The sequence below is a fragment of the Cebus imitator genome, unplaced genomic scaffold (assembly GCF_001604975.1).
Source record: "Cebus imitator isolate Cc_AM_T3 unplaced genomic scaffold, Cebus_imitator-1.0 Scaffold871, whole genome shotgun sequence".
Classification (NCBI taxonomy): Eukaryota; Metazoa; Chordata; class Mammalia; order Primates; family Cebidae; genus Cebus; species Cebus imitator.
The window spans coordinates 79,508-151,596 of NW_016108186.1; the positions used below are offsets into that span (position 1 = coordinate 79,508).

The 72,089-nt window shown below is 36.9% G+C and overlaps 1 protein-coding gene across 1 annotated transcript; it reads right to left on the reverse strand.

Moving 5' to 3' along the window:
* Nucleotides 1–14,968: 14,968 nt before the first annotated feature.
* On the reverse strand, nt 14,969–48,622 carry GPR63 (G protein-coupled receptor 63). The gene is made up of 2 exons (XM_017520717.2): nt 48,258–48,622; nt 14,969–17,569 (listed from the first exon to the last, which is right to left on the reverse strand). Exon 2 carries the CDS (start codon nt 17,417–17,419, stop codon nt 16,160–16,162), a length of 1,260 nt encoding a protein of 419 aa, XP_017376206.1. The 5' UTR covers nt 17,420–17,569; nt 48,258–48,622; the 3' UTR covers nt 14,969–16,159.
* Between the last annotated feature and the right edge of the window lie 23,467 nt (nt 48,623–72,089).

Sequence of the window (72,089 nt, forward strand, 5' to 3'; positions counted from 1 at the left end):
GGAATGAAAATTACAGATATGCTATTAGAGACCATTTCCGTTAAGGGTCCACAATCTGAGATGGCTAAAAATCCAATGAAATGAAACCTGGGGTAGAAAATGGCACACTATGCTGTCATTTAACAATCATGCTGGAAAGCTGGAAAGAAGTCATTCCCAGGGAGGAAATTGAGATGTGTTCCACCTCAACTATCTGCAGTTATGCACCCCAGGACTGACAAACTCAACTAACCTGATTGCAAAGAAGCTAGGATGTAGCCTAGGGCAAAGAGGAAAATTATTGGTGACACCTCCCGTAGGTATTGCTTGATTTTATCTCTAGGCAGAAGCCATTTGGTTGAGGGCCAAGTACAAGACAAGACAAGGCCAGCCAATGCCTGAGACAAAGGCAAGGCTGGCTGCTAAAGAGATTGAAATTTCCATGCCCAGTTTCACAATTCAAGAACTATGCCTTGACATAATGTTTGACCTTTAGTTACTGGCCCTTGAAACTCAGGGAATAGAAAAGGAGGCTGTGGGTAGGAGCCCTCATTAATTGATAAGGAAGTTGTTTTGCTTGAGCTCTAAATCAACTCCCAGAACACTGAAATTTTACTAACCCAAAGTAGATTCCTTAGAGATAACGCTTAGAAGACTCACTCTCTCCAATGCCCATCTGAGGTGTAGCCATGGAAAGTAATGGACAAGAGAGAACCTCCCAGAAAGCAGAATAGGGATTTTCCAACTATATTCCAAATATTTCGAATATAGTACTTTAGCAGTAAAAGAACCTGAGACATAGACAACTTAGGACATTTACTTTCATTGAGAGTTTGTCCCATTGATTCAAATTATCTTTTCTAACCAACCCTAGTTCCTAAATCCCAGAAAGCCTCAGAAGTAGAACTGCAGATTAAGGTCTGGGTGGTGTACAGGAAACTGGAGGAAATCTTGGGCCAGGTGAAATATCTTCCCAGGATACTTGCAGCCATGATTCCAGAGGCATAATTTGAATTATAGTCAAGAAAATACAACAAATTTAGAGCCGAGCATCAGATCCTGGAAGTAAAATGAAATCATAAATGGAAGAATTAAGAAATGAGCTCAGAAGATTAGAAAATCTCATTTATGACTCATCACAAATGTGAGGGCCATGAGACACATAGGATGTCTAAGGTGCATTTTTATATGGATGCCTGTTTATTGCAGCTGACCTCCAGTACCAGTTCCATGTGATCCTCTACCCAAACATTTCTGAGTCATAAGCCCCACCCTGTGTGCATTCATCAGTGGTAATCAGTGGTATTTACTCAGACTTAAACAAAGGAGCTGGGCCTATGCACCAGTATCCAGAGGACAGGATTTTCTTCAACTACCAATTTATAGGACTGTGTCCAGTCCACCTGGATTCTATGAGCCCTCAATGTGCACTGTCTTATCAGAACAGTTAAAAGAGGGAAGAAGACAAGAAAAAAAGAATGAGCTAGGAAAGACAAGAAGAAAACTAGCAGTTGCACTTACTAGAGCGGACTACAGCATTTACAAATCATCAGATCAAGGGCACCTTGAATAGACAGAGGGTAATATTTACAGAAGCAGCTGATTTCCCTGGGGTATAACTGTAAATGGACCCACTGATTGTGCTGTGATATGGCAGCAGCATACTTCCTCCACTCACATAGTTTATGTCCAGCCCTCAGCCAATGAGAAGATATGACTGGCTGGTCAGTTGACTTTCTATACACAGACAACTGACTTTGTGACCTAGAGTAATAAATCATAGACGTGTCTGGAAAGCCTTCCTGGTGTCAAACACTCTGGTTCTCATTGCCCCTGAATAAAATCTGTGCCAGCAACCAGAACTTCAAGATACAGCAACACATTAACTGATGCCCCAGTAGAGGCAGCAGATGGATGTGAAGGCACTTGGTGCCTGGGTGGGATTGCCTAATATGGCCTGAAATATTGTGAAAAATCCTCATGCCAATCTGGGGAAAGTCTGCTTGGTCATGACTGTGGGATTGTTCATCTGTTTGTCTCTCTTCTCTGCCAAGATATCAAGACTGTCAGTCCTTCTGCCTCATCCATAAATTTCACATCCTGGGATACAGAGCTCATCAGTGTCATAAGGAAGTTGAGGACCTCAACTGTGTCAGAGGAAATCTTTCTGGCATGGATTGAAAATGGAAGCTGGAGCTGTACACAGGCTAACTCTCCTGGGCTACTATCAAACAGTGAGGGAAACTCACAGTCTCAGGTGAAGGTTTTCTTTCTTTGGGATGCTGTGGCCACAAAGTGGCCACTGTTGGCTCTACTGTGCAGAAAGGGCTTTCTTTTCACCGAAACTCATTTTCTTTTCATCTGGGTCACACAAGCTAGACCACATTTCTGCCTCCATTGCAGAAAGGTGTATCCACATAACCAGCTTCTATCCATAGGAATCTTTGTGAAAGTGATGGAGGCCATTTTCAAGTTTGGCCCATAAAAATCTTCCAGGTCCAGGTGTGATATCTCTTTTATTACTAGCTGTATATTGGAATATAGCTATATACTGGAATACTAGCTGTAGATTGGAATATACTGGAATCTGCATGCTGAAGATACTAGAGCTTCCATCATTCTGAATCCTTGGGTGATTGCTTATAGGCACCAACTGGGAACATCTGAATTGGACTGTTACTTGGAAATGAAATAAACTATTCTTATATTAAGCTATTGATTTGAGGGGTTTATTGTCACAAAAGCTATCACTACTTTAATGAATACACAGATTGAGGTTCATGTCACATTTGTGGGGTCAGGGTGATATACCTAAAATAATGTTTAGACCTACCAAGGCAGCCTGAGGAAGCATGGCTAGAGAGAGAATTTTAATTCCTTTAAGAAAGAAGCAAAACTGCTAAAAAAAAAAAAAAATAGCCCCAAAAGTCAGAGTCAAGGGAGGACATCATTCACAAGAGATTAAGTAATAAGACATTAGCCAGAATGTCAGTGAGCAAGTCAAGTTACAGAGCATGAAGACAATCAGAGCACATGGTATAGAACAAGGGCAGAGGAGATGTGAGGGCAACAGAGGTCTATTTTCTTCAAATGACGGTAGAGAGAGAGATCTGAAGGCATAAAAGAACTATGCAAAACCAGAGAACTTCAGCCCCCACATTTAAGCCAGCTCTGCACCCAATTAACTTCCTGAGGCCTTTACATACTGGCCTTATTCTTGTAAAGTCCATTTCTTAAGGTTTACAAATTCTTGGGTCATTTCCCATATTCTTCCATCTAGCCTTCGTGTGCACTTGTGTTGTAATAGATTTTATTAGTATTTATGTGTGGTAAGGCCAACAGATCAGGAGATGATTGCCATTGAAAAGATAATTTATGCTACTAATAGTTCCCAAAAGAGTACATGTCATGCCACAGGAGGCTATACTGGGATCTGTCACAGGGCAGACAGAGAAGGGGAATCGCGGGCTGAAGCTTCTCTTGTGTATTGTTCAGGGGTGAGGCAGGGTATGCAGACCTGAGATGGGTTAGTGTGGCTAGTCCAGTGAGCCCTGGAGCCTAAGAGCTTTTCCTAGTTGTCTGACTGGGGGAATTAGGGAAGGTGAGGTGTATGGGTGACTTCGGAAATAAAAGCCTGATAGGGAAGGTGTTTGTGGGTATGAACTTTATCAGCTGCTCAAGAAGGGCAACTGGCCAGCCTCTAACCAGGGTGCCCAAACTAGGTCAAGACAGCATTTGAAAAGCTATATATCTTCCCCACAGTGACAGTGTTCTCATGGTTCACTTCCTAGCACTCACCATATCCCATGTCCCAGATTTTAATTTTTGTCATAGGCGTGATTGCTGAGTATACCCTTGTGGATAATGGATTCCTTTCCAGAAGTGGAAGGAACTGTTGCTTTTACTCTAGTGTTACTCCTAACCCTTCTAACATCCATAGCACTATTTGTCAGCCACTGGAATTATATTAAAAGCACGCAGGTAAGCACCCAGGCTACAGAAAGGGCCAAATTTCCATGAGGCTCTGCTTCTGAGAATCAGAACTTCATAACCAGAGCCACAGGCCTCCAGATACCCTTGTGGTCAAGCTAGCATTTCTAAGAAAGGTGGTATCTGGCCTTCAGTTAATAAAGACCTGAGTAAGAACTTCACCAGCCTGAGTCCCTCCTCACTATCTAAATCTTTTCTGCCTTTCTGATGGTCACCATGTCTGAAAATTTTCCCAGGAATAACCTAGCACAAAGAAACTACAATTGTTTTTATTATTTAGATCTCAAAATCTTCTGTTGCCCTGGCCTCCAGGAGCTGCGTGCCTGACTAGATTTCTGCCCTACTCTCTGAAGATATAAGGGCCAATAATGTTTAATAAGATCTTGAATTTATTTCCTGTGTCTCTTGCTTGCAAATGAGAAACACATTACTTTAGGCCACAATGTGGATATGCATGTTTTATCTGTGTCAGAAATTGTGGGGTGGTAGTTCTGCAAATTACCAGCACTGAGTTGTATTTAGTAATGCTGAACCTAGTGTATGAGATGTATATGAATATGAGATGAAGTATAGTATATGAAATGAAGAAGTGATAAATAATGTAGACAGGTCACCAAGCTTAGAGCCAGCAGATAGTGGAGGAGTTGAGGACAAGTTGAGCAGGACCAGAGGCAACAGGATGAGTCATGAGGCCCAAGTTAGGTTGATTGGAACAATCAGATTCCAAAGGAAAATCCTTCATAAATGAGGAAAAAATAAAGTGAAAGAAACAAAAAAGTACAGTTAAGAGGTTGGATAGGCAGTGCTACAATGTGAAAAACGCCTGAGTTTCAGTGTCCATACAGACACAAGTTTAAATTCTTGTTCTGAAATCAGCCCAACTGTCTGTAGAACTGATGTTTATGGTTTTTTTTTTTTGGAATAAGCCTAGAAATTGACCCTCACGGTCTTAAAACTTGAAAAACTTACATTGTCTTATCCTTTCTGAGGAAGCCAACCATCAGGTCTCCCAGGCAGTGTCAAGAAACTGAAGCTTTCCAATTAATCACTGCATCTGGCCAATGAGATGTCAGACCCCACACTTGTCATGATTGCCTAACCAACTACCTGCTGCCTGTTAACCAACTCCTTTTCCTTACCCCCCTCTCCAATTCTTGTTTTCCACTGTGAAGTTTCATTTCTTCCCTGCTATATAAGCCCCTAATTTTAGTCACTTAAGGAGACGTATTTGAGATTGATCTCCCATTCTTGGCTGTAGCACTAGGAGCCTTCTTCCCTGGCGATACTCATCTCAGTGATTGGCTTTCTCCATAGTAAGCAGCAGGACTTAGACGGAACCCCTGGTGTTTCAGTAACAGTACTTCCACTTTATGAGTCGGGTAGCCTCTTAAAATCCAATTAACCACTTGGAGCTTTAAAGATTTATAAAATAAAATAATATTTACCTCCCAGAGTTATTATAAGGACTAGTGATTATATATTTAAAGATAAAGTATTTGCATCACCTAGCAGGCATCAAATAAATGACTTCCATTAATATAATTATTTGGTTGTGAATTTCTAACAGCTTTAAACAACAATAAAATCTTAACCAGGAACTGACAACCAAAATCATTATTTATAACACTTACCTTACCTCAACCAACATTGAACCTTTATTAAGAATTTGCATATTTTAGAACTTATTAATTAAGCAGAGTAAGTAAACACGTTTTGCATGTCAAAGTCTGAGGTAGTTGCTAAAAACAGCACTACCCACCCCATGCATGTACTATAATGTTTCCTGGGACTTTTTTGTTTCCTTGGTTTTTGTTGTTTTTTGTTTTGTTTGTTTGTTTGTTTGTTTTAGATATGGAGTCTTGCTTGTTGTCCAGGCTGAAGAGCAGTGGTGCAATCTTGGCTCACTGCAACCTCTGCCTCCCAGGTTCAAGCAATTCTCCCAAGTAGCTGGGACTAAAGGCACATACTACCACACTGGGCTAATTTTTTGTATTTTAGTAGAGACAGGGTTTCACTGTGTTGTTCAAGCTGGTCTCAAACTCCTGAGCTCAGGCAATCTGCCTGCCTTGGCCTCCCAAGGTGCTAGGATTACAGGCGTGAGTCACTGCACCCAGCCAATGTTTCCTGTTTTTACATGGCTATCCATCTTTGTTTTCAATGGTAAGTGTTTTAAAGATCTGATGCTAAATTTAAGTTTTCCCCACTTCTATACACTAGTAGACTGATTTGGCTGCCTTTTTGTTCTTGTAAATTTTCTTTTTTTATTAAGCCAGCTGTTTGTTCTTGCACCATGTTAATGTATGTACCTTTAGTCTATTTAAAATGTCACATCTTGGATTGACTTTTTATTCCCAGTTTCTTCCTGGCAAAGACAATGAGCACAGTGAGCATACTTAATAAATGTTACATAATAATAACTACTAAATGTTCCTTTAAAAATCTCAAGCATATTTTTTATCTTTAGCTTCTACTTTGTGATAATTATATCCTTCCCCAACGCTATTTATAGCTCCCATCAGGAAGAACAACTGAAAAAAATGTGTTCACGGTCCTGCCAAAACTATGGTGAAAGTGATTTAAACTCTGAAGATCTGTGACCAGTGTTCAAAATGGCATTCAACATATGTATATCTAATTCCATCAACAGAAAGTTTTTCCCAACCCAAATCTCCATGATGGAGGTGGTTATGGAATATGACTTATGACTTGTCCATGTCCTCATCATCATTCATTGAGCTTACCCAAAACAGTAACAGAAACACACCTTACATGCTGGTGTTCAGTCCAACTGCATGTGCACTCTTCAGCTGCATCGTAAGTCATCTTCTCCTTCTGCCCTGTGAAAAGCCTGATCCCCAGCATAGTTAGTTGAAGCCACAAGATGTAGTCACAGGGCCACCTTATAAATAAGTAAAATGGAGGACCTCCTCCATGGTGTGAATTGGAAATCATAGGGTCAAAAATATATATACATATGTTCAGTACTCAGGGCTGCCAGATTTAGCAAGTACAAATTAACAATCTTACTCACTCTATACATTAACATTCAAACTTGCCTAGATGGCATAAGTAAACCCCTAGATTACTTTCTCTCTTAAGTCCAGGAAGCAGGTTAGATTAGTTGGTGACTCACCAGAGACTGAAGACATGGGGGTTAATCTCAGTTCTTGCTACCAAAAACTTATTTGGCTTGGAAAAGTCTATTCCAGTTTTTACCAGCACGATTCTATTATCAAAAGGTCCACTTCCAGACTTTGGGAGGGTATTGCTCTCTGTGAGCCACCATGGTAAATGCTGGGGAAACCATGAACAAGCTTAGTGCCCTGCCCTCAAGGAGCTTAGCATCTAGTAGTAGAGAAAGTGTAATTAAAGGAGAAAGGTATGGGTAGCAATAAACATTTATATCTATATAAGAAGTCCTCGGTGAAGGGGTAGGAAGAGATGACTGCCATCACATCTTTGTTAGATTACATTTCTATATTTCCCTTCAGTATGCATCTTGTTTTACTGTATATTTGTTTTCATGAGAAGGCTTTTGCCCTTGTGAGAGATCAAGTAGAACCTAATAGCAGCTTGGCAATAGCAGCCTTCACACACATTCACATATTGTGATGTCTTTCAGTCTAGGTTAATCATAGCTTTTGAGATTACCTTTGGGAAAATTGTATAAGAAAAATCCTTTATTCCCTCCTGTCAGAGATAAATGTCTTCTGTGCCATTTGCAGTTACCTTGCTAATGAGATGAGTCCACATAGAGGAGGTGTGTCTCTGGCTGACAGTTTCCCAAGGACTCCCAGCATCTATGAACAAAGAGTTCTTCCAGTATAAGTCCAAAAAAGTAAAAGTGATAGCAATACTTACCAGAGCAGGTGGGCTATGGAAGGCCAGCTTTGGTCCCCTCAGAAGTTTAAGACCAGGTGGAGGAGATGAATTCTTTAAAAAAAGTATTTTATTTAAAATATTATAAAAGTTCCATTATTATTGCTTCTACTAATTAAAATGTACCTATTAGATTAAGATATTTTCCAGAATCATTTGTCTAGCCTCTTCTCATTTGATAACAAGTTTTTCCAAAGCTTGCAACCTCACTCTTCAGCCCTTTCCTTTCTGACAGTAAATCTTACTGACTCGAGTGAAGTGAAAGAGCTCTAAAGCTGGGAATTGGGGAGTCTGGTTTGAATCCCAGCTCTCTCTCCTAACTGCTGCAAAAATTTGGTCAAGTCATTTAATTGCCCCAGAACTAGTTCCTTGTCTGCTTATTAGGACATAATGTATTCAAAAACCTCTAATGGAGGTTCTGTCACAGAACAGATGATAGATTACATAATTTTAAAATATTGTCTCATTATTTTCAAATATATCTAACAAATTACAGTACCACCATTTTTCAGGATAGATTTTTATACCAATTACTTAATTGATTAAGCAATTCTAATTCTTGTAACAATCATGAGTTTAAGTGTATCTTAAAATGCTACCATTATATGACACGTTGAAAGTTCTGTGACACAGCAAGTATTTCAAAGCTGATGTGGGGACCCAAAGGACCCCGACTTCCTGCTCAGCACTGATATATCTTTGACAGTTAAATATGCTCCAGTAACAATTTATATTATTAATTGATTTAATCACCTTAGATAAACAATATACAAAGTGCCTGCTTATCCCAAATTCTAAACTGATGGATTGTTACTGTATTTATATATACATAGACTTTTTTTTTTTTTTTTTTTGAGACAGAGTCTTGCTCAGTTATCCAAGCTGGAGCGCAGTGGTGCAATCTCAGCTCATTGCAACCTCCACCTCCCGAGTTCAAGCGATTCTCATGTCTCAGCCTTCCAAGTAGCTGGGATTACAGGCATAGGCCACCATGCCCAGATAATTTTTGTATTTTATTAAAGACAGGGTTTCACCATGTTGGTCAGGCTGGTCTTGAACTCCTAAGCTCAAGCAATCTGCTTGCCTCAGCCTCCCAACTGCTAGGATTACAGGTGCAAGCCACCATGCCCAGCCATAGATAGACATTTAATGACACTCAGAGAAGTCCCACTGGGTCAATTTATATATGAAGATGCCAGTATGATTCTGATCCCCAAACACCAATTCTTCTGAACATTGGTTTTCTCCTTCACTAATTGTTTAAAAAAAATAAAAAAATAAAAACAACATATACTAACAAAATTAACTGAGTGCCTACCATATCCCAGGTCTGACTCAACACTGGGGATGCAGCAGTAAGCAAAACACTGCTTAGTGGCTCAAGGGGCTCAGTTTGTGGGCAGAATCACTTCTCAGGGTGAGCTCTTTCACAGTTTTCCTCTGTGGAACTGCTGAAGTCCTTGGCAGTTTTTACTCTTTGCATTTTCCTTCCCCAGAACACAAGTAGATGGCTCCAGCAGGGGGTAGGGTGCAGGGGACAGCAGTGACCAGGAAAGCCTCACACTGCCTCCTCCATTTAGGCCCCACCCAGCCTTGCCAGATCTTCATCGCCTCCACCTCCTTTCCCTCATTCCTGGCTACTACAGATAACCCCCAATATTTCAGACAGATTTGTACACAATGGAACCCTAATTATACACCAGGGTGAAGGTCTATTCAAAAGGAGTTCTGGGATCCATGTGATCTGAACAAAGTAGCTGGGTGCTCCAATATTTCTGCTGCAGTCAGCAGGTTCTGTGAAGGCTCTCTGACGTTAGAGATGGTGTATCCCAGGCTCCCAGGGCCCCAGTCAGCCTAATAGTTTTATTTATGACTTAGCCAAATACAGTCCATGACTTAAAACCAAGACTGCACCAATCTCAGTTTAGCATTAATATCCACATCTTGGAATACAGATGTGGATATTAATGCTGATTATCTGATGCATGAAGTGTAATATTCATTCAGTATGACATTTAGTAAGCTATTCTCACAAGGGGCTTGATTCTGTTTTCAGAGAATAATAGGGGAAGGTGACCTAGATATGAATCCTAGCTATTCCTGAAAAATGTACTTAACTTCTTGGGAACAGTTACCTCAGCTAGAAAAGGGAAAATATTGTGCATTAAAATAGATTGAAAGTGTATTTTGACCACAATTAGTGGCCAAAATAGGGCATCCGTTATTATTAGTACTATTATTGTACTTTCACACTTAGAATATTGTTGTAACTATAAATGTTTTCAAATTCCTTAAAAGTATTGCCTTTAATAAGTATCACAGAGAATGAAAGCTTATACAGAAAGGACATTAGTTTACCTAATCATCTGATTATTACTCCATTCTAAGGAAGTTTCAAAATCAAGTGAAAATCAGAGCAAATAAATGGTACCCTGTGATTATGCACATTAAATGTAGTTAGAATGTGTATACCATCCTCTGCAACAAGTTTAACTTTGTCATCTTATTATTAAACTCCCACTTATGCAACACAGGTTTATGTGACTGTATTTTTGGACCATCACCTCCAGCATCACAGGATTTTATTTCATACAATACTTTAAATTTGAAGATCGCCATTGTGATGGTCTTCCGATGGGTTAATTTAGCTAGGCTATAGTTCCATTATTCCATCAAATACTAATCTAGGTGTTGCTATTAAGATATTTTGTAGATGTGATTAAAGTCTATAATCAGTCCACATTAACTAAAGACTAACCTAGATAATCTGGATGAACTGATTCAAGCAGTTTAAAGGCCCAAAGAGTAGAGCTGAGGTTTCCCTAAGAAACTCCATCTGTGGACAGCACCTTCAGTCTGTGCCTTAGAGTTCCAGTCCTCCCTTCCTGAAAGCCTGCCTTTCATATTTTGGACGTGCTAGCCAGCCCTACAATCATATAAGCTAATTCTCTGCAATAAATCTTAATCTCTTCTACTAGTTCTGCTTCTCTGGTTAAATCTTGACTGATATAGCCATGCAACTGTTATTCTTTTTCTTTTTTATATTAAATCTAATTGACTGTACCTTTATGTGAAGGTAGAAATGGCTCTATAAAGGTTCTCTTTATTATGGACGGATTGAGTGGGACTCATTATTCTCATAGCAGATGTGAATATGGTTTTAATTCAACATGTTGCTTTATTATCTATTTTGCTGTAGCTTTCTTACCTTTTTGTGTCAGAAGGAAACATCAAATGTAGATTCAATAACAATCTGCTTTTGTAAATCAATCTTCTTTTGTGACTGTGACTTAAAACTTCATGTTTAACTGGCACAAAATTGAAACTCATATACAAATAATGTTTCCTATGGATTTGTAAGTAGAGAAAGGTCTCTGATTTTAGAAATGGAAATGCAGTATGAAATAATTTCATCAAAATAGAAGCAGACATTATCACTGCTTTGCCAAACTGACAATCTAATTTTAAATAATTCAGCAGAAAATTTTCATCACTTCCCTAGACATAATTTCTTAAAACTGTTTAACAGCTTTATAACTCTACTAACAGGTGCTGACTTTACTACTAGTTTTTTTTTGTTTTTTGTTTTTGAGATGGAGTCTTACTCTGTCACCCAGGCTGGAGTGCAATGCCTTGATCTCAGCTCACTGCAACCTCCACCTCCCAGGTTCAAGAGATTCTCCTGCCTCAGCCTCTCAAGCAGCTGGGATTACAGGTGCCCACCTCCACGCCTGGCTAATTTTTTGTATTGAGACGGGGTTTCACTATGTTGGCCAGGCTGGTCTTCAACTCCTGACCTCATGATCCACTCACTTCAGCCTCCCAAAGTGGTAGGAATACAGGCATGAGCCACCGTGCCTGGCCCTACACTACTAGTTTTTTTTTTACCATTTCATCTTGAACCACTCTGAGAACTCAAACTAGACTACAGTTATATGCACACAGGCCTTGAGAGCTAATTTGAAAATAACACAAAGGCAGCAGAATTTGAAGCTAAATTCAGCTTTTCATTATCCATGACAAACTTTTCAAAATGAGATGCAGTAGTCCTAAAAAAAAAAAAAAAAAAAAAAAAAAACTCCACTTTAGAAATGTTAAACATTTATTTATTTTCTTATCAGGAACTCTTTTCTTGGTTGCACAAAGAACCATATTTTTTGATATTTAAATACTAGAACCCATAATTCAAGGTGGTTTTCTTTTTCCCATATAGGTCAGTTACTATTGTAAAATTAATTAATTTTCATTACAAAGGTCTACTACCAACAGATATAACTTACCTCCAATAACAAACTTGTGCTTTGATATTTTTTATTTATTATAAAAACTGAGTTTTCAATGAAGGCAGTTTAGCAGGACTATAGTTTTGAAAATAAATCTGAATGTAGCCATTCTTTAAACTTAAAGTTATTGTAGAATAAAATGTCAAGCAAGTGAAAACTTTTCTGTGATATATACAGAAATGATATATATGTAAATATTTTCACATAAACAAAAACAAAGATCAAGAAAAAAATTAAGTATCTTTATGGGCAACAGAAATACACAGATTAAAAAGGTTTTTTTTAAATTTTACTTCAATGCTTCCATTGAACACAACTGGCAGAGCAATAGGAATTAGATAAATCTTTACATTTCTTCAGGGAATTACATGTAAAATAAAATATTAGCATAATTAGACTCCTGAAAGTCGTGCCTTTCAATTAAGTCACTCTTTTTGCTCTACTGTAAAGCTATACACTTTATCAGAATTTTGCCAGTTGAGAGAAAATAAAGCTAACACTGGCAAGATCCAGCACAAACACAGGTGGCAGCAAATTAGGCACAGTGATGTGTAGATTTTCCTCTCAATGTGGATTACCCATGCCTAGGAGATAATGGCTTACAATGCAAAACAAACATTGTGGGATAAAACAGATGATATTCAAATAGATATAGTTTCTACAGGGATGTTTCCTAAAGTGTTTCCCAGGGACCACCTGAGCCAGTCAGGTAGAGTGCTCAAAAAACAAAAATGCACATTCCTGGACTCAACCACAGACCCTCTGGGGACCCAAAAATCTGGACTGTTAACAAGCTCCCTTTGGGATGCTTAAACACGTATTAAAGTTGAAATAACATTACTCCATACTATCTGGAATTTCTCTCGCATCTTTCTTTTGACCACAAATATTTTATTATCTCTTTTCATGCTTCTGACTATCCAGAAGGAAAAACAGGCAAGCTGAAAACCATTTCTGATTATGCCTGTCAGCAGTGAGAATTAGTAGTGGTATCTTTTCCCACCTCAAGAAAATATGGGGCAATAGACAACATATGATTTTGCACCTACATTTCTTTAAGGTGCTCCGTAGTACTTATTCTTTAAAGCTTTCAAAATGTATACATAATAAAAAATGTTCAAAACGGTTTGTAAACTCCCATCAGATCAAGATTATCCAGTGTAAAAAGGACTGCTGTTCAGTGTTGTTGCTGAATTCTCACAAAGACCCCTTCATAATCTTTGTTCACAAACAGGGAGCATCTCAGCAGGCACTCCAGAGCTCTCACCAAATGAGGCACGGCCTATTAAGCAGCATGAAAGTACCTAGAGACTGCCCATAAAATAAGAACAAAGAAAACAAAGCTCAGTTTCAACTCCAGCCACAAAGGAGTCTTCATGACCTACCAATATGTAAGATGAATACAGATCATGCTGACTTTCCTCCGAGAAAGTCTAATCAAAAATGTCCTTATCAATATCTGCTTGAAATCCAGTTTATATTGAAAATGGAAAGCATAATACACTTCAACATGCTACTAGTATCTACTACAGTGCTTATGTCCTATAAATTCCCTATGAACAAAAATAATTTTACCTGTGAATAAAAATTAGAAATTAAAGAGGTAGGTGACTATCATTTGAAGATGATCCCAATAACATGTTGAATAATATGCTTGAGTCCCCAAAGAGCTATTTAGCTGGACAATGAGTTCCAATACCGTTACAATTTCCTTAAGAGCAGGGTTTCCCAGGTCTTTCGTGATGTCATCAATCTTTCAATACCCTAGCTCCTGATACGGTGCCACAAGCTCTTCAGACATTTAATATTAGAAATAGCTAATGAAGTAAAATGTAATGAAGTAATACTGGAGACCAAAGGGTGATGCTGAAGTCATCTAGGCTCTTCAAGTATCTATACCCTGGTATGGAGGAAAGCACATTTGACAGGACATTAGAGATTCATCTAATCCACTTCTCTGGTTTTACAAATGAAGAAATAGCAGCTTATTTTTTCCACTGGCTCACAAAGCACTAACATCCTGAAAAGATGCTATAAATCTATGGTTAACTTACCTAATTAGTCAATGATGTACCTAAGTGGCTATACTTTCAGCCCTTATCCCTGTAGGCTGTTTTATAAAGTGAGCCACTGGTAACAGAGAAGCTGACCAAGGCCCTAGATGCACCCTAGGGGCAGACTGTCAGCAAGAGAAAAATAATTTGAAATGCCATACATGCCCTATTAAAACTTGTTCTAGGCTCAGACCAGGATTCATTTTCCCTTCTTTGTAGGAAACAAACATCTGAGCACGTTCACAAACTCTAGCTCTGCTAGGGCAAGCACTGGGGCAACAATGCTATTCTGCCCAGAACACTTAGAACTAACACAAGTGGACAACTGGAAACCTCTAAACCCTCAGAGGCAAGACCTACACATAGCTATCTTTAATTTTTCAATAACTGTCAGTCACTTGTTTTGCAAATTAAAAAAAAAAAAAGTTAAAAAGTGGTTGTAGGCCAGGTATGGTGGCTCACGCCTGTAATACCAACACTTTGGGAGGCCAAGGCAGGCAGATCATTTGAGCTTAGGAGTCTGAGACCAGCCTGGGCAACAGGGCAAAACCTTGTCTCTACAAAAGAAAATGCAAAAAATTAGCTGGGTGTGGTGGCACGCACCCGTGTGAGTGGCCACAGCTATTCAGGAGGCTGAGACAGAAGGATCACCTGAGCCTTGGAGGTTGAGGCTGCAGTGAGCCATGACCACACCACTGCATTCCAGCCTGGGTGGCAGAGTGAGACTCTGTCTCCAAAAAAACAACAAAAAAAGTAGTTGTAAGTGATTTTTTTTTTCTATTTTCCAGTGTTTCTGTAATGCTTCCATATTTATTTTGGTAATAAGAAAATAAAGGCTAATTTTTAAAAAGAATATTTTAGTCTAAAAATTAAAGGATGCATAGAATTCCCTCTATGAGACATCTAAATGAATGAAGCGTCTGCGTGGCACAGTGGAACAGTGCAGCCCTGGGATTCTAGAGGTTTTTGGATCTGAGCTCTACCACTAACCTTGGGCAGGATTTTAATTCCTCTGAGACCTGCTTTCTTCATATGTAAAAAAATAATAATACCTACCTCACAACCTGTGAGGATAAAATGATGCACAGTTCCCGACACATAGTAGGTGCCCATAAATGTCAACCCCTTCTTCATATACTCCACAAAAACCCTTGGGTAAAAGGAATCACCATAGCCTGCACCAGCACCCACCATCCCTCTCACTACATTCCCCTTTTAAATTTGCAAGAGTGCCATCTCCTCAATTTCTCCCTGTTGCTCTGAAGAGTTGCTATGGTGCTTAGAAAACTGTCTACATTTTACATTCTCTCTTTTACAACTGTACATGCAGGTAAAACATTTATTAAACCATCTTCCCATAAATGGTAATGCATGTTTCCTAAAACACATGTATAGAAACAATTCTGAAAAATAAGACTGAATTAATTTGTACATTGTCTCTTAAAGTGCACCAAAGTAAATAGTAATGATCTTTCAAATGTCACTAACCTTCTTGGGTTAGTTTTTAAAATAAAACTAAATATATATTGATGGAGACGTATGGCTCCAATGTGATGGCAAAATGCAGCAGTGTCTTCCAGAATAAAAAAGTATTGATAAACTCAACTAAGCATACCTTAGCAGCATACAAAATGCCTACAATTCAATGTAACTGCAGGCTCAATAAAGCACAATCCTGATTCTTACTATGAAAATAAATCAGTCAAGGAAAAACTCCAAAACCAAAGAACCATCTCCTCAGCCTAAATTGAGGGTTTCTATTGAACCCTGGAGGTAATATTTGTAATCACTTTCCTATTGTTTATTCTTGGTAACAACTATAATTACCATTCTTTCTTTACACTGCTCACACACATACATATAAAAACCCTATTAAAAAAAAAACAATAAAGTATAAGTGGAGAAGGTATGCGAAAGAAAATTCAATGTCAATAATGAACAACCATCACCCAAAATGTGAGTCAGTTCCAATATTCACACCACTGTCCGATGTTCCCCACACACGTAGACAGCACTGGGACGTATCCGTCGCCTTGTGTGACCAGGGAGCTGAGGCAAAAACTTGAAGGACTTAGGCATCATGTCCAGGCAAGCATCATGGAATTTCTTAATCCTCCAGTAGTAGATCAGTGGATTCAATGCAGACTTGAGGTAGCAGAGCCAGAGTAGCCCGGTGCTAATCTCAAAAAAGTTGTGCTGATAGTAAAAGTGCTCACTGAATGTTGCCACAAGGCTGTAAGTGGTGAACGGGGCCCAGCAGACAATGAAGACAGCAAAGAGAATCAAAATAGTGGTGAAGGCACGTGTTTTAAAGCCCATGTCAATGCTCATCTGAAAAGGTCTCTGTAGACTCATAAGACCCAGTTTGCTGGCCTGGCTGAGGCATATACCTTCAGGGTAGCTATGGATTCTCAAGGCATTGTGCCGAAGGGTGTTGAGTATGCCCATAAATGAATACAGTATTACCAGGAAAGGTATGAAGAAAGAAATGAGAGAAATCAAAATCACATAAGCCTGGTAGCCTGGATTGGTTGTGTATCCAAACACACACTGGGGAGCTCGGGAAGGTATCTGCAGGTCGGGGTTTCCTATAGCTAAAGGAAAAGCTACACAAAAGGAAGTTGCCCAAGAAACTGCAATCAGAACCTTAGCTCTATAAGGGTTTAGCTTATCCTGCCTCTGGACTATAATAAGGAATCTATCTATGCTAATGATGAGCAGGATCGCTACTCCTTCTATCACAAATAACCAGAAAAACATAGCAGATACCCTACAGAAGAATTTCCCAAAAATCCATCGGGTAGTAAGAATAGTTACCAGGGCAAAAGGCATGTTAAGCACTGCAAGCAGCATGTCTGCAAAAGCCAGGCTGGCAAGGAGGATGTTAATTGCAGATCTCATGGCAGCTTTTTGGTAAACCATGAGGCAAACAACCAAGTTCCCAAGAAAAGACACAAACAAAATGAAAATCATTATAGCAGAAAGGGTGATCTGAAGAGGCAAGTTTAGGCTCTTAAATGCTGCTGGTGGTGTGGGCACAGCTGTATTATTCACTGTCAAGGAACTCAAACCAGTGGGAGCCATGGTTCCAAAACTATATCTAAGCAGCGGACTGATGTCAGGATGCTGGAATGGTGGAGGAAGTGTAATATTCGTGTAGGTGTTTTCATAGACTACAAATGTTGTGTTGGATGTCCCGGTATGGAACGCAGTCAACACTGCTGAGAAGACCATGGTTTCAGTAGGATGGAAGATGCTAGCAGAGATGCAGGTGTTCTTCAAGCATTTCAACACAGAACAGCAGTATCAGGTTCCATTAATGGGCTTGGAAATACATTCTGGAAAATGGACAATGAGTTCCATCTTCCACAAGAGTCCTTTTGCCTGAAAACAAAACCAAAACATAAAAAGTAAATGAGAAATGATATTTGTAAATAACATTTAACTTCAGGGATGCCTTTCATCATGAAGGATCAGTTTTGCTCTTTTTGACCCTTTAAAAATATGTTAACCTCCAGTGTAGTCAACACTAAAATATTGTCCTGTTACTTTATCTTTAGCCAACTATGGTGGAAATTTCATGACATTCATACATAAAGCAAAAGTGCAAGGAATCTCAAAATGTGTTACTGCCCCAAAGACCGAAGTTATAATCTTACTGTTAATTTTAAAAATATATCCAGTGGTTTTCACTTTAATGAAATGTTAATTTTAATTTTCATGGCTTTTCTATAGTTACTGTTAATACAGATTTTTTTTTTACCTGGTTCTCCTGAGAGAACTATTTTTTTTAATTAATTAATAGTTCTTTGGTACAGGTTCTTACTCTATTTTTACATTAGCACTAAACTGGATGGCAAAGAAACCTAAAGCAGGTTTCCTACTTCACACATAACAATTACACACTTACATTCTAACAACCTTATAAGTAAGTACTAGGTAATTATCAATGAAGGTCTGAAACATTTTCTTGGCTTGCTGTCTACTTATTTATTTATCCATTAATTCACCTATTTTTTCATTTTTAGATTTTGAATTAAAAAATCATTCATTTTTAATTTCTTACTAGAAGCCCCACCACCAATCATACTGGAGAAGTTACTCAAGTGGAGAAGAAAAATTATAAGTAAGAAGTCTTGGTCATATTTTCAAAAGTTCTATTTTTCTAAAGCTCTCTTTGCTTCTCATGTCTTCTCTCCCAAGTCCACCGACTTTCATCCTTTCTTTTCTGATATGTACACATGTATCTTCTGTATTTTCTTCTCCCTAAAAAACCAATCTTATTTTGTGTTAGCAACTTGATCAGAATATGTCAAGCAAATAACAAAGATGAAGATGTTAAAGGAGAAATGACTAGAAAAATGTTCGGGTATGAAGAATCTATTTGAGAAAACTTAGAAACATATTTAGTTAGCTTGCTCCAAAAAGTTTCTTATCACCTTTCTCTTGTCCTAACCTCCAATTTCTTACTCATGTATCTGCAATTCTAGAGTTTTCTGTAAGGGACTTTGTTAATCTGCTGTTTTACTCACACATTTTGTGGTATGGGTTTTTCCTTCAGTAGGTCTTTACTGGAGAGGTAACCTCTTTATAGTTAGAAAGAGGTCTCTGGATTTCTGCCTAGATTCCTTTAATAAGCTCTTTAAAGACTGGGGGGAAGAAAGTAAATGCACAGAAGTTTAAAACAAAATTGCAATTTACTCATGATTTTGACTTAGAATTAGTCATTGGTTTTAAGGGTCATTGTCAAAATTTCATTCATTCATTTACGGATGCATATGGGTAGGGATATCACATTTGTAAGATCCAAGATCCAGCAATGCAGCCAAATCAGGGACTCCCTACCATACCTATATCTCTACAGTCCCATCTTTTTTGTCCAGGGCTGCCTTTATAAAAAGAAGAATCCTTATCTATTCATTCAAAATATCAACTTTACTACTTACTTTCAATTTTACAGTTTAATTTATTTGCCCTTACTAGATTTTATCTGTCCTTACATATTCAATTTGCAGCAGCTTAGTGTGGCATCTTATTAACCACAAAGGTGCCAAGGGGAAGAGAGAAGTGGTGGTTGGAAGATTACACCATAATCACCATCAGTCTCTACAGAAGTACCCTAAATGTAGATATAATTAAGAATAAAGACTGTGCTTAATTATAAATTAACCTCAATACAAGTCTACCTCTACAGAAAAATTATAAATAGACAAATGTGTATCTTAAGCCTAATGTGACAGTTAAAATTGTTTGACCAAGTAAACAAACATATACCCATCCTGCACTATGACACAGTTTAAAATATTTCATTTCCTTGACCATGTTGAGGAACAAAACAAAAACAGAATGAAGCCAAAGTAAAATCATAATTTAAAAGATGGCTTTTAACTTGTTATGTCTGCATAGTCGCAATTATCTTTCTACCATCAAAGCCTCCCACAACTATAAAAACTTCTAACAATTCATTCAATATTTCATCAAATATTTATTTAAGAACCTACTCTGTGCCAGGTACTAAACAGAAAATGGTGAGCAAATAAATGGTTTCTAAATTTCTGGTTAAAAATGCAGACTGCCACAGAACAATTTATTCTCAATAGTTTCAGGGAAATGGGCTTTGAAGAAACTGAAACAATCCTGTAGATCCCTAGAGAATCTCTGGATGCCAGTTACCACAGAAAGTATAGATAGAGCTGAAAACTGGAAAACTGGCTGAAAATCGGAGCCACTGGAACCCCACTCCACCCATAGTTCTCCTCCTCTCTGAACAACCATGTGAAGGCACGTACCTCCATTTCAGTAGCCCAACTCTGTGGCTCAACTGAACCTGAGAAGCACTACACTCAAAAATATCAGTGCAAGGCTGAAAACAGAGGGTTGAGCGAGTGCATATTTAATTTGAGAACCTAGCTCCTTTTGTCATCCTGCTCTTAGACTGCCAGAAGCCAGGCACATGTTGCCCATGCAGAAGACTGAAGAGCTGTGACTAAACAGCCACAGAGAAAAAAAACCTCTAGATACTAACATCTGAGGTTTTCCAATCACCTTGTATATGGAAGCCCACCCACTGTCAAACCAGCCCACGAACACAGAGATTCTAATCAACTTTTCAGTGCCTATTAAATATAAATGATCAATTTCTCTAAGAAATAGTTTAACAAAAAGATTAAACAAAAACATTTTTGTAAACATTATGGAAAGTGGAGGTTATAGTATTCTCTTGGTCCTCTTTCCTTAGTTTTACCTGCCTCTGGAGTGCTTTATTTTATTTTTTTGAGACAGGATCTCACTCTGTCACCCAGGCTGGAGTGCAGTGGCACAATCACAGCTCACTGCAGCCTCAACCTCTCAAGCTCAGGTGGTTCTTGGAGTGTTTTAAATACTGGTTTTATTCTCTGCAAAGACTTTATTCTCCTAGAAGGCAGCCATTGATTTTATTAATCCCATTGTTCCCTACAACCACTATGCTTTGCACATAGTCCAATAAATATTTGATAATTAAATTCATTTGCATTATGTTTTGTGGGATCAATTTTTTGTTTACCTATTTTAATATTCATGAAATATGCACATAATTTTAAAAATAATTAGATAAGTTTTAAGGTGATCATCAAACCCTGTCCCAACCTTCACTACCTCATTCCTGTTTTTAGAGGTAATCATTCTTAATTATTTTAAAAGCTTTTTTCATATATTTATTCTTTATACATCTAAATAGAAGAAACCACTTTTTGGTTTACCAATTATAGATATTAACTCCTGATTTCCTGTAAGCACAAATGTAGAGTTAGCTGTCACAGCATTTCCCAACTTATTTCTCTTCCCTTTGTACTATCGAAATCTTTATTTGAAACTTTTGAATTACAGTAGTGTTTGTATTAATGTAGTTATGTAAATAGTATATTTACTGATCAACAGAATATTTTCCTTTCTTAACTTTTAGAAATCCTAAAATTAACAATTCACTTATGTATTTATTCTCCATTTTTTTGTTTTATTTTGGCTGTTTGAATGTTTTTGTAAAGTTTTTTGTTCAAGTCCTTTGCTAACCTTTCAGCTGAGTTGTTTATCTTTTTCTTATAAATTTGTTGGCATTTAAATATATATATATATATATATATATATATATATATATATATATACACACACACACACACACACATACATATTTTTCTCAAAGAAGCGGCTGTGTAATTTGTAAGTAACAGAGGTTTATTTTGGCTTACAATTCTGCAGGCTATGTGAGAAGTATGGTGCCAGCATCTGCTCCTGATGAGGTTTCAGGAAGCTCAAAATCATGGTGGAAGGGGAAAGGTGAGAGCAGGAACAAGAGAGTGAGAGGGGTTGGTGTCACACCCTTTTAAAAAACCAGATCTTGTGTAACTCAGAGCAAAAACTCACTCACTGTTGGGAGAACAGTGTCAAGACATTCATGAGGGATCTGCCCCATGACTCAAATATCTCTCATCAGCCCCAAACCTCCAACATTGGGGATTACATTTCCACATGAAATTTGAAGGAGACAAACATCCAAACCACATCAGTATCATATTCTATGGTATGGATTCTATTCTGATTCTTTTCAGAGCAGGAATTTATGGAAATTACATGATTAATGAAGTTTGGGCTCAGTTCCAACTCCCACTCATCCCAGAACTCATGCCATGGTTATTGTACCAGTTTTGAAATGCAGAGTTAGAACAGACAAACTTAGCAGATTCCCTCAGTGCTTCTCTAACCTGTGGAGCAAGGGCTATAATGGTAGGAAAGGCTGACTGCAAACCCCTAGAACGATCTATTTCTACCTATGAAAACAGTAAATCAAAAGCAACATTTTATTCCTGTAGAGATAACAAAGATTAGAGTTACCATCAAGGACTTGGAAGATGAAGGTGATAACTTCTGCCGTATCTCTATTCAAGTTGCCTCTTTGGCTTTGTAGAAAACAATGCATTTTAAAGAGTGCAGATGCTGTACCAGATGTGGTTTTACTGATGGAGCAAATCAATCTGCTGGCAATTTGCTGGCATCTGGTACATGGCTATTGATCTGTCAAATTCTGGTTTTCTCTATATGTGTTAGCAAAGACTACTTGAAGCATTTGCTTACCCTACTATCCTACCTCAGGGATCTGTCAAGTCTTTAGCACACTACCATAATCTAATCCACAGGGACCTTGGTTGTACTTCTATTCCATAGAATGTCATGCTGTCCATTACATGCTGACTACACAGTCTACAGATTCTGCAGGACCTGGCTCAAGCTTCTCAGGGCAGAGACTTCCCACCAGCCCCGGTCCCAGACCAATCCTCTAAAATGCTGTGCTCACTGCATACTCTCTAAAGGTTGGCCTTAATTCCACTGATCCTAGGATGCTGGGAAGAATCGAGTGGCACCACTTTGAAAAAACTGCTGCTCTAAAACTCTTCTACTCCATAACAGATAAACAGAAACTGGCTGCTGGTAAAGCCTAGGAGAAGACTAAGGGAATAAGCCACGTGTTCCAGCCAACTCATTACTGACAGCAGAATAAAACAGGTAGGACTTTGAAATACTGGCTTACTCAGAGCACCTGCTTTTGTCTTGAATAAAATGAAAGTCTAAAAGAAAGAAGAATGCCTAAGAGAAAGGAGAGCTCTTATCTTGACATTATGGAGCATCTCTCTCTCATTCTGGACCAGTAGCTGCACTTGAAGGAACAGATGTCACATCACTGTCCTTCTGCTTTTTGGCACACTCTTAGCCAAGAAGAATTTCACTTAGTCCTCTCTTCATCCCAATCTTTCCTCTCATCTAAGAAAGAAATGAAACTGCAAACTAAGAGAGGAAAGAAAAAAATGTATCACATATAAATGTATATTCCTTCCTATATTAGGTCCTTGCTACATATCCAGAGATTCCAATTAAAACAGGGGGAATGGTAGTCAAAGGACACACCGGGATGGAAGTACACTCCTGAGTTCTGTTACGAAAAAGGTGGAACCAGAAATAAAGAACCAACCATTCCACCTCAGAAGCAATGTAATTTTCAACTTTATTTCATTAAAAAAAAAAAAAAAAAAAAAAAAAAAAAAAAAAAAAAAAAAAAAAAAAACCAGGCAATCACTTTCACTGGGCAACCTACTTTGCAATTAAAAGAATAGTCCATAAATAAATTTAGATCACTATAACAACGTCTACCTTTTTTTGTTGTTGAATTCGGTTATTCTCTGGTTTATCTGTAAACAGAGTCAAAGGAAGCTTTGAACAAACAAATCAAAAAAGAATAAACAATAATCACACAGAGTGGGACACGGTAAGGAAGAGCTTATTTAATGTTATTTTTTATATAGGGCACATTATCATGGCATCAAAATTACACTTATTTGCAAGGTATATCTAACTTAAAACCTATATCCAATAAAGCTAAAGGAAAAAAATGCTGTGTATACATTTACATATGAACCACAAGTAGTGTTCTATATTTATAACGCTGCTCCATTCCTGATATATTTCTAATTCCAACCAGAATTCACCACAAAAGAGATGAATTTCCTTACTAATGTTCAAAGGAACATTTAGTTCTTCCATGGACATTTTAAAAATTAGATTATTAAGCACAAGGATTTATTTGCCTTCCTGTTACTTTTTCCCCATAAATGCTAAAAAGAAATTAAACTAAATGTCAGCAAAGGCTCTGTTTCAGAGAATATGCTAAGTGACTTCTGATGACAAAACTGAAACAAAAGTGGTAGGAAAGGTCAGTATTTAAGTGCAAATTAATTGAAAACTTTAAAATTTACTTTTAAGTGGCTAATAGATTAACCTTCTAGAACCTTTTGAGAAATGCAAAAAACAAAAGAAGTGATAAGTCCTATGGGTGATAGATTTTGTTCATATTTCCTTTGTCTCCTATTTCTTTTTAATTTTTTTACATTTCATTGATGCATAATATTTTACCTATTCATGGGGTACATGTGAGCATTTGTTACATGTATAGACTGTATAATAATCAAGTCAGGGTATCTGGAGTATCCATCATCAAAAGTATTTAACATTTCTATGTGTTGGCAACATTTCAAGTTCTCTTTTCTAGCCAGTTTGAAATATAAAGAACGTTGTTGCTAACTATAGTCACCCTACTCTGCTACTGAACATTAGAACTTATATCTTCTATCTAACTGTATGTTTGTATCCATTAACCAATCTCTCTTCATCCCCCCTTCCTCTTCTGGTATTTTCCTAGCTTCTGGTATCTATCATTCTATTCTCTACCTCCATGACATAACTTCTTTAGCTCCCACATGAAAGAGATGTGGTATTTGTCTTTCTGTACCTGGCTTATTTAGCTTACCATAGTGACCTCCAGTTCCATCCACATTGCTGCAAATATCATGCTTTCATTTTTTATGGCTAAATTAGCACTCAATTGTGTACATATATATGTTCTTTATCCCTCTGTCTGCTGACGGACATTTACGTTAATTACATATCTTTGCTGTTGTGAATACTGCTATGATAAACATGCAATCACAGATATCCTTGGATATACAAATTCCTTTCCCTTTGAATGCATACCCAGTACTGAAATTACTGAATTGTATGGTAGTTCTACCCTTCGTTTTTAGAGAAAACTCGATACTGACCCAGTGGTCATTCAAGAGCATGTTTAATTTCCATATATTTGTAAAATTTCCAAAGTTCCTCCTGTTATTGATTTCTACTTTTATTCTATTGTCATCTGCAAAGATACTTGATATGGTTTCGATTCTGTTGAGATTTGTTTTGCATCCCAACATATGGTTTATCCTAGAAAAATGTTCCATGTGCTGATGAGAAGAATGTGTGTTCTGTAGCTGTTGTATGAAATAGTCTGAAAATGTCTGGTAGGGCCAATCCAAGATTTATTTGTTTATTTTCTGCCTAGATGACATAATGCTGAGAATGGGGTGTTGAGGTCCCCTACATATTCTTGAGTCTTCCCACAAGTCTGTTTTACTTTTTTTTTTTTTTTTTTTGAGACGGAGTTTCGCTCTTGTTACCCAGGCTGGAGTGCAGTGGCGCGATCTCGGCTCACCGCAACCTTCGCCTCCTGGGTTCAGGCAATTCCCCTGCCTCAGCCTCCTGAGTAGCTGGGATTACAGGCACGCACCACCATGCCCAGCTGATTTTTTGTATTTTTGGTAGAGATGGGGTTTCACCATGTTGACCAGGATGGTCTCGATCTCTTGACCTCGTGATCCATCCGCCTCAGCCTCCCAAAGTGCTGGGATTACAGGCGTTGTTTTACTTTTAAGATATCTTCTATTATTTGATCTTTATCTCTGAGCAATGACTACAATTATACATTCTCTCTCTCTGAGGAATAACTATGATTTATTAACATAAGCATGAGCCATAAAGATAGCATCATATGAATATCTGCATAAGACTACCAGATACTAAACTGGGATACAAAACGTTATGTAAAGAGCGGTACTATTTGAAATGTAAGATATTAAAAAATTACTATAAAAATGCAACAAAAAAGAGAACAATTCAAGTATTATTTGTTACTTCAAAGCAAAAGAAAAAAAATTTTGTAAATGACATTCAAAGGTACTCAGTAAATAACCCACAGACTTGTTCAATCTCCAACTTTATGTCTAATACATAAATATTATATACGTATAAAACCTTAGTAAGTTTTCAAGCAAAGGAGGAAATGTAAATTATAGATGAGGAAGCTGAGCCACAAGGAATCTATGTAACTTGCCCAAGGCCACACAGCTGGTAAACAGTAGAGCGAGGATTAGAACACAGATTAACTGCCTCTTGTCTGTGAGTCATCATGATATTAGCGGCAGAATAAAAGTCGTATTCCAGAAAAAGAAAATAAAATTAAGATGTACAATTACAGCTACCAATTCCTAAATGCCCACCATGTACCAGACCTTAACATATATTATTGCTAATCCTAACAAACCAGCCAAAGACAGAAGTTATGTTGCCTATTTGCAAGAAAATTAAACCAAGGCTCAGAGGGCAATGTGCTGCCAATCACACAGCTGGTGGGAGGGCTGGAATTAGAACCCAGGGCGCCCGGCTTCAAAGTTTCTGCTCTTTCCAAATGTTTTGCTGCTTCTCATATCACCTATGAAAGAGAACGGGACTGTTATTCCACTTAATATAGCAGTTTGCAATGTTAAAAATGCTGTCCCTCATCCCTGGTCTAACACCTTGAGGGTTTTATTTTTAGACCAGCCTTCCCCAAAGGCTTCAAGTTTTCTTCAGAACACTATTCCCTGAGGGCCTGAGGCAGCATGAGAGCAAATAATGTGTTTTACAAAATGACCAAAAAAAAATGTAGGGCAGTGACTAAAACAAGGACATTTCTGTGAGTTATATCATACTTTCACAATTAATATAGCCGAAATGCGGATAAGGAAAATTCCATTATTCCTTATTCTCAGACAAAATTTTCATACTGCTGACTAAAAATTAAACTGTTTGGATGATTTCTTGAAATCCAAACAAGAGTTGGATAAACTATGGGAATGAAGAATGTTTTAGATTTTCTAAATTTTTATGTGCATGCTCTAGAACTCTGAAATCAGCTTAAAGTGGTCGTAGGCTACAGCTCCTTCAAAATGCAACTGGTAAGGTTGACACTCAGCATTTATATGGATGCTTCCAGGAGCGAGATTAATTTAACTTCATGTGAGGAAGCCAAGACATATAATCCCCCTTTTAAATTTGTGGAGATTTATACAACAGGTACTTTCTGATATATCCCAAAGGAGAATTTGATCTTAAGTAAGTGATTTGCATGGATGTAAGAAAGAAGATAACAACTCAAAATTGGAATGGCTCTGATTCTACTGATAGGCGTTATCTAAAACAGTCAAACTCATAGAAGCAGAGAATACAGTGGTAGTTGCCAGGGACTGGGGAGGGAGAGAAATGGGGAAGTGTTCTTTAATAGTTATAAAGTTTGTTATGCAGGATAAAAAGTTCTAATAATCTGCTGTACAACATAGCACTTGTATTAACAACAGAGTATTGTGTACTTTAATATATCTTAAAAGGACAGATCTGATGTTGTGTTCTTACAAGAACACACATACAAAACAACATAAGGAAAATTTTGGATTGATGAATATGTTCAGCGTCTTGGCTATGGTGAAGGTATCACAGGTGTATGCATATGTGCAAACTCTTCAGGATGTATATGTTAAATGTGTATATTTTTTTCTATATCAATAAAGCTAAAAATTGAGATGCCTCATGAACTTAGACTTGAGGTGATAGACGTAAATGAAATATATAAATCAATAACTAGACAAATGTTTAATAGAGATAAATCACCGAACATAGCATGACATAAGAAAACACACCCAAAGGATTTCCTGCTCCTATCTCTACAATATTTTTTAAATGTAATCCACTTCATGTTAATATGACCTGTACCACATACCAGATACCAAGAAAGAATACAAAAGAAAAGGTGACACAACCCTTGCCTTCAAAAATATTGAAACAGTATAAAGATTAATGATAAAGCTAATTACTCTGGTCTATTAATATAATATCTTCAAATGTATGGATTCTTATTTGTTAATACAGGCAATATTACACATTAAAAATTCTTAAAAATCAATGACTAATGTATATTAGTATGTAAATCACAAATAGAAGATGCAAAAAAAACCCCGTTGTTTGAAAGTGTTCAGTCTTAACTAAAAATGAGAATTCAAATGTAATGCAATGTTAATGTTTGCCTAGATTTTCAAAGGTTTAAATAAGATGAAAATAATTCTAGCAAGTTGATACTCCACCAATGGGAATGTAAGCTTACAGTAACAGGAAGCTATTTCAACAGCCTTGAAAACATTCCTAGAGGCCGGGAGCAATGGCTCACGCCTGTAATCCCAGCACTTTGGGAGGCTGAGGCGGGCGGATCACGAGGTCAGGAGTTCAAGACCAGACTGACCAACATGGTGAAATATATACATCACTTCCAAAATTTTCCTCATGTTGTTTTATATGTGTGTGTTCTTGTAAGAACACAACACCATGCCCAGCTAATTTGTGTATTTTTTATACAAAATTTAATTTTGTATAAAAAATACAATTTTTTTTGAAATTTTATGGGAAAAAAGAAATTTTTATACAAAATTTAATTTTGTATAAAAAAATACAAAAACTAGCTGGGCATGGTGGCTTGTGCCTATAATCCCAGCTACTTGGGTGGCTGAGGTAGGAGAATTGCTTGAACTGGGACCCGGGAGGTGGAGGTTGCCGTGAGCCAAGATCGCGCCACTGCACTCCAGCCTGGGCTACAGAGTGAGATTCCATCTCTAAAAAAATAAAAAATAAAAAAATAATAAAACATTCCCAGAGACTTCCGCTTCTAACACATAAAGTCAAGCCTGTAGCAGACCAACACTCCCACCAAAAACAACCAAAAAAGCTGGACAATGTTTTTAAACCTCTTTGAAGGCATCTAAGAATCACCAAAGCAGGGAGAACCTGAGAGGCTATCAGAGAGAAGAAAAGTATAGAAAAGTGAGGTGCTCTGCAATTTGTTTTATTTTTCATCTGAAGGCATGAGCTAATTCTGAAATGCTAGCTTAGAGGGTTTTTTTCTCAAGGCAGCTGAGAAACGAAGAGCCTGCAAAGCGGCAGCTGAAAGGATTAAAAGCTGCTGAAAAGCTTTAAAGTCTGGTAAAAGAAGCAGCTGAAAGGCTGGGAAGCTGAGCAGAGCAGAGTCTCAGTGGACTGGAAGCTGGTGTTCTGGGTTCATGGAAAGGTGGGGGGAAACAACATCTGAAAGACGACACCATTGGAATAGGCATGAACAAAAAATTCAAGAGCCCTCATAACAACACAATAGCAGCCTCTAGGTTTGCTCAAGTTTCTTAATGTTTATTAAATTTCCAAATCAAATATATTTTCAAGACACCAACAGGATGTCAAAAGCACTGGCTATAAAGATTGGTAAGTTCACCAAAAGGCAAAATTATGAGAACAGAAATCCAAGCCAAAAAACAGAAGATATTTGCAACCACATACTGACAAAGAACCCATCCTTTGAATAGATATACTTAAATGCCAACAAATTTATAAGAAAAAGATAAACAACCCAGCTGAAAGATAAGCAAAGGATTTGAACAAAGCTTCACAAACATATCCAAACAGTCAAAACATTACAAAACAAAATACAACATACGTACAGGTGTTCTCCCTCACCACTCATCAGGGAAACGCAAATAAGAATCACAATAAAATAAAAATTCAACAGAATGACTAAAGTTTTAAAAATATGTATACAATATACCAAATACTGACCAGAATGTGGTGCAAATGAAACTTTCATTCATTACTATTGCAGGTGGAAATGGGTAACTAGAGAACAGTTTGATGTCTATGGCAAATTTGTAGTTATGCCTGCTCTGTTACCCAGTAATCCCACTTCTGAGTAATGAACAGAAATGCTTACATTTGTATACCAAAAGCTAAATACAAGTATATTCGTAGCAGCATTATTGGAAATAACCAAATATTAGAACAGCAAAAATGTCCAGCAATAGAACTGATAAATCAATGTCATTATATTCATATAATCAAATACTACACAGCAGTGAAAACAGGCAAAACTACTGTAACGCAACACATGGATGAATCTCACAAACAGAACATTGAACAAAAGACACAGACACAAATATGTATATACAATACTATTCAATTTATACAAAATTCAAACACAGGCAAAATTCATCTATGGTGTTAGTAGTTTATTGGTTACCTTTGAGGAAGAATAGGAGTCATGACTGAGAAAAAGTTTCTGGGAGGTTCATATATTCATTTATTTTTCAAATATCACTGAGCTGTGCCCTTATGATTGGTGCATCTTTCTGCTTATATGTAAAACCAAAAAGTTTATGAAAATTAAATATTAAAACTTTTTAGAAATTTTATTTCTCAGGATCCACACTTAAGAAATAATTTTATACTACCCAAAGCAATCTATAGATTCAAAGCAATCCCTATCAAAATGCCAACGACATTCTTCACAGAAATATTTTTTTTTAATGCTAAAATTCATATGGAGCTACAGAAGATCCCTTATAGCCAGAGTAATCCTGAGCAAAAAGTTGTTCAAAAAAATTTCATGGCGGGGCGCAGCAGCTCAGGCCTGTAATCCCAGCACTTTAGGAGGCCGAGGTGGGTGGATCACCTGAGGTTAGGAGTTCAAGACCAGCCTGGCCAATGTGGTGAAACCCCATCTTTACTAAAATACAAATATTAGCCAGGTGTGGTAGCTCATGCCTGTAATCCCAGCTACTTGGGAGGCTGAAGCAGGAGAATTGCCTGAACCTGGGATGCAGAGGTTGCAATGAGCCGACATTGCACTATTGCACTCCAGCCTGGGTAAAAGGGCAAAACTCCACTAAAAAAAAAAAAAATTTCATGTATGTCACAGTAAGAAACTTGAAGCAATCAAAAGGTTTACATTGAAAAAACAGATTGAATTATGTGATTCAAAAACTAAAACTGTTTTTGAAGAATATTTAATAACATGAAAATATTATGCTAGCATGTTGAGTGAAGAAAAGTTGTATATATAGTATGTTCCCACTATGTTTTGAAAAATTTTTAAAGAAATTAGAAGAAAACATATCAAACTATTAGCATACATCAGAGTGAACAGGCAACCTACAAAATGGGAAAAAATTTTTGTAATCTACCCATTTGACCAAGGTCTAATATCCAGAATCTACAAGGAACTTTTAAAAATTGACAAGAAAAACACAAACAACCCCATCAAAAAGTGGGTAAAGGATATGAACAGGCACTTCTCAAATGAAGACATCTGCCAGGTGTGGTGGCTCATGCCTGTAATCCCAACACTTTGGGAGGCCAAGGCGGGTGGATCATGAGGTCAGGAGTTTGAGACCAGCCTGGCCAAGATGCGGAAACCCTGGTCTCTACTAAAGATACAAAAATAAGCTGGGAGCGGTGGCAGGTGCCTATAATCCCAGCTACTTGGGCAGCTGAGGCAGGTGAATCACATGAACCCGGGAGGCAGAGATTGCAGTGATCCAAGATTGCACCATTGCACTCTAGCCTGAGCAACAGAGCAAGACTATTCTCTTTCAAAAAAAAAAAAAAAAGAAGACATTTATGCAGCCAACAAACATATGAAAAAAAACATCATCATCATTGGTCATTAGAGAAATGCAAATCAAAACCACAATGAGATACCATCTCATGCCAGTTAGAATGGTGATCATTAAAAAGTCTGGAAACAACAGATGCTGGCAGGGCTATGGAGAAACAGGAACACTTTTACACTGTTGGTGGGAGTGTAAATTAAGGACTGTTTTTTAGATTACTCGGTAAATGATTGCAGGAAATATGGGGCACATGTAAAAGTAGTGACTAGGTAAAGTACCATATTTAAATTTTATTCTTTAGGGGATAGCAAAATCCTATGCTCATAAGAAATGTGTGCCCTTTACCAATGAGAGTACATTCCTTGCATAATAACAGTAACACTTGCCTTTCCAACCATTGTGGGAGAAAATGTCCCGATTCCCCAAGGATCTAGCACCAGAAATACCATTTGACCCAACAATCCCATTACTGGGTATATACCCAAAGGATTATAAATCATTCTACTATAAAAACCACATGCATGCATATGTTTACTGCAGCACTATTTACAATAGCAAAGACTTGGGACCAACCCAAATGCCCATCAATGACAGTCTAGATTAAAAAAAAGTGGCACATATACACTATGGAATACTATGTAGCCATAAAAATGAATGAGTCCATGTCCTTTGCAGGGACACGGATGAAGCTGGAAACCATCATTCTCAGCAAACTAATACAGAAACAGAAAACCAAAAACTGCATGTTCTCATTCATAAGTGGGAGTTGAACAAAGAGAACACATGGATACAGGGAGGGGAACATCACACATGGGGGCCTGTCAGGGTGGGTTGGGGGCAATGAGAGGGAGAGCATTAGGACAAATACCTAATGCATGCAGGGCTTAAAACATAGATGATGGGTTGATGGGTCCAGCAAACCACCATGGCACATGTATATCTGTATAATAAACCTGCATGTTCTGCACATATATCCCAGAACTTAAAGCAAAATAAAATAAGAAAAAGAAAAACCCAACTAAATTGCCTTAAAAAAATTTTTTAAATGACATATATTTCTGATCAGTAGGACTGTCTGTGGTACATTTTTTCCAGCTTTTCCTTATTTCCCAAATCTTGTAAAATGAGTACTTAGTTTTCTTATAGTCAGAAAAAAAAATTCTTGAACATTTCATATAATTATATATGTTAATATTTCCTTTCAATGTTCATAAGACAAATTCCTTAAAAAAAGAAAAACTCCTTAGGAAATACATTAAGACAGCAAAATAAGCATTCTCCTGCCAATCTCATCATGCCTGTTGCCCATGAGTAAAATGAAATAAGATATTTAAACATTTAGAAACTAGTGACAGGAGGAACTACTCAAATGTACCTTGTTAGGTAAGTGTTACTGTTATTATGCAAGGAATGTACTCTCATCGGTAAAGGGCACACATTTCTTATGAGCATAGGATTTTGCTATCCCCTAAAGAATAAAATTTAAATATGGTACTTTACCTAGTCACTAGTTTTACATGTGCCCCGTATTTCCTGCAATCATTTACCGAGTAATCTAAAAAACAGTCCTTATCTTTTCATATTAATCTCTAGGTCACCTTTCTGGTTTCCACAAATATTCCCTCAGAATCAATGCAATTTTTTTAAAAAAAGCAAAATAAGCCAAAAAAAAGCCTGCTTATTTTGTTATTTTCATGCTATTCACTAGAAATGTTTTTTTCCATCCAGCTTTAGAGTTGAACTGAATTTCTGGGTAGACCTCAGCATGCCACTCACTTTTTTAACCTGTTCCCTTTGCAACTCTGTACTCATCTGATCCCATATGCCTATCTTCACGATTAGACATTAAATTATTTCTTAATAGTCACAAAGTTAGCACCAATTTCTAAGGACTTAAAATTAATTTACCTAATCAAAACTAAATGTTTATACCATCATACTGGTGGTATTTCTTCTAAAAATGCTGGTATTTTCTTCTCCACTGCATCTCACTGCAAGTGCTTTTGGTGTGTTCTTTGGAAGGAATGAAAAGTCAGGCAGGGTTACAGTAGTCTATCTATTAGCACTTCCACGCTCTTCCTTCAGAAGCTCATTGTGCCCACCTCGGCAGTGGTCAGAGTACCTGGTTGCTATTTACAAACTGTGTCACTGGTCAGGTTACTTAACATCAGGTTTCTCATCAGAAAAATGGAAAGGATCATGGTACAGTTTAGCTCATCAAGTTATGCAAGGATTAATCAAGACAGCAAATGTTAAGTATTGACACGTAGTGCTCAATAAATATGCACTAGCAGGTTCACTTAGGTGAGAAAAGAAATTCACATCATCTCTAACAGCAACCCTTTGGTGACATTTAGGATTCTACTAGTTCATCCTTGCAAATGACTATTTTTTCCACATCTCACCTCAAGCTGAGTTTAAACGTCTTTCTCACTTCAAGATACTGCTCTGTGATTCTGATAAGATACCTTTGTTTCTCTTCCTCTAACTTAGCTTTTTATTTCAAAAAAGTGACTTTCAAAAATCTGTTTTCAGAAAAAAAAAAGGTACAGCTTCTTTTGTATTTTTACTACTTTAGACAGTGTCAGAATTCTATATATTTCTTACTCAACTTTCTAGGAATAGTCTACTACAACCATGCCCAGATAATTTCTCTATCTCCAGATGCAACTGTAGTCTAGCTTACTTGTTCTTCATAACAACACTTTTTGTTACTGTCTATGATTATCCCTGAGAGCTCCAGCCACATCAATTCAACAAATAGGTCTCAGGCAACAATCATGTACCAAGCCCAGTGCTAGCTGTTTAAGAGATTCACATATGGTATGATGTCTACTAAAAACAAGTGAAAGACACATATACATACACCATGGTTTCCTCTTTCTTCCCACATGTCCAGATAACATCACTGTATGAGATGGTTCAAGCATAATCTCTTGGCATAACAGACACATCTGGTAGACTCCTTACCCTACTGCCCCATCAACCAGGTTCACTGTTTCTAAGGACATCATAGAAATTTCATAGAATGTAGAATCAGAAGACCTTCACAACACCACCAGATACCTCAAATAAACTCATGATTATATATACAACAGTCAACCATACACACACACTTTTTAAAAAAAAAAAAGGATGGATCCTCAGTTCTTTGGTCCTGCACTATGTAAATGTAATACATTACCATACAAATTCCAATAATAAAACAAAGAAAAATATTTTATGAAATTTTTTCATGAGTGGAAAACCAGAAAATAACACAAGGGAAATATCACTGAAATAAAGATTATTCTGCTCTAAAGTACACCACTTCAAAATAGGATTGGTGAAGAGCAATGTTGACTCATCCTCAAAAATAATGGTGATGTTTTGACCTTGATTCACTGCTATGATCAAAATAATTATGGTTAACTTGGGAAGGTTCTGAAAAAAGGTTCTAAAGGTCATACTTAAAATACCTAGAGTTTTAAAAATCTATTAAATATAACTTCAGTTTTAGTATTCAAAACGGCCACCAATAAAAAGAAATGTTGTCAGCGTCATCATGTGCCAACTGAAATTATTTTCACTTGCACATCTTCCCCTGATACTCCGTCTTCCACCATGCTATCCATGTATACTATAAAAATCTTTGACATATACTTTTCAACTTGACTTACACATTTCTTTAAATACATTTCCATCCTTCTCTTAAAACAAACAGTTGCTAAGCACCTGCTCTAAGCCAGCTTCTGACTAAGCAGTGCTTATAATGAGGAACAAACTGGGTATATCTCCGGATCTTATGTAACTTGTGAGTCCATCGGGGAGACTCATACTAAATACATGGTAACTACTGGGTTATGCATTGATGTACATGCTGTAAAGACACACTCAGGATGCTACAAGAGTGAAAAACAATGAAAACATAATTCCTCATTTATAGTCATCTACCATTTAATGATATTTTAGCTAAGGACAGACCACTATACGACAGTGTTTTCATAAGACTATAATGCAGCTGAAAAATTCCTATCACCTAGTGGCATCGTAGCCAGCATGGCTTTCTAGTACAACACAATATTCATGTGTTTGTAGTGATGCTGGCATAAGCAAACCTCCTTTGCTGCCAGTTGTATAAAAGTCTAGCATGTACAGCACATAATACTGAGTAAACATAATAAAAGATGTTACTGGTTTATATATTTACCATTCTATACTTTTTATTGTTATTTTAGAGTATACACCTACTTAAGATTTTTTTTAAATTAACATAAAACTGCCTTAGACACATCCTTCAGGAGGTATTCCAGAAGAAGGCACTGTTATCACAGGAGATGACAGCTCCAAATGTTATTGCCTCTGAAGACTTTCCAGTGGGACAAGTTATGGAGGTGGAAGACAGTCATACTGATCCTGGCCCTGTGTAGGCCTCAGTTATTGTGTGTGTGTGTGTGTGTGTGTGTGTGTGTGTGTGTTAACTTAGTTAACTTTTTTGTTAAAAGTTAACAAAAAAAATTTTTTAATAGAGAAAGGCTTATAGAATAAGTATATAAAGAAAATATTTGTATACAAATGTACAATGCTTTCATGTTTTAAGCTGTTGTTACAAAAAAGTGAAGTTTTAAGAAATTTAAAAGTGTATACAATAAAAAATTTACAGTAAATTAATAAAGAAATTTCAAAAATAAATTTAGTGTAGCCTTAAGTATATTGTTTTTATAAAGTCTACAGTAGTGTACATTAAGATTCCAGACGTTTATATTCACTTACCACTCATTCACTAAGTAACCTTCCAACCTATAAGTGCCATTCATGGTAAGTGCTCTATACAGGGTACCATTTTTTCTCATTTACACCATTTTTTTTTACTGTACCTCGCCTACAGTATTCAATACAACAGTAACATGCTTTATGGGTTTGTAGCCCAGAGGCAACAGCCTATACTATATAGCCTACGTGCAGAGCAAGCTCTACCATCTAGGCTTGTGTAAGTGCACTCTATGATATTAACCTGATGAAGAAATTGCCTAATGATTCATTTCTTAGAACATTTATGTGTCCATGTTTTCTTGTAACACTCTAAATCTCATGCTCTATGACAGCACAATATTATTCACTAAGATTAATCTCTAAGTACTAGGCTAAAGAATCGTGTATCTTAGTTTTGAAGTTATAGGTTATTTGTTATAGTTTGGTAGGGAAAGAGTAGGAAAGAATAGGTCATGCAGAATAAGAGAAGAAAGAAAATAAATAAAGACCAGACACAGATGTCTTTCACTGTAAGAACAGATAAAATTTTACAATATGCTTGTGGTCCTGAAAAAAGTCTTCTAAAATAAAAATGTTGAAAAACCATTTTAAATTCAAGAATAATGTTTCTTGAAACCTCATTAGCTGAAAGACCCTACTGAATCCTATTATAAAGCAGAATTCATCCAAAAAAAAACAGACTAACTCCTCTAAAATAATCCCATTTCTACTATTTCTAAATTTTAATATTCAGTCAAGTTTTCTGTACAACCAATGTGAAAGGACTACTCCAAGTAAAAGGGCTACATAATTGTCATTCTAAATTCAAAGTACTGCATGTCACCTACCAACATAAACCCTGCTCAGTCACTCCCCACCAAAAATATGCCTTATCAAAAAAAAATGTTTTAAGGTAAATCTGCACTATTCATTTTGAACTTTTAGAAATGAAAAAAAAAGTGATAAAATGGCTGTATTCTTAAAATCAAAGAACAATTTATCATGTACCACAGTCACATGGGAGAAAGGGTCCAGCGGGAGGCTGTGGCGTTTGGTTGTTACTGGGTTTCCCACTGATAGTGTCACAAGTGATTGTCCCCACATAGTAAGACACCTACCAGTAGTCTTCTAGTTCTCTGCTCAAAGATTAAAGCATCAGAAAAAGCTTTGCAAGTTCACAAAGAGCTGATGCAACTTATATTAAGACTTGTAAGATCAAGGGCCCACAGGAAATTCATTGGCTCAGTGTTAACTGTGCACACAATAGTTAGAAATGCAATTCCTAGATTTTCTCTCAAACCAAAGATACAGAAAGAAAAGTATGAATATGGCTTATAAATATCACTGCTTATTCTTACGTAAAGCTTTTCCATTTGTATTATATGTCAGTCATGCTCACTCCTCATTTTATTTCTTCTAACAAATACGGCCTATGAGAGATTGACTAACACCAGAAAGTGGTGTGTATATGTGTACGTATGTGTATATTCAATATATATTCAATTAGGGCAAAAACCACTGCAACAATGTGGCCCAAATGCTGAGTTTGTATAATAGGTGATGAAACAAATGTGAAAATTCTTATATGCAGAAAATTTATTACACTGAAATTGAGCAGGAAAAAAAAATCAGACTCGAACGTAGATTCTGGGAGAAACAACATTCAGTGAAATGATCAAGTCTCAAGTTTGTATCAGATAAAAAAGAAAATTCTCCCTCCTACAAGGGCCACGAACTAAATGGATTCTTTATAAAATGTGGCTTTTGATATGAGTGTCTCCTATCTACTAAAAAAATAATAGCTACTAGAGGGACTGTTTTCAAGAACTTTACTACAACCTGGAATCTAGATATGAGCAAAGATCTTACCAAAGTGAGATTCTATTATGTATACTTCAAAGATTATTTCTGTTCTCGTGCCTGTTTACTGAAGGTGAGGAAAATTAAAAGGACAAAAAGACTTTAAAACTGAAAATATATAAAATTTTTAAAAAAAACTGAAAATATAAAAAGCACAGAAAATAGTAAAAGCTTAATTTTATGACATGGAGGCTTAATTTTATTCCATCATCACCTGATGAATGGAATCATTATCCAAAGACAATCAAACTAATTACTTAGTCTTTTTTATTATTCAGGTTCCTTTACCACTATACCTGCTATTATTGTTAACCTACAGTAACTGAGTATGGAGAGATATAATGCTGAAGTTCTTCAACTCTTTCTAGTAACTAACTGTTCATCACAACCAAGGCTGCATCCACATCACCATATCATGTAGAATTAAAAATAAAATTTGAGGATGTTATAAAAAATTTAAAAAATAAAAACAAACATTTCTTTAAAATGTTTACCAAGATGTAGCCATTTTAAATAAGCATAAAATAACTGTTCCTTTTTAAAAGTGAAGTACCCAGAACAATCTTGCAGTTTGCCATCTTTAACTTGCTTTTGAGAATATAACTTAGGAATCTGTGAACCACGGGTGGCTTTTTAACTTTACCAACTACCATTTTAAAGGCAAAGCCCAGATATATGAAGCAACAGAAAGCTAAATGTGACTGGCAGTGTCTTTCCAGCTGGAAGATGAAATCAAATTTAAAACAAGGAGTTAGCAATAACTTTCTAAAACACAAAATACAAAGCTAAATACTAAATGACTGTAAACAAAATGAAGTTTGGGACTGAATAAGAGAAATTGCTGACAACATCATCATATACAGAAATTTCAAATTTATTAACAGAAAAATGTCAAATTAAAAAGAGAAAGGTAAGTATTTTGATATTATGCTGTAATACATTAATGTCTGCTTTTTCTTTTCAAAAGCAAACACTCTACAGTAAGATTGCTTATTAACCTGAATAGCAAAGATATTCTATTTTATACATGTTTACGATCCCAGAAACAAAATAGTGTCTTTAGTATTGTCAAATTAAAATCACTTGAGTTGCGATTACAGAATTAGAATGTTTGACAGAAGACCTCAATGGCAACCAGGGACTTCATGGGGCCAATATTTGCTATGGTAAAAGTGAACAAGAAATAAATTCTACATGCAACTGGAGTTCTAGAAGGAGATCATAAAATTAATAAAAGGAAATATTTGAAAGGATTGTAAATAGAAGTTTCCAAAATTCCTGAAAAATGCTAGTCCTCAATGAAGCCTATCTAATGCCAAACATACGTTAAAATTCATACTCAAAAACATCAGGTCAAAAATTCAGAATAGAGAGAGATAATATCTTTAAGAAGAGAAAATATCTTTAAAAGAACTTAGAGGGAAACAGAGTTCCCTGACAAAGAAAAAATAAGCTTGACTGCTTAATTCTCAATGACAATAATAAAATTGAGGAGAAAATAAAATTATATTTTTGATACTTCAGCAAACTAAATTAAAAGAATTGTCACAAACAAAAATCTCTCTGTCTCTCTTTCTCTCACTCTTCTTTTCTCTTTCACACATACACACACTCAGTCAATACAGGAAAATTAAAGGATATATATCAGGCAAAAGAGAAATGACCCCAGGTAGAAGGTCTGATAGACAAGAAGAAACTGGAGGAAAAGATATTAATGACTAAATGGCTAAATATAACAGACACTGTATAAAACAATAAAAGTAATTTCTTACGAGAGAAAAACAGGCTAGAACTAAAATACTCAATAACAATGACATACTAGTTGGAGGTAGGTATCATAAGAGTTAAACAATTCTTAGGAATGTATTATTTAAAAGAAATGAAATACCACAGACTGCATGGCTTGAACAAAGGAAATTTATTTTCTCACAGTTCTGGAGGCTAGAAGTCCAAGATCAAGCTACCACTGGGATGCATTTCTGGTGAGACCTCTCTTCCTGGTTTGTAGACGTGTATGATCTTATATGGCCTCTCTGTGTACGCAGAGAGGGGGAGTGAGATCTCTCTGTATCTCCACAGAGATCTTATTGGATCAGGGCCCCGCCTTTATAATCTCATTTAACCTTGATTACCTCCTTATAGGCCCTATTTCCAAATACAGTCATACTGGGGATTAGGGCTTCAGCGTATGAATTTTGGGGGACACAATTCAATAACTTTAGACTAAAGATGAATATATACTAAAATTGTCAGGGTAACCACTAAAATAACAGATGTAGAACTTATAGCCAATCTCCTAACCCCCTAAATAAATAAAAATAGTTAAAAAAAAAAAAAAAAAAAAAAGTTGGGGGCAGAGGTTACCCTCTCCAAAAGAAGGCAAGAAAGGAAAAAAGACAAAGAAAAAGCATAGTAGAAAATACATAATAATATGATAAACAAATTCAAGTCAGTTTTTATTCTAAATATAAAGAGACTAAACTCTCCAGTTAAAAGCAAAGATCTAGCTATATGCTATTTACAAAAGACATATCTAAAATCATAAGGGTATAGAACCAACTTTAAAGCCAACAAGCAGGAAAAGGTGTGTCAAGACCATCATAATCTATAGGAAACCCTATATTGTTTTATTATCATCAAAGAAAAAGAGACTTTAATTCAAACAACACTATTAGAGATACAGAAGGTCATTACATATAACAAAAAAGTTAATTTCCCACAAAAAAAAAATTTAAAAATCTAAACTTGTATGCATCTAATAATAAATCTCAAAAGCATATAAAGCAAAAGGTGAATTAACCAGGTGAAAATAAGAAATCCATCATTATAATCGCTCAGCAATAAAAGGATCAAGTAGATAAAAACATCAAGAAGGATAAAGATTTAAATAGCACAATTAAAATTTTCATCTTATGGAAACACATGAAACTGCATCCAGAAACTAGAGAATAAACATTGTTTTAAAGCTACACATGGGACATTCATTTGGAAAGAACACTTGGCACTGTCCATGGAACTAACCTTAACAAGCATCAAAGAATTGGTATGATACAGACCACATCCTTTAACCATGTCACAAATAGTTTATAGATCACCTACAACCACAACAAAATATGCTTAGAAATTAGAAAACATCATTCTCAGTAACACATGGATCTAAGAAATCATAGGAAACACTTAGGACAGGCACAGTGGCTCATGCCTAGAATCCCCACACTTTGGGAAGCAAAGATCGGAAGACGGCTTGAGCCCATGAGTTCAAGACCAGCTTGGGTAACATAGCAAGACTTCATCTCTACAAAAAATAAAAATAAAAAAAATAGCCAGGCATGGTGGCATGCACCTGTAGTCCTGGTTATTCAGGGAACTGAGGTGGGAGGATCATTTAAGCCCAAGAGGTCAAAGTTGCAGTGAGCCATGATCACACCACTGCACTCCAGCCTGGACAACAGAACGAGAACCTGTCTTAAAAACAAAGAAAATACTTAGAACTGTATGAAAACATAAAGAATTCTGATAAGCAGCTAAAGTGGTGATTCTAGGGAAATTTATATTCTGAACAAAGCAAGACTCACAATAGAGCTAAGCACTCAACATAAAAAATTAGAATAAAAGCAGAAATAAAACTAGAAACATGAAAGAAAAAAAGAGCAAAAATGAACATGTTAGAAACAAATACATAAATATTTTCAAAGAACCAACTTTTGGCTTTGCTGATCATCTCTACTACATATTTTGTATCATATACAATAAACTAAACAATGAAAAACAAATTACAGCTACAAACAACACTGATGAATCTAAAAAACATAACAGTGAGCAAATGAAGCAAGCATAAAAGTATATATATTTACAGTAGTATAATTATCTTTATGTATAGGCCAAAAAAAAAGAATATACTGCTTTGGACTGATAAAGCAAGAGTTGCCTCCATGTAAGGAATGAGTAGACAGAATTATTCTAGGTGTATTTCTTAACTTTACTAATAGGTCCATGAGCATTCACTCTTTTAAACTTATAGGTATGTTTTATGCAATTTTAAATGTACAATGTACTTCACAATAAATATTCTTTTAAAATAACATGACAAATCAGTTTCTAAAGGATATTCTGAATTTTCCTATAAACTTTCTGTTTAACCTGTCTGTTAAACATTCCACACTGTTACATGCCTGTTACATTCCGCACTGAAAATATAGTTCCTGTTATTTGAGACAGTAAAAAGGAAAATGATACTTATCGAAACAAAAAACTTATTTAGCACTTGGTCCAAGTGCTAAACATTCAGAAAACAGAATATTTTTACATTTTAGAAATGTAAAAATACAGGAAATGACATTCATCCACTCTATCATTCCACAATTATCTATCAATATGTGTGGGCAAGAGGGCAGATGGCAATACAGTAAACTGAAATTGAACAAGGGACAACATTCTCATGACACACTCAACTACTATACCTGTTTAGTTGGAAATAGCATGTATAGTTATAACTGAGCACTAATGAATGGCTTGGGATTGAGGCAAAAATCTCTATAAACAACTAGGGTTATTTCATTTGGAAAAAGCACTAGACAATCAGGTCCAGGTTCAAACCCTATCTGACTCTAGGCTTTCACATGACACTTACCAAAAAATCTGTAGAAGACAAACAAGGAAGATGATGATTAGCTCTACAGATTTTATAATGGGAAAAAATAGAGTGCCTTGAGGGCAATGAAAAACATCAATGCCCTTTTATTCCTCCCCAAAAATTCTACACCTAGGGCTTTATCCAAAGGGAAAAACCGTAGATGTGTATAAAAATTGAGCTAGATAGTTGGGTGCAGTGGCTAACACCTGTGATCCCAGCACTTTGAGAGGCTGAGGCAGGCGGATCATTTGAAGTCAGCAGTTCAAGACCAGCCTGACCAACATGGTGAAACCCTGTCTCTATGAAAAATACAAAAATTAGCCAGGCGTGGTGGCGGGTGCCTGTAATCCCAGCTACTCAGGAGGCTGGAGCCCGAAAATTGCTTGATCCTGGGAGGTGGAGGTTGCAGTGAGCCAAAATTGCACCACTACACTCCAGCAAGACTCCATCACAAAAATAAAAATAAAAATAAAAATAATTTTTAAAAATTGAGCCATAAGATAGTCACTGCTGTACAGTTAAAGAAAAAAAAATATCACCAATAAATTTTGATACATCCATAAAATAATACTATTCAGAATTCAAAATGTTACAGATCATTCCATGACAAGCGAAGTGGTTTATCTAATGTGAAAATTACAAAGCAATATCTATATACACTAAGGGCCATTTTTAGAAATTAAAATATCATAGTATTTTTCTATATGTTTATTAAAATAGATACAAAAATACTAACAATATCTCTGGGTGTAATTCTTCTTTTCGTTTCTTTTTGCTTGTCTGAATTTTCTAAACTTTCTTTTCTTTCTTTTTCTTTTTGAGGACAGGGTCTTTCTCTGTTGTCCTGGCTGCAGTGAAATGGTCTGATCACAGTTCACTGCAGCCTCAACCTCCAGAACTCAAGTGATCCTCCCATCTTAGTTTTCTGAGTAGCTGGGACCACAACTGTGTGCCACCATACCTGGCTAACTTTTTTTTAAAACTTTTTGTAGAGACAGGGTCTCCCCGCATTTCCCAGGCTGGTCTCGAACTCCTGGGATCAAAGAATCCTCCTGCCTCAGCCTGCCAAAGTTCTGGGATTACAGGCCTGTGCAACCACGTCTGGCCTCTAAATTTCCTATAATGAACAAGAATAACTTCTAAAGTAAGAAAAAAATCTATTATATCATGAGGGTGGTGGGTAGGAGGAGGGAGAGGATCAGGAAAAATAACTAATGGGTATGAGGCTTAATACTTGGGAGATGAAATAATCTGTATAACAAAGCCCTATCACACAAGTTTACCCATGTAACAAACCTGCACTTATACCCCCGAACTTAAATAAAAGTTAAAAAAAAAAAAGTATTTGAAACCTTGAAATAATAACTATACATGAACTTTAGAAACAAAAATGAGAGGTTCCCAGCATCGCCAAACCTGTAAATGGGAGCACATTTATCCAATTTATAGAAAATGGAGAAACCTGATACTTAACTTATACTCAAAACTCATATCATTAAAGAAATGAATAATGCAAAACGAAAAACATTTGAAGAAGGAGAGTGGGAACAAGTTGAGAGAACAGACTTTCTGCTAGTGCTAGACAGTGTGAAACTTTAGAAGGCATCATGGTTTATGCAGGGTTAATCAAAATGGAGTTAGGAAGACTGTGTGCTTCAAATACAAGGGAAATGGAATAAGTTAAAAATGAAAAGAATGGATATTATTACAAAAGCACATACTTATCTGAACATTTTTGCCTCTAGAAGACAATGGATGTTATGCCTACATCTCAACTCCCTATCCACATCCTCCCAGGATCAACTTAGAGCAAAGGATCCTGCAGCAAACAGCCTTGGACAAATACCATACCAAACACATGGGATAGATTTAATTGATTCTTAAATAATTTTCAGTTGAAACTCTTACTCTGATCTTTCAGACTTCTTTAAATGCCTACAAATGTTATTTCTGTAAAGTTACCTATGCATTTGTTTTTGTTTTGTTTTCTTTAAAGCAGGAAGAGGGAGAAAGGTAACAGCTAGAATACAGAATCATGTCCCTTATGCACCAGCCTCCCCAGGGCAGATCCTTAGAAGTTTCCACAAAAAAGAATTTGCCTAAAATCTTTTTCAAACACTTTGATAACATAGACCGAGCTAAGTCAATTGAGAGAAAGAAGTTAACCGAGAAGCTTTGCTCAAAAACCCTAAAAGGTATGTAAAGCTTATAAATATAATAACACCTAAGGGTTTAAACTGAAAATGACCTAAGAATCAATTAACATCTATGCCTGGAGATTGGTACAGTAACTGGCTGGGGATTTTTTAATCTAAATTGGATCTGGAAGGATGTAATTCTTTAGCATATCACTCAAAGGAAACGCTGATAATAATAATCCTATTATTAATTTCAATAGGTGATCACTACATTAACCCCATACCTGCAAATATACCATCTTTTGCCCCAAGACCTGAGAGCCGTGTTAAAATCCAACTTCTCTAACTCTTCATTATGTTTATAATGAACATGAATGAGCTTTCCTGTATATTAAGCTAGTTTCATGCTTGAGTTTTCTGAATCTTCTGTCATACAAACAGAAATGGACACAAATTACTTTTACCAAACTGGTGCATAGGCTAGAAGGCATTTTATCCTATGTATCAAACTCAAAGCCTGAAACAGACTGCTGTCAGCTTCAGAAACCATTTTTACAAGCATGGCATACTGCCTCAAGCCAACCAAATACTAAAGCATGTTGGGCTGCCCACACTGCAAATTATTTGGAATGTTCTCATGTTTTGTGGTTGCAAAAGTACCTATTTTGTGGATCATCTAGTTCAAATTAAGGGCACATCTAACCTTAAACAGAAAATTCCCAGGAATGAAACTATAATTGACCAGGATCACATCAGCTCTGAAGGTCTATGATCTCAGGCTCACAGTCAAACACCTCAAATGTTATGCTTTGAAAGTTGAAAAACTACAACATAAACTCTGCGACACTCATTAATATGTTTCAAAGTAAACACTAAGAACTCATCCTAAAAATACACATCATAATTGCAAAAAAAAGGAAAAACTGCCACCTGCAACAAAGTAAAGGTCATTTGCAGCAAATATAAACACATTTCTGGTAAAAAGCTAGCAAATTAAAGAAAAAAACACTCTAATAGATTATTTCATTTCTAATTTTCATACATAGGCTGCAACCTAGCAGCTTCAGCTGCGAAACATGGTAACAAATATTCCAAAGGTGAATGAAACAGTTTTGTGTGTAGTAACTGGAGCACTGTATTTATACATATTGTTTTTCCAAGCATTAATGGGTTCCTCTCTCAAATCAAGTGCTTAAGACATCATTTCACAAATTGGAGTACCAGCAACTTCCCCAAGGTTTTCCTCTCATGCCTTTGAGGTCTACTCTCTAAATCCCAGACCCATGAAGAATGTCCTAAAGGTTAGTTTTGAAGTGTTAAAAGAAGACCACACTATATTGACAAGCTAAATTTTACCTAGAATTTGCCTATTGAAGCTTAAGAAATGCCGGGTTCAATCATCCATTCGGAAGAAATTCAATCCATCTTAATAGATAAATGTGGTTAGGATATGGATCCCTGATCCAAGCCTTGTTAAGAGTTCAAGAACACATTGGAAAACAGTGCTTTTTAACTTAACTGATAATGACTAAAATGCTGAAAAGATGACAAGCCCTACCAATAACTATTTTTAGCTGATCTTTTAGACCTGCTATTCTTGGTACACATGTATTATCAAGTCCCTAAATGGTTTTCATGTTTTTTATTTATTCAATAGCATCTATAGATATGGTATATATAGCTATACTATATATAGTATGGATACATAAATATATGTGATATGGATATATACATATATAAGTCCACATGTATGCGTATATCATTTCCAAAGGACTCATTCACAAAACAATCATCCCAAATTAAATAAAACGTATACAAAATCTCAAAGTGCTCAAATAACTGGGAACTAAGTCACATCCACCTTGGAACGCTATATTTTCACTTTCTTGCCTTCAGCCCAGCAAATTTAAGGTTAAATGGTAAGCACATTGGGGTTTTAGTTATGTTAATTTTTCTAAACAAATTTTTCTCCAAGAATGTTGGTTGGTTGCTGAAAATTTTCAGAAAGTGCTTGAGATGGTGAGTTCTTTTTTTCAGTTTTGGTACTAGTATGTTTTACAGCAAAGTGAGAAAATTGCACTTAGAGAAGAAAATCTATATCCCAAACAAAATTTTTCAGTATTAATGGTTATTCTGGGATGATTTTCTTCGAAAACTTCCCACTGCAAACAAGATGTTTCCCACACTATCCCCTGTCTTGGTAGTATATTTTTCACACACAAAACTGTATGTAACGCATATACCAGAAATACTTCACGGCACTCTTTTATTTAAATAAGCTCTCACATTCTGTTTTTATTGATGTAATCAATTATGTCACTAAAATTTTGGCTATGCAACACTTTATGAAATATAGGGACTTTTCATCAGCACCTTCAATTTGTAGTTGGCAATGTGAATGAATCAAGCAAACAGGAATAGGCATGGTGTAGCAGACACCTGAGGGTATGAGAAAATGGGGCTTCCTTTACCCACAGGACACATGGAAAAAAAAAAACTTACTCACGTCTGCAATGAATGTACTTTCATACTAGGTTTCATCAAATGAAATACATATTACATACGTCATCCATGGATTAGAATGTCTGAAGCAGTATCAACTTTGGCAAGAAACATCAGGTTTTATCCATGATTCTTAGAAATACTACTCCTAGAACTGGTTGATGCCTTCTTAATCTAACACACAATGAAAAACAAGCTCACCAATAAGGAAAGAGAAAAATCCTATTTTGAAAAAATATGGTTTAAACTTCATCCTACCTCACTAAAAACCTGCATGCTACTACAGGGATGCCTGTATTCCTTAAGTGTCGAGTCTGAGTCTAAACATTTCATCAAAGACTAAACGACCACTTTGAAAATTTGGGCAAGACCTGGGAAAATTTTTCATAAAAATTTTCATTTAAAAAACCCCATTGTTGGGGTTTTTCTTTTAAGCACTCTGAGCCTCTACGATATATTTTATTTATTAAAAAGAACGTTTGCGAAAAGGGGCAGAGGAGGGAAGACTGAAATCTGGGCGACGTTGAAAACCGGCCAAGGATGAAACACACACAGAGCCGCAAGATGAACCACATGGAAGAGGGAACCTCTCGGAACTGTTGGAGCGCGAAGGGACCTTTCGCTCCCACAAACAAGGTAAATTTCAGCCCTCAAGCGGCCAGACCGTGATGTAAAAGTTCAAGTGGAGCCCCTCTCTTTCCTCTCACTCCCAGCACCGAATTCTCGATGAGAACAGCCTGGCAACCAAGGAGCCGGCGCACGGTGCTCCTCCGCAGCCGACCGTTTTCCTAGAAGGCCTACCCGCTCCGGCGCGCACGGGAGGGGGCGGGCGGCCCGAGAGAAACCGAGTCCCCGCCAGGCCCCCACCGTGTGGCGCCGCCCGAAATCACTCCAGTCCAGCTGCAAAAAGCTTCCCGAAAACCCAGGCTTCTCCGGCACAACTTCGGTTTCTCCAGCCTGATTCCCCCCACGCACTCCGCCAAACCGCACGCCCTGCCCAGCGCCGCGGATGCTAGCGCTCCCCGCCCCGGGCGGCTACCTGTCCCGCGGGCCAGGGACCCCAGCCTCACCTCACGCGAAGGGCGGCGCGCCGGCGCCCGCGGAAGAGCCCAGGGAGCATGGCCCCATGCAGTCCCTCCCGGAACTTTCCTGACATAGCACTTCTCTCCTCCGCTGCAGAGAACAACGCTTCCAGGCGGAGGAGGAAGGAGAGCGACGACGAGGAGGTGGCGGTGGTGGCGGCGGCGGCGGCGACGGTAGAAGCGGCGGTGGCGGGAGCTGGAGCAGAAAGTGAGGAGCATCGCGGCCGAGCACCTCCGCCTCGCGAGCCGCCGAGGGGTTTCCGCCCCCAGGGTAACCAACGCTCCCTCTTAAAGGCGCCGGCCCCCGTTTTAGACCTGGAGGTGAGAGGAGGAGAGAGAGAGGGAGGAGGCAAGTAAAGAGGGAGGAGGCAAGTAGAGACAGAGAGATCCCGGGAGGCCACGCCCGAGCTTCCCCAGGGCGGATCACCAGCCCCTTTCTGGCCGCTCCCCGCCCTGAACCCCTCTGCACTCAGGTCTTGTCGCTCCTCCGCCTTGGCAAAGGCACCTAGGGTACGGCAAATGCGCCCACCCGGCGGCAGTGGGGCAGCCCTCGCCGTTGGCCCGCGCCCTGCACCCCGCGCCCCATTCCCAGAGCGTCGCCCCGCCCCTAGTCGCTGGCAGTCCTTTTAGGGTCCTGGTATCCCTCTCCCAAGTCCCCCAAAGTGCACCTCCAGTGGCAGTTTGCCCAGTGGAATTGCGTTCCCCGAGGCTGTTCATGTTTCTTTCCTGGTTGTTATTCCTCTTTTCCAACACAATGATGAGGGTCTCACACAGAATGAAATAACTAAAAACCAGCAGAGGCCCCTAGACCGACCCCTGAAGATGTCCCTGATGTGTGGCATGGGAGACTTGCCTAGTGTCCTCCTTTACCGGATGCTCTGTTCTCTTCCAATGGCCAATTGCCAGCTGGCCCCTCACTGGATTTCTAAAACGATTGACTTTCATCAACAGATGGGCTGTAAAGATGCCAAACAACCAGGAAGACCCCCTAGAAAAAGTATCACCTTGAGACAATGGGAAATGCTGCTTTCAGTGACAAATGATATTGTTTTTCTAGCTAACAACATATGTGATCATTGCTGGGGCCACAGCCTCCAGTGGTGATGCCCGGGAGGCTGCCAGCATCAGCAGCTGTCATCACCCTAGGAACAGACCACAGCAGGAGTGGGCATGAGCAGCAGAGGGTTGCTACTGTCCACGGACTTGTTTTTGTACCTCATAGTTCCAACCCTTGCTTCTTGGAACTATGGGGCTTCAGCATAGTGTTGTACCGTTTGCACTCTGCCCTGTGTCCTCTGGCTGAGGAGGTGGGCAGGCAATCTGGAGTTAAGATCTAGCCTGGGTTTCAAAGCTCCAGTCCTAGCACCAAGCTCAGAGACAGTGGCATTTCCTCATTCACACAAAGGCACTTGCATGGGCCATCACTACCCGGAGACTGGACCAGAACACTCCGTTCTTTGCCTCTTGCCACCCACAGCTGTGAAACAAGCACTTGTGTTGAACTTGTACAAGAAGAAGGCAAAGAGAGAACATGCAAAAGGTTGAAGAAACTTCTGTAACCAGATGGAAAGGAAATGAGCCCTGGACTGTATAAAAGCAGGAGACATGGTCTTGTCTGACCAAACTTTTAAGATGGGAAAGGAGATTATCAGCGAGCAAGAGTGAAGTCAGGATAGTTGGATGTGACTGGTACACAACTGAGACTGAGTTAGCAAAACCTACAGCAAAAGGCATTGGAATTTATTGGTTCATATGTTTATAAATCCCACAAGTAGAGCTGGCAAGCACGCACACACACACACACACACACACACACACACAAACAAATATCTTCTTAGAAATCCCTTTTTCTCCTCCAGATACTCAAAGAGCGTCAGGACTCAAATTCTCTGCCTGTCTTCACTGCGTGTTCATTGCACTGGTTTTATTTTCTCTAAACAGAGGCAAGACCTACATCTCCAGTCTTCACATCTAAGCTCCTTAGCAATTGGTCTCATCAGAAAAAGAGCAAGCTAAAGAATGTCTCATCAAACCCACATGGATCCTGCGCTCATCATCTCTGAACAAACCATTGTAACCATGGGATGCAACAGCAGGCTGGCGTCATTTGCCTGTATCTGAAGAAAGATCAAAGGAGGTTGGGTATGGTGGCTCATGCCTGTAATCCCAGCACTTTGGGAGGCTGAGGCAGATGGATTACAAGGTCAGGAGTTCGAGACCAGTCTGGCCAACATAGAGAAACCTCATCTCTACTAAAAATAAAAAAAAAAAAAAAAAAATTAGCCAGGTGTGGTGGTGTGCACCTGTAATCCCAACTACTTGGGAGGCTGAGGTTGGAGAATTGCGTGAACCTGGGAGGCAGAGGTTGCAGTGAGCTGAGATGGCACCATTGCACTCCAGCCCAGGGAACAGTGTGAGACCTTGTCTCAAAAAGAAAGAAAAAAAAAAGATCAAGGGAAATAGCTGTATGTAACTTTCATATATACTCAAACCACAGGGACCAAGTAGAAAGAAAGAAGTTTCCCAAAGGAAAGTTAAAGTGTTGTTAATAAAGAAGTGAAGGAAATATTGAATAGAGACAGACTACAAATGCCCACTACAATCCCCATTCCCCAGTACGCACACCACCACCACCACCTACACCATCACCAAGGCGACTCACTACCTTTCTCGCTCTCTTACCAATAGTCTCATGATCAGAAGAATGAGAATGCTGATGGTCATGGAGGTACTAGTAATTAAACCAACCAGCCACAACCTTTGGCCTCCAAAGCCACTGAGAAGATCCTGAGTGACGTTTGTAACATTTCACAAACCATCTGCAAACAATATATAAACCATCATTGTATTGTATTCAATTATTTTTCTCCCTAAATTATAACTCTACCTCCATGTACCTCAAGCCCACGTTGATTATCACTGTTAGGCCTTTTTAAATTATGTAATCAATTCAATTTGATAAGAGTTCATAGGAATTCCCTGATACATATACATATATTCCCCAAGTTAAATGAATATATATATATATATGTATAATCACATTTCAGTATCCAAGTGCCACAGAGCCCAACTTCATTTTTAAACTCCAGTAACTTTACCTTTTCAGAGATGAAGATGTTGTCTTTATCTCTAAAAAGGTGTTTATATTTTGCTTACCAGAAAATTACAAAAAGTTTCATACATTTTTTGTCTCACGTAAGAACTTTTCTTGCATAGTAGTTGCTAATAAAAAAAGTTTTGTATTTTTCTTCATTTGTGCATTTTACAGAAGTTCTTATATATCATAGAAATACAGACTAATAAACTGGAAGAGACTTTAGAATAACCTAAAACATCCCCTTCATTTCAGAGCTGAAGAAATGAAAGCTCAGAGGTTGACTTGTGTAGGATCACGTAACTGTTTTTTAGTATTTGCCATGTCCCTAACACACACATGCTTTTGCTAGACATTTCAAAGGATATAGAAGCAAAAGCATAGAATGTAGTCACTGTCCTTCAAGAGACATAACCATCTAAGATATAAAACAATTATAGAACATCACAATATATCATATAATTTAGTGTAAAAAATGTGTGATGATCTCTTTGTGTCAAAAATAGGCATCAGAAAAGGAGGCACTAAGGAGTCAAATAGTCTTGGAAATGCTTTTTAGCAAGGAAGCAATTTGATGGTCTTTTTTTAAATGCAGAGAAGAAAAGGAAAGGGCTTTCCAAGTGAGAAAGCAAACAAAATGAGAAGGCATAGATGGGGAAAAGATCTTGCCACTTGCAGGAACAGAAATGAAACCTGCACTGTCAGGGTTGAGAAGAGTGTTTCAAACTGCAAGTCAGGAAATCATTTTACTGGGTTTTGACTACTATTATTTTAATTAAACAAAATAAAATATCAGCATGCATCCTACTTAATAATTATTTGTTAAACTTGTTTTTCATTATCATGTGTGTTCTGAGTTGTGACATGAATTCTATGTCTTACTTTATTTAATGTTCACAATAAGCTCAAAAGCCTTTAGTTCTGAAGCTAAATGGACTGGGTGTGAAACTGTTTTGAGGCAAGACATTGAGCAAATAACATCTCTCCAAGCATCAATTTCTTTATGTACAAAGTATTTTCTGCACAGTCCTCTGCACACAGTAAGACTTGTAAATGCCACCTCTTATTGAGTAGATTGGATATTTTCAACCCTGACTGCACAGTAGAATCACCTGAGAGTTTTAAATATCAATGCTTGGAGCTGATCCCCAGAGACCCAGATTCAATTTCGGGATTGGCTCTGGACATCAGCAAGATTTAAAGCTGCCCAAGTGATTCCAATGTGCAATCATGGCTGAGAACCCATGGGTTGGACCCATAGCAGAATACATCCAGTACCTGAGGAACGTGTCTCTTCCTTCAGTGAGTATACTGACTTTCATAATAATTTATGTTTCTAAGATAGCATGCCAGGTAGTCAGCAGAATTCTAACTACTTTCTACCCTGCATCGCCCCTGAAAAATCTTCAACTGTGGTACAAACTGCTCATGGTTTATCTCAATCAGTAACACAGCATGAATCCTGAGTCATAATCCTCACATGTCTCTCCACATGTACATTTTATGGTCAGTTATCAGCATACAGTCATTTCTGGAAATGTTAAAAGGCAGTAAAAATACCACCAAAAACTCCCTAAAGAAAAGAAGAAAGGCTAGCAGTAAGTGACATTAGAAATCCATAAGCTGAATAATTAGCAAATGACTCATTAAATTCCAGCTATTTTCATCCTAACTTTCAATAGTGTAGTTTCTAAACATAGTAATTACTGATGTGCTTTTTGTAATTTTACATTCAGTAATCCCTCTTAAGTGTTCATAACATATACACTTTTTTAACTAGTCAATCCCTTTGTGTATGAAGGAGTAAACATTTTGAAATACAACTTGTCCAAGAAATTTAGAATCCAAACCACTGGTATTTTGACTGGTTGTTTTGTCTATGTAAATCCAGACTTTTCTGAACTTTGGCTGGAAAAAGATAATAAAGGTAGCATAAACTTGAATTTCCCCCAAAGAGACATAGCAACGAAGATGAAGGAGGAAAAACACTATAAACTACAAGTGTGATAAGCAGATACCATGTGCATTATGTGACAAAATCAGAAGTACCCAGAACCACTAAGCGGTATTATTGTCTAAGCAACTGAATCTGAGTCTAAACAAGCCTCTAGAAATAACAGGAAATACAGGCAACAGAGGATCAAGTTAGAAATCATCTGAAGGAAGCAATCAATCAAATCCAGAATGTCAAATATTCAATAAGCAAAACTACCTGATTTCTATACAGAATCAATGACATGAAAAAACAGGGGTCAGGCTATAAAAGAGTAAAAGAGATTTAAGGATCATAATTAAATGCAATATGTGGACTGTATGTCCTGCTTGGCACAAACAACCTGTGAAGATAACTCTTGAAATAATCAGGAAAATCAGATGATGGACTAAGTATTAGATACTATAAATGAATTATTGTTAATTGTGTTAGATGTGATAATGGCATGACAGTTACATATAAAACCAATATGTCATTGGGGTGTATATTGAAGAATTTTATAGTCCTTCAAAAACAATGGAAGGAGGAATAGGTGAGAAAAAGGACTAATAATTTTTGAAGCTGGTGGATGGAGGTTTATTACCTTGTACTTATTATTATTGAGTATACTTGGAAAATTCCATAATGAAGTTTTTAAAAATTTCTATTTGATGTTGAGCTAACCTTTTATTAAAATCTTTCTCTTGGTTTTGCTAATACAACAGTGAAAAACATATGTGGGTCTAGGCCTGGTTACATGTCAAGTATCTTTAGAAACAAGCTTTAAGTTCCAGATATCTTCTATTGTAATATTTTTAGCCAATATTTACTGGTTATATACAAAGCATCTTTCAACCCACTGTACACTGAGGACAAGGCTCTAATGCCTGTCTCTTTGCTAAGGGAACCCTCAGTGGCATATGATTGGACCAAAAGGGTGACCAATGAGAGACTCTGTAGGGGAGAGCACACTCCATCCCACACAGCTACCTCTCTTAACTGCAGCTGCTTATTCTCCAGTTATCTCTGGGCTTCCATCTTTCTCAGGTGGCTGGTGTCCAATGACTAGCTCTGGCTGCCCCCACCTTAGGATGTCCATGGTAAAGTCTATGGTTAAATCCATAGGGACTAACTTGTTGATGCTTCTATTCTTTTTGTAAGCCTTAGTAATCTCAGAGCTTGAAGACTGGTTCTTTAAATCAACTCAGTCAGACAAAAATAAAGAAGAAAGAATAAAGAATAAGTTGGGTGCAGTGGCTCACACCTGTAACCCCAGCACTTTGGGAGGCAGAAGAGGGTGATCATGAGGTCAGGAGTTCAATACCAGCCTGGCCAAAATGGTGAAATATTGTCTCTACTAAAAATACAAAAATTAGTCGGACGTGGTGGCAGGTGCATATAATCCCAGCTACCTCAGGAGGCTGAGGCGGAGAATTGCTTGAACCTGGGGGGCAGAGCTTGCAGTAAGCCAACAGTACACCACTGCAACCCAGCCTGGATGACAGATCAACACTCCATCTCAAAAAAAGAATAATGAACAAAACCTCCAAAATATATGATATTATGTAAAGAGACTGAATCTATGACCCATTGTCATTCCTGAGAAAGAGAAAGCAAGCAACTTGGAAATACATACTAGAAGATATTGTCCACAAAAATGTCCCCAACCTTGCAAGAGAGGCCAACAATCAAAATCACAAAATGCAGAGAACCCCTGACAGGTACTATATAAGATGACCGTCCTAAGACATATCATCATCAGATTTCCCAAGGTTAACATGAAAGAAAAAATATTATAGGCAGCAGAGAAGAGGCTGACTACCTACAAAGAGAACCCCAAAAGGCTAACAACAGATCTTTCAGCAGAAACTCTATAAACCAGAAGAGATTGGAGGCCTATATTCAGCATTCTTAAAGAAAAGAAGCTCCAACCAAGAATTTTATGTTCAGCCAAACTAAGTTTCATACATAAAGGAAAAATAAGATTCTCTTCAGAGAAGCAAATGCTATAGGAATTTGTTACCACCACACCTGCCCTATAAGAGGTCCTTAAGGGAGTGGTAAATATGGAAACAAAAGAGCATTAGCAGCCACCACAAAAACATACTTAAGTAAAGACCACTGGCACTGTAAAGCAACTAGGCAATGAAGTCTGCATAATAACCAGCTAACATCACAATAACAGGGTCAAATCCACACATATCAATATCAACTTTGGATGTAAATGGGAAAAAGACCCCAATAAAAAGGCACAGAGTGGCAAGTTGGATAAAGAAGCAAGACCTAACTGTAAGCTATCTTCAAGAGACTTATCTCACATGCAGTGACACCCGTAGGCTCAAAGTAAAGGGATGGAGAAAAATCCACCAAGCAAACAGAAAACAATAAAAGCAGGGGTTACTATTCTAATTTAGGACAAAACAGGCTTTAATCCACAACAATCAAAAAAGACCAAGAAATGAATTACATAATGCTACAGAGTCCAGTTTAACAAGAAAATGTAACTATCTTGTCCTCATAAATATATATGCACCCAACACAGGAGCACGCAGATTTATAAAGCATGTTCTTAGAGACCTATGTAAAAAATTAAATAACTACACAATAATAGTGGGAGACTTCAGCACCCACTGACAGCATTAGATCATCAAGGTAGAAAATTAACAAAGATATTTAGGACTTGAACTTTACCAAATAAACCTAACAGACATCTATAGAACTACCCACCCAAAAACAACAGAATATATATTCTGCTCATGTGCATATGGCACATACTAAAATCAACCACACAATTAGCCATAAAATAATTATTGACAAATTCAAAAAATCCAAAATCATACCAACCATTCATTTCGACCACAGTACCATAAAAATAGAATCAATATTGAGAAAATAACTTAATACAATTGTATGGAAATTAAACAACCTACTCCTGAATTACTGTGGGGTAAACAAGAAAATTAAAGCATAAATCAATAATTTCTTTGAAACTAATAAAAACAAATACCAGAATCTCAGGGACACAGCTAAAGCAGTGTTAAAAGTCTATAGCTCTAAAGGACCACATTAAAAACATAGAAAAATCTCAAATTAACAATCAAACATCCCACCTAAAGGAACTAGAAAAACAAGAGTAAACCAACCCCAAAACTACCAGAAGACCAGAAATAACCAAAAACAGAGTTAAACTGAATGAAATATAGAGATGTGAAAAGCCATTCAAAAGATCAATAAAAGATTTGTTCTTTGAAAGCATAAATAAGATTGATAGACTGCTAGCTAGTCTAGTAAAGAAAAAAGAAGATCCAAACAAACACAATGAGACATGACAAAGGAAACATTCCCACCGACTCCAAAGAAATAAAGAAAGCTCTCAAAGACTATTACAAACACCTCTATGTGCAGAACAACAACAACAACAACAAAAAGCTTAAAAAACCTACAAGAAATTGATAAATTCCTGGAAAGATATAACTGCCCGAGATTGAACCAGGAAGAAACTGAAACCCTGAACAGACCAATAGCAAGTTTTGACAAGAACTTGTATTTCTGGTTGGTAGTAATAAAAAGCCTACCCTACCAACCAGAAAAAGCCTAGGGACCAGGCAGATTCACAGCCAAATTCTACCAGATATATGAAGAAGAGCTGGTACAATTCCTACTGAAACTATTACAAAAAATTGAGGAAGAGGTACTCCTCTCTAACTCATTCTATGAAGCCAGCATCATTCTGATGCCAAAACCTGGTAGAAACACAAAAAAGAAAATTTCAGGCCAATATTCTTGATGAACATAGATGCAAAATTCCTCAATAAAATACTAGCAAACCAAATCTAGCACCATATCAAAATGGTAATCCACCACAATCAAGTAGGCTTTATCCCTGGGATGCAAGGATGGTTCAACATATGCAAATCAATAAATGTGATTTATCATATAAAGAAAAACAAAACCAAAAACTACAAGATCATCTTAATAGATGCAGAAAAGGATTTCAATAAAATTCAACATTCCTTCACGTTAAAAACTCTCAACAAGCTAAGCACTGAAGGAACATACCTCAAAATAATAATTACCATCTATGAAAAACCCACACCCAACGTCATGCTGAATGGACAAAAGCTGGAAGCATTCCCCTTGAGCACTGGAACAAGACATGGATGCCCACTCTCACCACTCCTATTCAACCAAGTATGAGAAGTCCTAGCCAGAGCAGTCAAGCAACAGAAAAAAATAAAATGTATGTAAATAGGAAGAAAAGAAGTGAAACTATCTTTGTTTGCAAATGGATATTATTGTATATCTAAAAAACCCCACATGATCTCACCCAAAAGCTCCTAGATCTGGCAAACAACTTCAGCAGTTCAGGACGCAAATCAATGTACAAAACTCAGTAGTATTTCTATATGCCAACAACACCCAAGCTGATAGCCAAATCAAGAATGTAATCCCATTCACATAAGCCACAAAAAATAAAACACCTAGGAATACAGCTAACCAGGGAGGTGAAAGATCCCTACAATGAGAATTACAAAACTGTTGAAAGAAAGCAGAGACAACAAACAAATGGAAAAACATTCCACGCTCATGGATAGGAAGAGTCAATATTTTCCAAAGAAATTTATGCTATTTCTATCAAACTATCAATAACATTTTGTAGAGAATTATAAAAAAAATTATTCTAAAACTCATATGGAACCAAAAAAGGGCCTGAATAGCCAAAGCAATCCTAAGCAAAAAAGAACAAAGCTGGAGGCATCACATTACATGACTTTGTGCTACAAGGCCACAGAACCAAAACAGCATGGTACTGGTAAAGAAACAGACATATAGGCCAATGGAACCGAATAGAAAGCCCAGAAATAATGCCACACACCTACAAACATTTAATCTTTGACAAAGCTAACAAAAACAAGCAATGGGGTAAAAAAGCAAAGAAACAAACAAAAAACCTTATTCAATAAATGGTGCTGGGATAACTAGCTAACCACATGCCGAAGATTGACACTGGACCCCTTCCTTACATGATATACGAACATCAACTCAAGATGGCTCCAAGACTTACAGGTAAAACCTAAAACTATAAAACCCCTGGAAGATAGCCTAAAAAATACCATTCTAAACATAGGTCCTGGCAAACATTTCATGTCAAAGATGTCAAATACAATTGCAACAAAAGCAAAAATTGGCAAATGGGACCTAATTAAAGTGTTTCTGCACAGCAACAGAAACTATCAACATAATAAAGAGATAATCTATAGAATGGGAGAAAATATTTTCAAACTATGCATCCCACAAAGGTCTAATATCCAGAATCTATAAGAAACTTAAACAAAGTAACAAGCAAAAACACAAACAACCCCATTAAATTGTGAGCAAAGGACATGAACAGACATGAACATTTCAAAAGAAGACATGCATGCAGCCAACAAGCATATGAAAAAACATGTGGCCAGGCGCAGTGGCTCATGCTATAATCCTAGCACTTTGGGGGGCCAAAGCAGACTGATCACTTGAACTCAGGAGTTTAAGACTAGCCTGGGAAAGATGATGAAACTCCATCTCCACAAAAAAATACAAAAATTAACTGGTCATGGTGTGCACACCTGTAGTCCTAGCTACTTGGGGGGTGAAGTGGAAGGATCAGCTGAGCCCAGGAAGTAGAAGTTGCAGTTAGCCAAGATCATGCCACTGCACTGTAGCCTGGGTGGCAGAGCCAGTTCCTGTATCAAAAAAAAAAAAAAAAAAAAAGTAGAAGAAAGAAAAAGAAAAGAAAAAATGCTCAACATTACTGATTAGTAGAGAAATACAAAACTACAATGAGGTACCATTTTATACCAGTCGGAGGTACCATTTTATACAGTCAGAACGGCTATTTTTAAAAAGTCAGAAAATAACAGATGCTAGTGAGACTGCAGAGAAAAGTGAATGCTTATACACTGCTAGTGGGAATGTAAATTAGTTCAGCCACTGTGGAAAGCAGTTTGGATATTTCTCAAAGAACTTAAAACAGAGAAATCTCATTATTGAATATGTACCCAAAGAAATATAAATCATTCTACCATAAAGACACATGTACATGTATGTTCATCACAGCACTATTCATGATAGCAAAGGCATGGAATCAATCTAAATACCCATCAACAATAGACTGGATATAGAAAAGGTGGTGTATATAAACCATAGAATACTATTCAGCCATGAAAAAGAATAAGATCATGTTCTTTGCAGCAACCATGGATGGAGCTGGAGGCCATTATCCTCAGTGAACTAACATAGGAAGAGAAAATCAAATACTACATTGTTTTCACTTATAAGTAGGAGCTAACCGTTGAGTATACATGCCCACAAAGTAGAGCACAATATTAACTGGGGCCTACTTCAGGGTGAAGGTTGAGAGGAGAGTGAGGATCAAAAAACTATCTGTCAGGTACCATGCTTATCATCTGTGTGATGAAATTATCTGCACACCAAACCCCCATGATACAATTAAACATGAAACAAACCTGCATATGTACCCCTGAATCTAAAATAAGGTTTTTTTTAAAACAGAGCAAAACTAAAAGTTATTCTTAGGTTTTTCTCTAATACATTATATGTATCTTTTCTTTTTGAACTAGTGCCGTATAGCTTTGAAAAGTAACTTTAAAGCCAGGTCTACTTCTTTTCATTAACACCAACCTCTCCATTATCAATAAGAAGAATCTTGGTTAGGTGAGTTTTACAATTAAACAGTAATTTTTCTTTTTAAAATTAAGTCATAAATTATTAACATTAAAGATCTGTACGTGTACCCCATAACTTAAAGTACAATAAAAAATAGTGACTCAAAATGCAAAAAAGAAAAAAAGTAAACAAAAGTTTATTCTTTTTGACAAAGTGTTGGCAGTCAGCATCTTAGATTCCTCCTTTTATAAGTAATCTTAGTGGCTGCTTTGACATGTACCCTTTCTGTTCCTTTTTCTCTCCTCTTATAAAAAACAGAGAACATGTCTTTCCTTCTTCACAAGATTGTGACAGGCATACAGCCAAATTATACTCATATCCTATAAATCTGTAGCTAAAGTTTTAACACTGTAAAAAATCATGCATAAAACTTCAGCAACAGAAAAAAAGGAGTAGATCTCCAAACACAAGGGAGAAGGGACAATGTGAAATACTCACAGATGAGAACAATATTATAATTGGGATTTAGAATTTCAAAGTTATTGCACATCTGTCTTAAACACTAAAGAGTCTTCTGCACCAATCCTTCCTTCAGTCATATATTTAGGGGCAAGCGTCACTGGAATTCAGCAGTTAAAACTCCTACCTTCAGGAGCTTATCTTCAAATGATATGCAAAATAAATAAGTAAAATATATGTGGGTGATAATTACTATGAAGAAAAAGAAAGTAGGGAAAAAAGATCAAGAATTTTGGAGGAGAATTTAACAATAAAATCACCACAGTGGTCAGGAAAATGCATTTCTGGGGAAAAGTGTCCCAAGCAGGAGGAACAGCAAAGACAAAGCCTCTGGGCTGCGAGCTGGAATAATTAGAGAACAGCAGAGAGCCCCATGTGGCTGGAGAAAGGGGAGGAGGAGTATATGAGGGCACTGTTTCTTAAAGTAAGTTCCAGTGGAATCTTATTCTCATTCTCAGTTTGGGAAATGATATATTCTGTTGCCCTTGGAGAATTACAGTATCATTCACACATTTTAAATTCTCTAAGAAATACTGTCAAAGGCAACCTGTTTCATGTTGATATCCCACCATTTCTCAATTTTTCCTGACCACAGATCTCTTATACACAAAGCATCTGTTTTTTTGAATACATAGTTTGAGAAAGATGCTTCTGGCTTATTAAATCTTAGAAGGGTGATCAAATGTCTTACTCTTTTTTGTATCTGGTTAAAAATATTCTCAGTAAATACTTGTGGAATGGATCAACCTCAACAAGCCACAATTATCTAATGCACAACATCCTTGTACCTTAAAAGAAGAAGTCAAACCAATTATTTCTTGTAGGGTCCTGTTCCTGTGGGTAGTGGGTACACTTTCAGCCTTCTGTGTAAACCTGGACATTCTCCTCTGCTCATGTCTCTGTCCTCTACTGGGTAAGTTAGGAAGCCCAGCAGCCTGGATATACTAAGTTAAGTACTTAGCAGATTCTTCTCTCACTTAGCCAATTCTGTTTTTACTGCAGTCTTGACCTTAAGCATAATACATGCTCCCAGTTATTAATAAATGAGTCTAGTCATCATTATCTGTTTGGTTTAGTCAGTGTATATACCACTCTATGAGCAAGGAAACCCCAGAGGTGAGAGGGATAAGTAGTGGAACTTGGGAAAACCTCACACAAACAACAGTCATCCCTCATTCTTTCTCTTAAAACATGGGTAATAGTTAAGTTACATATATAAGATATCTACATTTTAAATATTAATAATTTATAATAAAACAAGCAGTGTGCCAAATGGCCTATGGAGTATATGTAGTTTTTATTTCTAAAGATACTACCGTAGCATTTGTTCCTGAATGTTTAACAAAATCATAAAATAACAGATAATAAGTCCAGAAGAATGATCTATTGTTAAGATAGTTTTGTGCCTTGGATATGGTTTGTCCCCATGAAAACTCATGTTGAAGTTTGAACCCCCAATGTAGGGAGGTGGGACCTAGTGGGAGGTGTTTGATTCATGGGAGCAGATATTTTATAAATGGTTTGATGCCAGTCTCCAGGTAGCAAGTTCTTTCTCTGCTAAGACTGGTTTTGTTCTCTCAGGAATAAATGAGTATGTTGAAAGTAGGTTGTTATAAAGCCAGGGCACACCTCAGGTTTTGCCTCTTCACATGTGCCTGCTTCCTTTTTAACTTCTGCTGTGTCATGAGGCAGCACAGAAGCTCTCACCAGAAGCTTAACAGATGCTGGCACTATGCCCCTTGAACTTCCCAGCCCAAGGAACTGTGAGCTAAATAAACCTCTTTTCTTTACAAACTACCTAGTCTCATGTATTCTGTTATAGCAACACAAAACTAAAACAGACAGCCATTAACTCTATGAACATTCTCAAAAGCATCTAGGACTAGACCATGGCTCCTTAACTAACAATTGGTAATTTATTTACTAAGATTATACTATTGTCAACTACCTAGGGAATACATGTTCCCACAGGGAACTGCACTCTTCAGTTGGTGTCATATATACATAGCTTATAAGAAAAGCATCAAATAGTACAAACTTCAGTAGAAAATGTCATAGATATTAACACATTATCACTTACATGAGTATTCTCATGTTTGTTTCGACCCCAAAACTAAAAATATGAGGAATAAAAAGAAGTTGAGAAAAAAAGAATAAATAATTTAAATGGTAGAAATTCTACCTTATTTAATTTTCATCTTCCCTAAAATAAATTTACCTTTGTAATTTTGTTTTTCTGCTCCTCAAGAATACAGCAGACTCATAATCCTTTGCAAATTCTTTCTTGAACATCTAACTTTTGATTCTAATATCTCTTCTTCAGTTGAGAATATACTCAAATTTGTCAGGTAAATAGAAAAATTTCAAGAATTTTAGTGTTTATAAAATGAAAGCTGAAAACAATTGATGAGGAAAGAAATTCACTGAAGTTTCAAAGTAAGAAAATTGCTACAATAAAACAGACTATGTGATCATATTTTTGACAAAACTTTACCATTATTATATTACTCATTTTCAGATTTATACTTTAATAATAATCATATGTCTATATCTCTGCATTCTGACAAAATTAGTCTCAATTTCAGAACTGCAGACTTAGTATTGCTTACACTAATACTGGTTGTAATTTTGTTAGATACTCTGTGTGTGTATGTGTGTCCTGGTGTGTGTGTCTGTGTGTGTGTTTGTATAATAGAGAAAGACAGTGACAGAGACAAAGAGATAGATGCAGGCAGGCAAATGCATAATTTTAAAGTGAAAAAAATCTATTCAAAAATTAACTGTTTCATGAATATGTGTATTTTTGTAAGATCAAGAATCATATTTAAGTTCACCTACATATATGTTCATACATTTAAAAACAAAAATATGTTCCTATGATGTGCACTGAGCACTCAAAATGCACAGCAATTATGATGCTTGCACCATTGTGCAGATTACTGGAAGCCAGTGGGTATAATTTTCAAAACTCCTGGAAAGCATTCATAGGTAAATCATCTGCCTCTTTTCTCTTGTCAGCCCCTGCTAGACTTTTGACTTTTAGAACATTCAGTACAAAAATCATTTAATATCAGGCTTTTCACTTAATAAAACACATAAATGAGAGAATTCTCTATTTGGAATATATAGATATTCCACTCAGAAAGTAAGCTCTTAAAAAGTCTAACCATGAAATGAATAAAAATGTAAAAATAAATTCCAAATGGACTAAAAATCTTAAAAGTTAAAAACACTACAGACACATTAAAAGAAATTTTAGGAAAATGTGCATATAGCTTTGGTAGGAGAGGCTTTCTTAAGAAAGAAAATATGAAATTCTAAAAGAAAAGATTGATAGCTATTTACCTAATATAAAAATCCATGGGGAGCACCACTCCCCACTCTTTATGTGTGGGTTGCACATAGCACTTTCTTCCAAAGCGTACAGGATGGAACAGGATAGAAGAAGAGTGACTTTACATCAGAGACACCTGACAAACACCACTTCAGCCAGGTGATCTAGGTTAAAATCAACACTGATAAGTCATGTTGATAATATGTACCATGTATAGGATGTGATAAGAATGCACTTTATCTCTGTGGTAAACAAAGACAAATTCCAATAGAATTTGGAAAAACCTGACTAATACTCTTCAAAACTGTCAAGGTCATCAAAAGCAAGGAAAGTCTGAGAAACTCTCACATTCAAGAAGATGCTAGGAGACATGATGATTACATGTAATGAGGTAATTTGTACAGGGCCTTCATATAGAAAAAGGATGTTAGATAAAAAACTAAGGAGATCTGAATAAAGTATAAACTTAAGTTAATATAAAATCAATATTTGTTATTGAGTGTGGCAAAGATACTATACTAATGTAAAGTGCTAAAAAAGGGGAAATAGGTGTGGGATATATGGAAACTTTTTTATAATCTCAATTTTTCTGTAAATATAAAACTGTTCTAAAAATAAAGCATATTAAAAATATCCTTTATATGGTAAGTGTCTTAGTTCATTTTCTGTTGCTATAACAGAATACCACAGACAGGGAAATTTATAAAGAAAAGACAGTTATTTTTCACAGTACTAGAAGCTGGAAATCCAAGAATATAGTGCTTGTATCTGGCAAGGACCTTCATGCTTCATCATAATATGGCAAAAAGGCAGAAGCACAAGTGAGCATTTGAGACATAAAGGGGAAATTGGGCCAAACTCATTCCCCTTATCAGGAGTTCATTCTCAAAGTAACTAAACCACTTCCACACTAATGGCAATAATCTATTCCCAAGAGTAGAGACTTCATGCCCTAATCACCTCTTATTAGTGTCCACCTCCCAACACTGTTGCTATCAGGATTAAGTTTCCAACACATGAAATTTTGGGGGACACCATCAAACCATAGCATCACACAAAGTCAAATTATGAAAAAAAAGTACTTGAATCTGACAGAAAATATTTGAATACAAATGAAGAAAACATCTGGATATTAGTAATGTTCCAGTTATCTTTGCTATGTAACAACTCACCCAAAAATGTACTGGCTTAAAACAACAACATTTTAATTTTACTTTCTCTCACAGCCATGAGCATAGACTGAGCTCAGCTAGTTATTCTCATTGCAGGGCCTCTCACATGCTTGGCTCACTCTCCTATCTGGTGAATGGACAAGGAGGCCTCAACCAGCTGAGAGCTGGAACATGTGGGACTCACTAGGCAAAGCTCTCTGCTTCTCTCCATATCTCTTTTATCTCCTCCGCTCTCTGTTTTTCCTGTACTCAGTCTCTCTAGTCTTGTAACTTCAAGGCAACTGGACTTTCCATGTGGTAGGTTAGAGCTCCAAAGGCACATGTCCCAAGATTTAGATGGCCAGAATTACCTTCTATGAGCTTATTGTCTTTATGAGCTAACCTGAAATCATGCAGCATCATTCCCCTGCATTGTATGCTTCTTGGCAGTCTTCAAGGCAAGAGAAGGGTAAATAGGTTCAAGGGGAGTGGCAAGTGTCTGGATGAGTAAGTGCGTCCAGAAATACATTGCCATACCATTTTTGAAACATATAACCTGCCCCAAATAATTTACATAAACCTACAAATTGAAAAAAGTAGGCAAATATATATATGCACATATATGTGTGCATACATACAAGTAAAATAAACAATATAATAATGCATTTCACTGAAGTTGATATAAAAAAGCAATCAACATACAAAAAGAGATTCTACCTCACTATATTTGAAAAAATCAGATTAAAACTATTTTTTGCCTTACACTGGAAAACATAAAGAATATCAAGACTGGAGAAGGTATAGAAAATGGGTGATTTTAAAGCAGTTGTAATAAAAATTTACCTCATTGGCCACCTCTATCAACAAGATAGGCTGGAAATGTAGTTTGTTCAACTGGGCACATGGTCCAGGGTCTGTTCCTAAGAAAAGAGATGAGAAGCATATTTTTTCAGGAAGTTGGATTTACAACCATAATCACTAAAAATATACTTGTTTAAATGTATTGCCTTAGCTGTAGTAAATTAAGTTCACTCTCCTAAAATTGTATTGTACATAGCATCATTGTGATAATTAACTCATCAGCTCTGATTTTACTGACCTCATTTTGTAACTTCACTAGTATGTTTATATGTGTGTATGTGTGAAATACACACACACACACACGTATGAAAGCATCGAGACTCTTTATTGACTTTCTGACAGAAAAGCATTGCCCTCTAGGATCATTACTTATAAATAAAAAATGGAAATTTGCATTTTTCTCCATCTATAGATCCTTTATAGAAATTTTCATAGGTTCATGGAAGGCATATATGAGGATGCTGATCATTGTTTGTGGTAGCAGGGAGTTGAAGGCCACCTAGATTACCATCATTTGGCCAATGGATGTGTTAAATGTAGTGAATGCATATAATGAATTACCATGCAATGGTGATAAATACATAAAAATGTACTGTTAAATGAAAAACATTAGAAATAACTGACAGACAAGGAACGGATCCACTTGGGGTCCACAGGCATCTTTCTCTATGTAATCTCTCTCCATAGTCTATTCAGCATGGTGACATCAGGATGGCCAGACTTTTTACACAGAGTGCTTTTAGAGGCTTGCTTTGGGTCTCTCCTATTAAACATCATTTGATGAGTCAGAGAATGAATGTGAAGATGCTACCATTTTCTGAGTGTACAGCATCCGCCCCCCACTTCTATGCAGTTTTGCTTTCTGTGGTTTCGGTTACCTGTGGTCAAATGTGGTTTGAAAATATTAAATGTAGAATTCCAGAAATAAACAATTTATGAGTCTTAAATTGCAAGATGTTCTGAGTAGTGTGATGAAATCTTGTGCCATCTGCTCCATTCCACCCAGGATGTGAATAATTTCTTTGTCCAGTGGATCCATACTATCTATACTATCTGCCCACTAGTCAATTAGAAACCATATCGGTTATTAGACTGACTGTGGTGGTATTGCATTTTACATAGGGGCCATTAATAATAATGGCCCTAAATAGTCAAGAGGAGTGATGCTGGTATATTGTTATAATTATTATTAGTTACTTTTGTTAACCTCTTACTGTGCCTAATTTATAAACTAAACATTATCACAGGTATGTGTAGGAAAAACCCTAGTATATATAGGGTTCAGTACTATCTACAGTTTCAAGCATCCACCGGGATTCATGGAACATACCTCCTACAGATAAAGGGAATTACTATATCTGTTCTCACTACACTTAATACGATTGGGAAAATAAACACAGAATGGATCCACAGTCCTGTACACTCTTGAAATGAGATGCGCTAAATCCAAATTTTTTTCTACTATATGGTCTTTAAAAACACCTCCTCTTATTGGTGGGACACTCTGACACTGGAGTCTCTAGGAATTAAGAACCACCCCCAGCAGCTCTGAATATTTACTTCCTCATTGTACAGTCACACTTTTAAATGCACAAGTTCCCTTAGGGAAAGCTTTGAGGAAGCTTCACAGTATCAACATATAATTGTGGCCACCGTGCAGGATCTTTAGAACCCAGCTTCAACAACTTTAAAGGGAAAAGATCTATATACTATCTTAAACCTGGATACTGGGAATGATCATACATCTCTAACACAATAACCGAACTCGGGTCTCTGCCACCCAGCCTGCAACTTTTTACCTATATTTTTCAAGCAGTGCCTTAGAGTTTGTCCATTTATTTTATTTCTAGAAAATCCATGATCCATTAGTCATCACTGTAGATCTTCGTAGGTAAAAATACTGTAATCACTATTCTGTTCTTATAGCTTATTGTGATATTTGTTTCCATCTTGTCCCTAATGCTTAAATTCCATCATCCAGCTCCCACCCCTCTGGGATTCCATTTTTGTCAATGATATCAGGGAACCCAGTTCCAGTACAGCATCTTCTACCATCATTTGTGGCTTACTAAGAACAACCACCAGAGAGCTTATGAAGGATGACGATACACCCTGCTCAATGCATTTCTTAATGCCATCGTGACAAAAAAAAAAAAAAAAAAAAAATCCTCCAGACCCAGAAGTCAATGGCAGCAAGTGGAAATTTGGGACATACCCCTTTTGTTGATAAATTGTTATACTAAAGTACATATTACAGGAAAGAGCTGAACATTCTCTTAGCCCAAAGCAACAACACGTGAAAGTCAGAAGTCTCTAATATAACATGTATCTTTTTTCCAGTAAGGTAAAATAAGACATGAATGCACATAATTATTGCCAGCTGATCTAAAGTCAATAAAACATTCTGCTTAAGTGTTTTTCTTACAGAAAAAAAAATCCTCCAGGCCCCATGGAAGGATATGTTTAGGGTATAGCTGAGAATATTACATATATTAGAAGCATTTCAATAATTCCATCTCCCTTAGCCTTCAGAAGCCTTTCCTCCATAGCTCTAGTTTTCAAAGTGTAGTTCTAGGACCAGCAATGTTGGCATCACCTGGGCACTTGTTAGAAATTCAACTTATTGAACTTCTGTTTTACCTACTGAATCAGAAACTCTAGGGTAGATTCCAGTGGATTTTAAAAAGTTTTCCCAAGATTCTGTTGCATGCCAAAGTTTGAGAACCAGTACTACACAGTATGATGGGAAAGATCTATCATTTATACTTCATTAATAGTAAGCTTTTGCTAAATCCAGGCTTTCATTAGCCAGTATAGCAGACTATCAATGCCATCACAAGCACTTGAACCAACACATTAAATTCAAAATTCCATGTGAGTACACCCATGGCATAAATTTAATTCAATCAAGCTTTATAGTTCATCCTCTTTGAATTAGACCTTTAGAATTCTCTCCCATTCATGCTCCTCACACTTCTGACAATATTTGGTGTCATTTTGTAACTCTTTTAGAGTAAAGACTATGTCCTGACATTTTATATCCTGTTAGGATATAAACCATAAATTAATCTGGGGGCAATAGAAGGTAGTGAGGAGATAGGTCCTGAGAAGAATCAGTATCCACTTGTGAGATGGCTGTCCAAGGTATACAGTACTCATGGAAAGACTTCAATTCACAAGAAAGCTGACTTCCTGAGAACAGGAGAGGGATCTTTGGTTAAAAGAGATCCTCAACATTTGGGATATCAAATTTCTCAGCTTCACACATGTATGCCCAAATATCTTCATCCACTCCTTTCCAGCAATGCCTTTAATTTGCCATAAGAGATTAGTAGAAAGGGGCTTTTCATTGATATTCCAGTTCTGAAGGACTTCCAATCAGGCCCTGGGCTTGGGGCTCAGCCAATTTCTGAGATTTTGGTGGATCCATCACCCAAGCAATGTATACTGTACCCAATATGTAGTCTTTTATCCCTCACCTCCCTTCCATCATTCCCTCCCAAGTCCCCAAAGCCTATTACATCATTCTTACGCCTTTGTGTCCTCATAGCTTGGCTCCCACTTATAAGTAAGAATGTACAATATTTGGTTCTTCATTCCTGAGTTACTTTACTTACAATAATGGCCTCCAGCTCCATCTTAGTTGCCGCAAAGACCATTATTTCATTCTTTTTATGGCTTAGTAGTATTCCATAGCATATGTATACACCACATTTTCTTTATTCACTCATTGGATAATGGGCATTAAGGTTCATTCCATACTTTTGCAATTGCCTATTGTGCTGCTATAAACATGCATGTGCATGTTTGTCTTTTTCATATAATGACTTCTTTTCCTTTGTATGGATACACAGAAGTGGGACTGCTGGATTGAATGATAATTATACTTTTAGTTCTTTAAGGAATCTCCATACTGTTTTCTACAGTGGTTGTACTAATTTATATTCCAGCAATGTAAAAGTGTTCCCTTTTCACCACATCCACAGCAGCATCTTTTTTTTTTTTTTAAATTTTTAATTATAGCCATTCTTGCAGGAGTAAGGTGGTATCTCATTGTGGCTTTAATGTGCATTTTCCTCATAATTCGTAGTGTTGAGCATTTTTTCATGCTTGTTGGCTGTTTATCTTTTTTTCAGAATCGTCTGTTTATGTCCACTTTTTGATGGGATTTTTTGTTTTTTTCTTGCTGATTTGAGTTCCTTGTAGATTATGGGTATTAGTCCTTTGTCAGATGCATATTTTCTCCCACTCTCTGGGAGTCTGTTTACTCTGCTGATTATTTATTTTGCTGTGCAGAAGCTTTTTAGTTTAATTATATCTCATTTATTTATTTTTGTTTTTGTTGCATTTGGAGTCTTAGTAATGAATTAATTGAGATTTTAGTTATGAATTCATTGCCTAAGCCAATGTCTAGAAGTGTTTTTCCATTGCTGTCTTCTAGAATTTTTATGGTTTCAGGTCTTATTGTCTTTAATCCATCTTGAGTTGATTTTTTTAACAAGGTGAAAGATGAGGATTCTTCTTCACGTAGAGAAATTTCATTCTCCTACATGTGGTTTGCCAGTTTTCCCAGCACCATTTATTGGGGTGTCCTTTCCCCATTTTATGTTTTTGTATGCTTTGTCAAAGATCAGTTGGCTGCACATGGCTTTATTTCTGGGTTTTCTATTCTGTTCTACTGGTCTACACACCTATTTTTATATCAATATCATGCTGTTTTGGTAACTATAGTGTTGTAGTATAATTTGAAGTTGGGTAATGTGATGCTTCTGGATTTGTTCTTTTTGCTTAGCATTGCTTTGGCTATGCAGACTCCTTTTTGGTTCCATATGAATTTTAGGTTTTTTGTTGTTGTTATTAGTTCTGTGATGAATGATGATGGTATTTTGATGGGAATTGCATTAAATCTATAGATTTCTTTGGGCAATATGGTCACTTTCACAATATTTATTATATCCATCCATGAGCATGGAATATTTATTATCATTGTTGATCAGACATGGTAACATTGTCTTCATATTAATTAATCATTATAATATTCATAGCAGGAGAAAAACCAACAAATATCTATGGAGGCAAGAGAAGAATGGATGAATAAATTTTGGTATATTGATAACGATGGAATATCATACAGATCTTAAAATGAACTCAACATTAATTATTCTTAGAAACAAAGTGTTAAGTACAGAAAGAAAGTCCAAGAAGACTACTTACAATATGATACTACGTTTTAGGGCTCAAAAACAAGCAAAATGGAACAATATATTTTAAGCATTCAATATAGATGAGTTAAAACTGCATTAAGAATTATATAATTCACTTATTTTTGCATATAAAATAATACATTTTTAAAAACAATGAAGGAAAAAGATAAAACAATGCTCTATGGAGATCTGTGATGCTTCCTGGTAGCTAAGGAGAATGAATCACCAGTGTTCTGCGTGGAAAGGCAAAGAAAGTCAGTGGAATAAATGGTAATGAATTGTGTGCAGGATGGAATAAAAGGAGGTAGGGGGTGTAATGAACTAAATTTTCTCTATCAAGTCCACGGGTAAAATCTAAAATTGATAAATTAAGTAATAAACATGCCAATATTTTATTTTGAGAGTAAGACTAAAAATAATACAAGAAAAACAGATCAAAGAATTAACATAGTTGTATTTGTAGAGTAGGCTAGAAGAAATCTAGATCAAAGACTTAACTGCTTTTCTTCTTAATCCTTACACATTTTGTTGTTTTTAATAATTTTATTTGTAATGTACTTCAATAAATATTTTAATTATGTTAAAAATTATGAACTGCAAAATTATAAAAGAAATGTTCGGGCTTACAGTTTGTAAACTCTCAGACAATTTGGAGCTACTAGAGAACAGGAGGATCCAGGAAATAGAAAGCTTGGTTGTTAATCTAATCTTGACTCTGCTACCAAAGAGCTGGTATAAGTATATAAACTATTCGGTCAGACTACCTCATCTGGAGTTTGACAAAGTCATCATAAAGTGCTTTCCAGCTCTAAACTTTAAATTTTCTACTATTACTACAGTGTGGTAGTTAACTTTTGGTTATAATTATTATTGTCTCTTAGTGAGCACTCATTCAGGCCCATTATTCCTTTGCTACCATCTCTGTTAAACAACCATGCCTGGTGGGACTGGAACATCTGCTGGAAAAAGTTCCCTTTACATTGAGATATCCCAAGAGCATTAAGGAAGGGCTCCCCTGT

Bases quoted from the DNA above. Each gene is read 5' to 3' on its own strand.
- GPR63 (XM_017520717.2), bottom strand. From the start codon at position 17,419: ATGGTCTTCTCAGCAGTGTTGACTGCGTTCCATACCGGGACATCCAAC.